This window comes from Triticum urartu, chromosome 3A (genome assembly GCF_056163025.1).
Source record: "Triticum urartu cultivar PI428250 chromosome 3A, HENAU_Tu73, whole genome shotgun sequence".
NCBI classification, from domain to species: Eukaryota; Viridiplantae; Streptophyta; class Magnoliopsida; order Poales; family Poaceae; genus Triticum; species Triticum urartu.
This window is the reverse complement of record NC_141875.1, coordinates 335,223,701-335,295,789: the sequence shown is the minus strand read 5'-3', so window position 1 is coordinate 335,295,789 and position 72,089 is coordinate 335,223,701. Positions and strand designations below refer to the sequence as shown.

Sequence of the window (72,089 nt, the reverse complement as noted above, 5' to 3'; positions counted from 1 at the left end):
GTCAACCATTCTCAATGTTTAATAACTACCATGATAGTAAATAAAATTTATTCCTTTGTTGTAGGGAAAAATTGGCTTTACGCAAAACTGTAACCATAGAGCTTTCCACCAGCCAAATATGCATATAGTATAGAAGTTTCATTCCATTACTCTGTATGTGTTACCTTGCCAGCATATTCCATGTGCTGACCCGTTTCGGGCTGCAACGTTAATGTTGCAGACTTTTCAGACGACGATTAAGGAGTTTTTAGGTCATGGTTCTATACTCAGTGATGCCATTGGAGTTGATGGACTCACTTATCTTCCAAGCCTTCCGCTGTTATCATTATTAGATGGCCTTAAGCCATATTTATTGTAATAAGTTCTCTATGGAGACACTCGATGTAATAAGTGTGTGATTGCTACTCTGTTATAAATCCTCCAAGTACTGTGTGGTGTCAGCATAACTGATCCAGGGATGACACCGGAGCACAGAGATCAGACTATTTGAGGTCTGGTCGCTACAGAGATGGTATCAGAGCACACGCTGACTGTAGGACACGACCACTAAGCTAAAGACCTAGATCACTATTCACTCTCTTCTCTTCTGACCTCTCATATTTTCTACTCTTTAGGATGGCAGATGCAAGGAACAAGTTCACACAACCGGATGAAGATACACCCTTTGGACGTCACTTGAAGGAAGTCACGAGATACCTGAACATAGGAGTACCCAGCTTCACCGGAACCTACAACGCCACTTTACCTGAAGAAGAGCGCTGGATGATTCAAGTTCAAGTTCCAGGAAGGATGTTCATGCCAGTCACTGAGCCCATAGAGTTTTCTTTTGATGCACCAACTTGGAGTCTAGGAAAGAGCATGGCAGCTCACATCGCCATGGGACGCATTGGAGAAGTCTACCGCAATGATCTCAAGGACACTATCTACCAGATTTGTGGGCACCGAGATGAACACTGGGAGATGATCAGCACCAGGAAGGATAGATCAGTTGCAACTTTTATCCAGGAGTTAAACCAGCACATTCGACGACAGGAGAACCAGATGTGCGCCGACATGATAGACCTGAAGAAGGCAAGGACAAGAATCAAGGAACTGGAGGAAGGACTCAAGGCTACACGTGAAGATTATGAAGAAGAAATTGAAGTATTGGTGGAGAAGAATGACGATCTGATCAAGAAGATCGGGATATTTATAGGAGGCCCTACACCAGTAGATGAAGACGAAGAACCCAAGGAGATTCGCCCGGAAGACTACATCATCATCGACGACACCGACTCGGACCTAGATGATAGCGATGATTATTATGTTGATGAAGCCGGAGCAGATATCATGGAGTCTGCAACCGAAGAATATTTCTAGTAGACCACCTCATAATTAGTAGTAGTCCACCATGTAAATATAGTAGTCCGAGCACTTTTGCGATAGTTAGATCGATTGTATGCCCTTATTTGATTGAATGAAGTGAATTGTTTGCTTTTGCCTCATGTGCATATGGGTAGTGTTTTTTCTTTAGACCCCCTCTATTCTTACATCTCATCTTTTCTGAAACCCTCAGATGCCTCCAAGACGTGACCCCGGATTTACCTTTCCACCGGAGCTCACCCAGTTGATCCAGCAGCAGAACACATTGATGCAGTTGCTAGTCCAGAATCAGAATCAGGGGAACAACAACAACAACAACAACAACAACAACAACAACCCACCACCACCTGTTGATCACTTAGCCCGTTTTCTTAGGCTGAATCCGCCGGTGTTTTTCAGTAGCACCGAGCCGATAGTAGCAGATGATTGGCTCCGCAAGACAGCTAGAGAGTTGACCACAGCAGGATGCACAGATGCGGAGAAGGTGAAGTTTGTCGCACATCAGCTTCAAGGACCCGCAGCATCATGGTGGGAGAATTTCACAGCCACTTTCCCTGTCGACATTGTCACATGGGACCAGTTTCAGCAGGCCTTTCGTACTGCCCATGTTTTAGCAGGAGCTATGGCCATGAAGAAGCGTGAGTTTCGCAACTTGCGCCAAGGAGGACGGACAGTTGGCCAGTATGTGGAGGACTTTAGTAAATTAGCACGTTATGCCCCAGATGACGTTGCTACGGATGCAGCCAAGCAGGAGAAGTTTCTGGAAGGACTGAATGATGAGTTGAGCATGCAGTTGATGGTAGCAACCTTCAACAACTACCAGGAGTTGGTAGACCATGCTCTTATGATTGAAGGCAAGCAGCAGAAAATGGAGAACCGCAAGAGGAAGTATGGACAAGGAAAGTACAATTCAGGAGCTTAGCAGAAGCCACGTTTTACCCCTAAACCGGGAGGACATTTTCAGCATACCCATGGAGGAGGTAGCTCGCACAATCACAATGGCACCAAGAATGGTAATGGGAATGGAGGAAGCAATGGCCAGAATCGCACCAACCCATCAACCCCAGCCAAGAAAGACCTGAGCCAAGTCACTTGCTTTAAGTGTCAGAAGACCGGACATTATGCCAATGAATGTCCTGAAGGCCAGAATGGCAATGGAAGTTCTGGGAAGAAGCCGAACCCTTTCAACAGGGGACAGGTGAACCACGTTAACGTGGAGGAGGTTGAAGAGCAGCCGGATGCCGTAATCGGTAAGTTTTTGGTTAAGTCATTTACTGCACTCGTTCTTTTTGATACTGGTGCATCGCATTCATACATATCAAGGGATTTGTGGATAAGTATTACCTGCCCACTAAGGTTCTTAGAACACCTATGCTAGTAAGCTCACCAGGAGCGGAGTATATGGCCAGTCAAGGATGTTTTCAAGTGCCATTGAGTATAGGTAGGCATGTGTTTCCCTCGGATTTAATCATTTTGGAATCACAAGGATTGGATGTAATTCTGGGTATGGATTGGCTGTTGATGTATGGAGGAAACATCGATTGCGCCAGTAAGACAATTTTGCTTACCACCCCAGAAGGGAGAAGGATCAAGTATGTATCCCGACATATGCCAAAAGGGACTCAAGTAAATTGTTTAACAGGAGTTGTGCAGGAAGAAGTACCAGTGGTAAGGGATTTCCCTGAAGTATTTCCAGAGGAGTTACCAGGCATGCCACCGGATAGAGATATTGAGTTTTTGATTGAGCTATTGCCAGGCACAGGGCCAATATCAAAGAGACCATACATGATGCCTGCAAAGGATTTGGTGGAAATTAAGAAGCATATTAAAGAGTTACTGGATAAGGGATATATTCGCCCAAGTTCTTCGCCTTGGGGATCGCCAGTACTTCTAGTGGAGAAGAAGGATGGATCGTTAAGGATGGTTGTTGATTATCGAGGATTGAATGAAGTAACGATTAAGAACAAGTACCCACTACCAATGATCAATGATCTGTTTGATCGATTGCAAGGAGCTAAGGTATTTTCCAAGATCGATCTGCGATCAGGATACCACCAGTTGAAGATTCGAGAACAGGATATTCCTAAGACAGCTTTTACCACCAGGTATGGGTTGTACGAGTATACCGCTATGTCATTTGGTCTGACTAATGCACCTGCATATTTTATGAACATGATGAACAAAGTGTTTATGGAGTTTTTGGATAAGTTCATCATGGTGTTCATTGATGATATCCTGGTTTACTCGAAAAATGAAGAGGAGCATAAGGAGCATTTGCGTTTGGTACTTGGTAAGCTCAGAGAACATCAGTTGTATGCCAAGTTCAGCAAATGTGAGTTTTGGTTGAAGGAAGTAGGATTTCTCGGACACGTTATATCCGGAGAAGGAATAGCAGTAGATCCCACCAAGGTTGATACCATGACCAAGTGGGAAGCACCAACCACTGTTGGAGAGATACGGAGTTTTCTTGGACACGCAGGATACTACCGGAGATTCATTTAGAATTTCTCCAAGATTGCGAAGCCTATGACGGAGTTGTTGAAGAAAGATACCAAGTTCAAATGTACTGAGGAATGTGAGACTAGTTTCCAGGAGTTGAAGAAACGTTTGGTTACTTCACCAGTGTTGAGTTTGCCAGACCATACCAAGGATTATGAGGTGTATTGCGATGCTTCACGTCGAGGACTTGGAGCAGTGCTTATGCAGGAAGGGAGAGTTGTTTCATATGCCTCAAGACAAATGAAACCTCACGAGTTGAATTATGCTACGCATGATTTGGAGTTAGCAGCCGTAGTGCATGCACTGAAGACTTGGAGACATTTCCTCATTGGAAACCATTGTGAGGTGTACACGGATCATAAGAGTTTGAAATACATTTTCACACAGAAGGAGTTAAACCTCAGACAAAGGAGATGGTTGGAGCTCATCAAGGATTATGATATGAGGTTGCATTACCATCCCAGAAAGGCTAATGTAGTAGCTGACGCATTAAGCCGTAAGAGTCATGTCAATACATTAATGACGGGAGAAATACCAAGGGAGTTAGCCAAAAATCTTCGTGAACTATGTTTGGAAATAGTTCTGAGAGGCTATGTAGCGGCATTGGAGATTCAGTCAACTTTGATGGATAGAATCAGAGAAGCTCAGAAGACTGACAAGGAGATTGCCACTATAAAGGAGAAAATAAGCAAAGGAAAGGCTAAAGGATTTCGTGAGGATGAGCACGACACCCTATGGTTTGAAGACCGTGTTTATGTGCCCAATGACCCGGAGATCAGGAAGTTGATTCTGCAAGAGGCACATGATTCACCATATTCGATTCACCCAGGAAATACCAAGATGTATTTGGATTTGAAGGATATTTTCTGGTGGACCGGAATGAAGAAGGATATTGCGGGGTATGTAGTAGTTTGTGATGTGTGTCAGAGAGTAAAGGCAGGGCATCAGAAGCCAGCAGGATTGTTACAACCATTGCCGATACCCGAATGGAAGTGGGATAAGTTAGGCATGGATTTTATTACGGGATTACCCAGGACTCGTTCAAGCTATGACTCGATTTGGGTTATAGTCGATCGATTAACGAAAGTAGCTCATTTCATCCCGGTAAAGACCACTTACACCAGTGCTAAGTTGGCAAAGATATACATGACCAGGATCGTATGTCTGCATGGAGTTCCAAGGAGTATCGTATCAGATAGAGGAACCCAGTTTACCTCAAAGTTCTGAAAGCAGCTGCATGAAACTTTGGGTACCAGGCTAGAGTTCAGCACAGCTTTTCATCCACAGACAGATGGACAGACCGAGAGAGTCAATCAGATTTTGGAGGATATGCTGAGAGCTTGTGCGCTAGATTATGGATCTAGTTGGGACGACAATTTGCCATATGCAGAGTTCTCTTACATCAATAGTTACCAAACCAGTTTAAAGATGGCCCCTTTCGAAGCTTTGTATGGAAGGAGGTGCAGGACACCGTTGTCGTGGGACGAAGTTGGAGACCGCCAGTTGTTTGGACCTGACTTGATTAAGGAGTCTGAACAGAAGGTGAAATTGATTCGCGATAGGCTCAAGGTAGCCCAGTCCAGACAGAAGAGTTATGCAGATTCTAAACGCAAGGAGACTGTTTACGAAGTTGGAGATAGAGCTTATCTTCAAGTATCCCCACTTCGGGGAACAAAGCGTTTTGGTGTTAAAGGAAAGTTAGCGCCACGATTTGTAGGACCATATTGAGTTTTGGAGCGTATGGGAGAAGTGGCCTACAAGTTGGAATTGCCCGAAGGATTGTCAGGAGTTCATGATGTGTTCCACGTTTCTCAGTTGAAGAAGTGCCACGCGGAGATGGCTGACATACCCTTGAGAGACACAGTGCCATTGGAAACAATTCAGTTGGATAACGATTTGACCTATGAGGAGAAACCAATTAAGATTCTCGAGTTTGCCAGCCGAGTCACTCGCAGCAAGGTTATTAAGTTTTGCAAAGTTCAGTGGAGCAACCACATGTAGGATGAAGCCACCTAGGAACGAGAGGAAGATTTGCTCAAAGACCACCCTCACCTATTTTCTAGACAACCCGAATCTCGAGGGCGAGATTCATCTAAAGGGGGGTAGGTTTGTAACATCCCAAATTTTCAATTTGAAATGTTATACATTAGATCATCAATGCATATCATATATTATTTGCTTTTGGTTTTGATCCTAGAAAATTCTATGCAACTCAAGGACCCACGGAGAGAGTTGGGGATTTTGTTATTTTCATATTTGAGTTTTCTCAAATTTTGAGAATAGGATCATTTGATTTTAATTATTTTATCATCAATTATTTCTATTACAAAATATGAGAGAGGGAATAAAATGACTTTCCCAAAATAAAGAAATATTGAGGATTTAATAATAAAATCAAATAAGATTTTGTTTCGGAGTTTTTCGTTATTTTATTTGAATTTAGGAAAAATGTGCGTTTTTCAAAATTGCATTTAGGCCCCAAATAAATGTTCACCTTGTGCGGCTTGATTTTAGAAGCCCGGGAAAATTTATTTCGGGATTTTTGGAGTCCGTTTAGTATTTCTTTTTATTTTTCTTCTGCGCGTAATTATTTTTTAAAAAAAATCGCACCGACCTACGGGCCGTGTCCGACCGGGACTCCGGCCCGACTAGCCTTTATAAGCCAGCCCACCCCCAGGCCGAAACCCTAGCCCCGAGCCGCCCCAGCCCCAGCCCCGCCCGAGCCGCCGCCGCCGCCGCCGCACCTCGCCGCCACGCCGCTGCCGCCGCCTCGCCTACCCGCCGCCCGAGGTCGCCTTGAAATCCGTGCCGCCGTTTTTTTTTTAAAAACCGTTCGGTTTTTCCGTCGGTTTTTTTAGTTTCGGTTTTTTTAAATAGATCGTTTTTTTCAATTTATTTAATTCGCGAGCCTTCGTCCGTTCGTTCGTTCTAGCGAACGTTCGTCGTTTTTCTTTTTCTCGGATTAAATCCGCGATTTTTCTGATCGCGATTTCTGATCCGATTTTCGTTTTAGTATAACTTTTCGCTCGTTTATCGGAATCGGGCGATTCAAGCGCCTGGAGTTTCATATCGAAACCCTCTATCCGTTTAACCAACTTAAACAAGTTTTTGCTACTGTAAAATTTGACTTAGATCCAGATTAGTAGAACAAAGTTGTTTTCTTTCGCAGTTTGACTTTCGTTGCTTCGTTTGATTTGATTCTTTTTGCCAACCGGAGTTCTTAAGTTGAACTTTCTGGTTAGATCTCTTATTTGAGTTTTACCTGTGCATTAGATGAGTGCTTATTGAATGCTTGTTTGTTTGTCTGCGATAGAATACCCGGAGTGCGCCGCCTGTTACTTCGAATCTCTAGGTTTCGCGGATCATCAACAAGGCAAGTAACACTTTGATCATACCTTTCCTACTACCCAGTTTTATTGCATTAGATCAATCCTCACACATTGAATGATTAGGATCTAATTAAATTGTGGGGTGGGAAGTAGTTGAGGTAGTACCTATTACCTGTTTTATTATCAAACCTTTGGGAGTTACTTCTACGTTTGCCATTATGCCATGCTATACTAGTAGACGTGGATTGGGTGAGTGATATCCATGACAGATGTGAGTTTGTTAATTAATGGTTTATCTAAGGTGGCAACTTAAATACACATCTGGGTGGATTGAGGTACCCGGGTATTCCAGGATTGCCTGTTTCTTTTTGGACCGCCACCCAGGCTCAAAGGGATCATGAGATTATTCATACTAGAAACTTCCGTGTGCAGCCACAAGCCATTATGGGCTCTGGCATAGTTGATTAAGTCGTGCGAACTCTTACAGGGTAGACTAGCAGATGTAGGGGAAAGTAGGTGTAACGGTCTATCCATCTTAAGGTGCTAGTGCTTCTGAAAGACTATGTCTCAGTCATCCGTCTTCTCAAACACCATGTAGTGCGAGAAACCAAACGAAGGCGATCGAGTCTTGTGGGGAAAAGTGCAGAAACCTCTATAGAGTGTAATAAACTAATCATGATTAGCCGTGTCCCCGGTTATGGACATCTTGAGTATCTAGTACCTGGATTATCATGTGAATCTCAACATGTTACTCTAAACTAAGTTTGTTGGGTTTTGTTTAATGATGATTACTTTAATTGGGATTGAGGATGCTGTCAACCATTCTCAATGTTTAAAAACTACCATGATAGTAAATAAAATTTATTCCTTTGTTGTAGGGAAAAATTGTCTTTACGCAAAACTATAACCATAGAGCTTTCCACCAGCCAAATATGCATATAGTATAGCAGTTTCATTCCATTACTCTCTATGTGTTACCTTGCCAGCATATTCCATGTGCTGACCCCATTTCGGGCTGCAACGTTAATGTTGCAGACTTTTCAGACAACGATTAAGGAGTTTTTAGGTCGTGGATCTATACTCAGTGATGCCGTTGGAGTTGATGGACTCACTTATCTTCCAAGCCTTCCGCTGTTATCGTTATTAGATGGCCTTAAGCCATATTTATTGTAATAAGTTCTCTATGGAGACACTCGATGTAATAAGTGTGTAATTGCTACTCTGTTATAAATCCTCCGAGTACTATGTGGTGTCAGCATTACTGATCCAGGGATGACACCGGAGCACAGAGATCCGACTGTTTGAGGTCTGGTCGCTACACAGAGATACCTCTGCGATACTCGGAGTGACAAATCCCAATCTTGATCTATGCCAACTCAACAAACACCTTCGGAGATACCTGTAGAGCATCTTTATAATCACCCAAGTACGTTGTGACGTTTGATAGCACACAAGGCATTCCTCCAGTATCCGGGAGTTGCATAATCTTATAGTCGAAGGAATATGTATTTGACATGAAGAAAGCAATAGCAATAAAACTGAACGATCATTATGCTAAGCTAATGGATGGGACTTGTCCAACACATCATTCTCCTAATGATGTGATCCCGTTATCAAATGACAACTCATGTCCATGGTTAGGAAACCTTAACCATCTGTGATCAGCGAACTAGTCTAGTAGAGACTCACTAGGGACACGGTGTTTGTTTATGTATTCACACATGTATTTAGGTTTTCGATTAATACAATTCTAGCATGAATAATAAACCTTTATCATGAATAAGAAAATATAAAATAACAACTTTATTATTGCCACTAGGGCATACTCCCTCCGTCCCAAAATTCTTGTCTTAGATTCGTCTAGATACGGATGTATCTAATACTAAAATGTGACTTGATACATCCGTATTTAGACAAATTTAAGACAAGAATTTTGGGACGGAGGGAGTATTTCCTTCACTAATCGCAGCCGCCGAGAGCCCGAAGCCGCACCCCAGCCACCACCCACGCCGACCGCGGCCCGCGCCGCCTAGGCAGTTCCGCCGCCAAGACGCCATCGGAACCCGCCTATGCACGCCCCACCATGGCAGCCATCGCACCACTGACGGGTCTGCAGCAGAGGCCACGAGGGCAGCCACCACGACCCACAGGTAGCCACTCGGCACCTCACCGCCAGCCGCACAGGGAGGGCCAGGGCCGCGCTTGCAGGGCCAGATCTGGCCCGGACCCACGCCCACGCCGCCGCACGGCGGGAGCCCCCCCCCCCCCTACTCGGCGCCACAGCGGGCCAACACACAGCCGACGCCCCTCCACCGTGGCGCAGCACCTGCCACCACACTGCCGCCGCGACGTCGGGCCCTGCGTCCGCCCGACGCCTCTGCCCTAGCCCGGTTGCCCCGCGCCAACCACCACCGAGGGGAGAGGAGAGAAGGCGCCCTGCCACCAGCCACCGCGAGGGGCTTTGCCCCGGCGGCTTCGGCCGGCGGCGGCGGGGGGGAGGGCAGAGAGGGGCGCGGGAGGTCGGATCTGGCACCGCCGCCCGGGTCGCCCACGGGGGAGCGACGCGGGGCAAGGGGGGATTAGCGAGATTCAAAGCCTAGAACCTTAATCTCAAGGTTAAGCACAAGCATCGCGATTTTCAACTTTGAAATTAGGACTTCCAAACTGAGAAATCCTTTTCAAATTATATAATACCAACACTTAACTCTTGATGACACACCGAAGCCCTTAAGGAAATTTTGATCAAATATGAGAAGGCTTCCGAACAGAAGGTGAATTTGCAAAAGTCTTCAATATTTTTTGGGAAGGGCAGCCAAGATGACGTGAAGGTTCAACTTAAACAAACTATTGGCATTCAGTCGGAGGCTCTTAGTGAGCGCTACCTTGGTCTCCCAACACTGGTTGGAAGGTCTAAAGAGGGGACTTTTAAACATGTCACCGAGTCCTCGAAGGGAAAGGTATGTGGATGGAAAGGACAAGGGTTATCCAAAGCAGCAAGAGAAGTACTTATAAAATCTGTCCTCCAAGTGACACGACCTACACCATGAGTTGTTTTCACCTCCCAAAGAAATGTGCCGGAATCTGACTTCGGTCTCTTCAAAATTCTGGTGGGGTGCAATGAATGGCGAGAGGAAGGTGCACTGGATTTCATGGCAAAAAATGTGTGCTTCCAAGCGTGATGGGGGTATGGGATTTCGTGATCTAGAAGCCTTCAACCAAGCGCTCCTAGCCAAGCAAGCATGGATGATCTTACAAACCCCCACGTCCTTGTGTGCAAGGGTGCTCAAGGCTAGATATTTTAAAGATGGATCAATTATGATAGCAACTTGTCCCTCGTCGGGATCGTACACTTTTCGGAGTATATTGCATGGTAGGGATCTGTTGAGGGAAGGGTTAGTCTGGCGGATAGGAGATGGTTCTACAATTAATATACACCATGACCCCTGGATACCAAGAAGTGGGAGCATGAAACCGTTGGGCCAAGTGTATGTGCATGGGGTTACAAAAGTAGCTGATCTTCTGAACACTGAAGGAACCGGCTGGGACCATGATAAAGTGGACAACATGTTCACGGTTGATGATGCAGCAGACATCAAGCAGATTGCAGTAGGGGGACAACTAATGGAGGACTACATTGCATGGAATTTTACTCGCAACGGTATGTTTACTTTCAAGTCGGCATATCACTTCAAGATGTCGATGAATAGAGCGAAGACTGGCCATCAGGAGTCTTCAAAATTCAGTCAACAAGCACAAAGGGTATATGGCGTTGTGGGAAACTAATGCACCTGCTAAGGCCAAGATTCACATGTGGAGGCTTATTTGGAATGGTTTGGCGGTGGGGGCGGAGCTGTTTCATCGACGGATAAAACCAGGTGTTTTTTGTGTTGCATGTGGCCGAGAGGAAACCATTGTTCATCGTTTTTGGGTCTGTCAACATTCAGTGCAGTTTTGGCAGCTGATGCGGTCGGAATTGGGAGTTTCGGTGGCGATCCCACCGTGTTCGATGGTCTCCCAGAGCGCCTTGGCTTCCTGGTTACTGGGCTGGTTTGCCGGGGCATCGGACGACGAGCTGGAGGTGCTGGTACAGGCGGCATATGGCCTCTGGCTGGCACGTAATGAGGCAAGGGATGGGAAGAAGATTGCTTGCCCACATGAAATCATGGCTTCTGTGAGACTGCATATGGGTGACTGGAAGCTAGCACACGCAGCGAGGGAGCGCCAACCTGTGCCCAAAATCATCCAAAGATGGGAACCCCCTGAAGACGGATGGACCAAGGTCAACAGCGATGGTGCCGTCTCAAAATATGGAGAGAAGGGGGAAGGTGGTGCAGTGCTTCGAGATCACAACGGTGCTTTCATGGCCGGAGAATGCCACTATATACCACATATCGACGATCCTGAAGCGGTTGAAGTGCTGAGCCGGACAGTAGCTCCTTGGTGCAAATGATCAAGCAAGAGTCAAGGAACGTGTCCGCTGTAGGGCCATGGGTAAGCGAAATAAAGGAGATGCTCAACTCAAGGCAGGAGTTCAAGGTGTCTTGGGTTTGTCGAATTGGGAATAGAGCCGCGCATAAGTTAGCAAGAGTAGGTGTAGGAGAAGAGCGATGCCAGTCTTGGGTGGGCTTTGTAACACCCTCGATGCGACTATAGCTCCCACGTGTCGAGGCACGACTTAGAGGCATAATCGCATTGAAGGCATATGTCGCAAGTTAGGTAATCTTCACAACATCCCATGTAATATAAATAATAATAAAGGGGAGATAACATAGTTGGCTTACACTCGCCACGTCAATCAAGTACATAAATAACATTACATCATCCAAACACTCATGGCCCGACTACGGCGCCAAAATAAAAGAGAACCCAACATGCGACACGGTCCCAATCACCCCCAACTGGGCACCACTACTGATCATCGGGAAAGGAAACATAGTAATGTTGAGAGTCTTCGTCGAACTCCCACTTGAGCTCATATGCGTCTGCTGGAGCGGAATCATCAGGCCCTACATCTGGTGTAGTACTAATCTATGAGCCACAGGGACTCAGCAATCTCGCACCCTCATGATCAAGACTATTTAAGCTTATAGGTAAGGCAAGGTACATATATGTGGAGCTGCAGCAAGCGATTAGCAAGTATGGTGGCTAACTTATTCGCAAAAAAGAGCGAGAAGAGGAGGCAAAGCACGAGCGAGAAACTAGAGAACAACCTGCCCAAACATTACTCCAACACCGTGTCCACTTCCCGGACTCCGCCGAAAAGAGGCCATCACGGTAACACACTCAGTTGATTCATTTTAATTTAAATTAAGGTTCAAGTTATCTACAACCGGACATTAACAAATTCCCATCTGCCCATAACCGCGGGCACGGCTTTCGAAAGTTCAAATCCCTGCAGGGGAGTCCCAACTTAGCCCATGACAAGCTCTCACGGTCAACGAAGGAATATACCTCCTCCCAAGACGTTCCGATCAGACTCGGTATCTCGGTTACTCAAGACACTTCGACAGGTTAAAATAAGACCAGCAACACCACCCGAATGTGCCGACAAATCCCGATAGGAGCTGCACATATCTCGTTCTCAGGGCACACTCAGATGAGACATCCTACGAGTAAAACCAACCCTCAAGTTGCCCCGAGGTGGCCCCGCAGTCTACTCGGTTGGACCAACACTCAGAGGAGCACTGGCCCGGGGGGGTTAAAATAAGATGACCCTCGGGCTCCGGAAACCCAAGGGAAAAAGAGGCTAGGTGGCGAATGGTAAAACCAAGGTTGGGCATTGCTGGAAAAGCTTTAATCAAGGCGAACTATCAAGGGGTTCCCATTATAACCCAACCGCGTAAGGAACACAAAATCCGGGAACATAACACCGATATGACGGAAACTAGGGCGGCAAGAGTGGAACAAAACACTAGGCGAGAGGCCGAGCCTTCCACCCTTTACCAAGTATATATATGCATTAAGATAACAAGATAATATAATGATATCCCAACAAGTAAATAAATGTTCCAATAAGGAACGGCCTTCAATCTTCACCTGCAACTAGCAACGCTATAAGAGGGGCTGAGCAAAGCGGTAACATAGCCAATCAACGGTTTGCTAGGACATGGTGGGTTAGAGGTTTGACATGGCAACTTGGGAGGCTTGCAAGCAAGTGGTAGGCATCGTAGCATTGGCATAGCAAAAGAGCGAGCAAACTAGCATAGCAAAGATAGTAGTGATTTCGAGGGTATGATCATCTTGCCTGCACAGTTGTCAGAGTTGACTGGATCCTCGAAAGCAAACTCAACGGGCTCCTTGTTAGTGAACTCGTCTCCCGGCTCTACCCAAACAAGACAAACAAGCAACAAGGATACAATCAACCACGTGCAAGACCAAGCAATATGATGCAAAGATGATATGCTATGCGGAATGCGATGCGGGATGCAAAATGCAAGATATGACAGGAAATGCATGAACCTGGACTCAACTTGGAAATCCAAGTGTGCCACTGGAAAGATGAGACGAAATCGCTTGAAAACGATATAAAGAACGCCGGAATCGGAGTTGCGGTTTGGAAATGGCAAGCGATTCAAATATGACACCGGTCTGCGATTTACAGCAAGTAGCCAACTAAATGCAATGAGATGAACATGCTACAGCAACCAAACAGAACAACAAAATACATGGCAGGGATGCACACAAGATGCTTAACAAAAGTCTAGCACCGAGCTACGGCCAATTCATCCATTAACAGGTTCAAACAAGCATGGTAAAAATGCATATGGAAAACAGATCTCAGACTTAGTGAAATTAACACTTGTCTGGAATTTCAGATCAGGTAGCCCTCTTCGGAGTCACAAAACTACATGCTACAGGACCTGAACATGGCAAAGTAAAGCATGGCATGGAGCTACGCAAAGAGCTTAACAAAAGTCCCTTAGTGACCTTGAGCCAAAAGGGATCAGAAAATACAATTGCAAGCATGTGAACATAGCAAAAACATAATCAGTTTTCAGACTTAGTGAAAACTGGCACATGCTGAAATATAACTCAAGTAGGCGTGTTTACAAGCTCGATGCACTCACTACGGTGCAAGTCATGGCAAGACAAGCATACATCCATAAAGAAAGCACAAAATGCAAGCTTGACATGGCAAGAACAATAACATAGCATGCACGGATCAACTACAACAACACCGGCAAAATTGCAAACAAGTTGACAATCTGCCCAGATTCACAAAGTAGCAAAAGTAGAGCTCGATTGACTCAAGCTAGGGTGCTCCATAATTGCAAACAAAGACATGGATGGATAGAGCACTACAACATTAACAAAACATCCTTACTGACCATCCTCAAAAGATGCACGAATCACTAGGAAACAACAAGAACATATGGCATCGTGAGATAAACAGCTCCAGGACTTAGTGAAATTGCTAAATCCCTGAAAACAGAATTACTAAGTGCACCACTTTGCAAGCTTGCACTAGTCACCACACACATCACAAAAATACATGGGTTGCACCTCTGGAAAGATGACAAAACCCTTAACAAAACACATGTAGAGCATCAGGGCATATCATGCACACATTAATCATGACAAAAATGACAAAAAGCTAAACGGAGTAGCAGATCTGGCAATTATCTCAAGTATCCCTCTTCTAACAGCATTTCGGGCATCAAGATGAACTCAAATGAAAATGATCCAATGGAATGAAATGATGTACTCTCTGAGATGAACATTTTGATATGCTATATGCATGAATCGGAGCTTCGGATGCAAAGTTACGGAGCCGTGAACATGAGCACATGGACTAAGATTTTCGGGACTTAGACGAAATTTACCACCGGATCTAGGGTTTGACCCGGCACGGAATCCGAGGATGGCGGCGCGCGCACTGTTCACGCCGGAGCTGACGGAGTTCGCCGGAGCGGGAAGACGGCGGCGAGGTGCTCTCGGGCCGGATCTCGCCGGATCCGGCCGGCGGGGAGCCGGAGAGGCGGCGGGGCGGCGGCCACGGCGCGGCGGCGGCGGTTGGTGGCGGCGGGCGCGGATGCGGCGGCGGCGGCGACCGGAGGCGGCGGCCGGGCGAGGCGGCGGCAGCTGGGCGAGGTAGCGGCGCGGGGCGGCGGCGGCAGTTGGGCCGCGGGGGCCTCGCCTGGGCCGGGCGGGCCAGCGGCGGTGGGAGGTGGCGGCTGCCACGTGGCGGCTTCGGAGTGGGGCGGCGGCTATGTCCGGCCGGGTCGGACAATGTCCGGCGCGGCGCGGGGGCGATTTAGGGTTTCGGGGAGAGGGGATCCGGGACATTTCGAGGGGAACCTATTTATAGGCATAAGAGGAGCTAGGAGAGTCCAAATGAGGTGCAGTTTTCGGCCACGCGATCGTGATCGAATGCTCTAGATGATGGAGCAGAGTTAGGTGGGTTTTGGGCCAAATTGGAGGGGTGTTGGGCTGCAACACACACGAGGCCTTTTCGGTCCCTCGGTTAACCGTTGGAGTATCAAACGAAGTCCAAATGATACGAAACTTGACAGGCGGTCTACCGGTAGTAAACCAAGGCCGCTTGGCAAGTCTCGGTCCAATCCGGAAATGTTTAATCCCCACATACGAAAGAAAGCTGAAAATGACCACCGGAGGAGAACGAAGCGCCGGAATGCAAAACGGACAACGGGGAAAATGCTCGAATGCATGAGACAAACACGTATGCAAATGCAATGCACATGATGACATGATATGAGATGCATGACAACGATAACAACACACGGGGACAAAGACCCAAACCCGAGGAAATAAATATAACTTAACGCCGGAAACGGCAAGAGTTGGAGTACAAATTGGGAAAGTTACATCCGGGGTGTTACAGCCTTCCCACCAGATTTTATTTTGGATGTAATATCGGACAAGATTCCAAGCTTTGCTTAGTGTAATAAAGCGGCAATTTCCCCTAAAAAACACTTAACTCTTGTACGACAATATCAACTTTGAGCACAAAACTACGAAGCCATGAATACAGAAATAAAACAATTCCTACAGAGGTTGGATTTGGAGAATAACAGTACCATTAAACAAATTAAAAAATCTGACTTTTTTTGCTACAAACATTTGAGCTTTGGATTTTTTTTGACCATAATGGCAGGTGCTCTGCCTTTTCATTAAGAGAGGGAAGACTGTACAACAGGCTGAAGAATCAGCCGGGGAAGCAAAACATTAAGCCAGAGATGCGACATGCATCCTAGCAAGAACAAATGGTACTACTCCCATGCCTCCTTCAGGAGGCCTAATTCATCCCTAATCAAAGAACATACCCCCGCGGTAGAGCGCCGTTGATTCTCGAAGATCCGCCTGTTACGCTCATTCCATAGGTTCCAAGCCACGTATACAGCCCTCGTACACTCGTCCAGCAATACTCCTTTTTGCTTTAGTTTGAACGTCTTATCCCACCATGTGTTGATAGAGGAGGATTGGAGCGCAGCCGTCGCAGCATTATTGAACTGATTGGCCATCGGGTGCCAAACCTCCTTTGCAAATGGACAACCCAGGATGATGTGGTTAGCCGATTCAAGGACCTGATCGCAGGCGCAACAAGTGGCCTGATTAGAAGTGTTGGAAGAGTGCACTTTCGATGTGTTTCTTTATATACACCCTTCTGAAGTGCACTTTCGATGGACGAGCTAGGACGAGCTTGGGATTACTGAAAAAGGCTTTCGCCCCGCTTTATATATAAAGCAAAGATCAACCATAGCCCAAGTACAAACGCACCCACGACAAACACACGCACACACCCAAGACGGGATACATAGGCGCTGAGCGCAGCAACACCACCCCTAACACTACAAGAGCAATCGAGGACCTCTGCCGTGAACACTCCACCGCGAAGAGATGAAGCCGCATATGACGAACTGTGAGCTCCAAGGCGGCGCCTCCAAGAAGGTTACGACGCCAACGCGCCGCCACCGCCCGACCCGAGGGTCAGAGTTTCCCCTGGAGCGGCACGATGACCGGTGAGAGCCGCGACGACGCCTTCAAGAAGGTAACGTGCTACGCCACCACCGGTCCGTCTGAAGATAGAACAGGTTTTCACCCCAGCAAACACTCACCGGCACCGAACGCCACACCCCTGCCACCATGCCGCCCACACAGCCATGGTCACCGGGCAGCACCAAGCCACGGGCTCTGCCCATGAGCACCGCTCTACCACCACCAGGGCCGCCGCCCCGACATCTAAGACCTTGACACCACCTCACCCGAGACCCGTCGCTACCCCAACTAAAGAGACGAGTGGAAAGGCCGCTCCTTTTCACACCCCTGGGCGCCCCCCCCGCGCCGAGACCCAAAGGGCTGGCCAAAAAGGCCTCCATCACCCGTCCTGCTGCACCGGACGCGAGACGAGCTCGGTCCTGCTGCCGGGCGCGAGACGGGATCAGTCCTGCAGCCGGGCGCGAGACGGGCTCGGTCCTGCTGCCGGGCGCGAGACGAGCTCGGTCTCGCAGCCACGGGCGCAAGACGAGCAATGGACCACAACTGGGAGTGGACCAGCCCTATGACGAGGGTAGAGCCCGGACGACGAGGGGAGGAATCGAAGGTCGAGACAGGCCGCTCACTGACGACCGACGTCGGAGGCGACCGGCCGCCACCGTGAAACGAACCATCCCACCACCATGAGCTACCACCACGCCGTGGAGCTCGCATCCATGCCGAGACCCCGAGGAGCAGCCCCGAGCCACCTTGCAGCAGCTGTGGCATGCTGCCGAAGACGTAGCCCACCTCCCGGCCATGGACGCCCGGCGCCCCTCCACCCCGAAAGGCGCAGCCTACCGCCGGCCGCCCCGCCACCACCTTAGCCAGGTCGCCGCCGCCGCCACCACCCGGATCTGGGTAGGAGCACCCAGATCCACCGCCAGCAAGGCCCCCGCCCCCGGAGCCCCAAGATCCGCCACATGGAAGGGGAGGGGGGCAGGACCACCGAGACGCCACACGCCGGGGGGAGGAAGCAGAGCCCGTGGACGGGCCGACGACCGTCGCCGCCGACGCAGAAGGCCGCGCCCCGTGACGCACGCCTCCAGCACGCGGGAAGAAGACGCCCCGCCGCCGCCTATGCCGCGCGGCCTTTGGCCGGCGACGCCACCGGCGGCGGCGAGGGAAGGAAGGCCGGGGAGGGGGGCTGAGAAGCGGCGGCGCTAGGGTTGGCTCCCAGAGTCGCCCGCGGGAGCGACTCGGGAGCGGGGCTGCCTAGGTCTCAGTTCAATTAGGCGTAGAAGTGCACTTTCGATGTGTGTTTTTCATTGGGAAACACTTTCTATCTATAGTCTGATACGAGGCCATTGTCAGATGCGGTCGATTTTATTGGAATCCCACGGTCACAGATTTTGCACCATATGGAAAAAATAATTCCCAACAGTTTAATGCTAACCATCCGCACCATCCGCCCGTAACTCGCTCGCATTCCCCCTTTCATCTCGCCTAGCTGGCAGCCTTCCCCAACCTCGCCGCCAATAGCACCGCCCAATCCTCCCTGACATCGCCGCTGACCTCCTGCCTCTCTCTCACCTCTTCGTCGAGCATCATGCCACCTCACCAACCAGATCCCCTTCTCCCGTCGCTTCGCATGCACCTCCGCCGATCTCGCTGTCAACCGCACCCTCGCCCCATTCTCTCTGATTTCACCGCTCCATCCTCTCCATGGGATATAGCACAGCGGCTTCCGGTCCATCGCGTCGTCTCCATTAGGAATGAAGCCAGCACAGGTTTCTCCCCCCTGACCCCCAGTATCATCCCTTTCTGATCTAGGTCATATGGTACAATGCTAGTTGATTTCTACAGTACTAAATTTGTGTACTGGGTATTCTTTGATATCTATATGTGCACACATTCGTTTGTTTGTCGTGAATTTTCTCTGTTTATTTCATACTGAATCAGGATTCACGAAATCATGAATGAATATATGTGAATTAGGTGTTTGCATGAACCAAATATGCTTCCCACATTGGCGGCAATAGTAGTTCGTATTCCAATTCATGTATCCATGCTTCCAGTTAACACTACTTATGTACCCAGAGTACTATTGTCATGCTTCCTTCTTTTTGCGCTTCTACATTTTATAACATATATGCTTCTTCGTGCTAGAGAATTTACCACATTGGTCCACAACAGGGGCTTTAATTTGCATGTATGTCACACATAACAATGTATATTTCCCATGAATATATTTTGTTCTACAGATTATGATGACTAATGTTGAGCTAGTGTATTCTGTTTTCGCCAGAAGGACAGTATACTTTCTTCTGAATATTTCGTAAAAACATTGTAACCACGTTCTTAATTTTACAAGAAATTAAGTTGTTTCAACCCCTTCTTGTGTGTGCTTCAACCGCTGCATGTGCCGCTTCTTTGAATTGTATGCTGAAATTGGTTTAAAAACGACGCATTCCTGATTGTGAAATCAATTTTGTATGCTTTCATTGTGTCTCATATGTGTTGTGATAGCATTAGATAATTGCTGTGTGTCAACTATGCTTCATAATTTTGTGTCTGGCATATGTTTCTACAACACCAAATTTTTTGCTTCAAACTTTGTAATTGTGTGCTTCTATCATTGCCTATGTTGATTCCTTGAGTGAATTACTTCTACTGTACTGGATACATCTAATTCGGCATGCTTCTTTGTATCAAGTTTGCAGACGATGGTGCAATGTTGTTGAGGGCACTAAGGCCAAGACATAGCTGCCTTGTTGACGATGGGAAGCTCACGATGCACGTGAGATTGTCCATTATTAGTTTGTTCAGCACGAGATACTACCGTGGATTGGTACGGCCACCATCGCACGGAAGCACCACTACCATCACAAAGAAGCACGATTACCATCGCAAGGAAGCAAGGCCAGCATCAGAAGGATGCACAACTACCATCGCAAGAAAGCATGGCCAGCATCGGAAGGAAGCACGACTGTCATGCACAACCAACATTGGAAGGATGCACGTTTCGCCATCAAATAGAAGCATGACAAAAATAAAAAAGAAACATGGTTTCCATTGACCTGGTGGTGTTTGAGTGCGATGAAGCCGAGAGTAGTCTTGTTATTGATGACAGATCAGTGCACGCATCGGAAAAAAATTATATCAAAGAAATTTGTATCCTGCCCCGTCCCCCGTGCCGCTCCCGCGAGCGGCCCGGGCGGAACCCTAGATCGCCGCCGCTGCTCCCTTCCTTCGCCTTCCTTCTTCCTCGCCGCCGCCAGGGGACGCCGTCGGGCAAAGCCCGCGCGTGCGTCGGCGGCGGCGGGGCTCCCTCCCTCCTCGCGAGGCTCCCGGGCGGCGCGGGACGGCCGGCCCTCGCGGCGGCGCTCGGCTCGGCGGCAGGTCGGGTCGCCGGTGGATCTGCGGGGCTCCCCTTTGGTGGCGCTGTGGTGATGGCGGCGGCGTGGTCTGCGTGGGGCGGCGAGGCGCGGGCTCCTCCTCCTCCTGATCTGATGGCGCCGCGGTGGCGCCGGCGCTCGGGCATGCGGCGGGGTCCGCGAGGGTGGTCGACGCGCGACGTCTCCCTTCCCGATCTGATGGCTCCACGGTGGCGCCAGTGCTTGGGCGGCGGTTGGCGTCGACAAGCGGTGGCGGGTGCTGGGATCTCGGCGGCGCTCCGGCGTGTGCAGGCGGCGGCGGTCCCTTTGCGCGGTCGGCAGCTTCGTCTCTAACCCGGACGGCGCGGGGGATGGCGGCGGCCCGGCGTGGCCGGCGATTTGGATGCGGTGGTGCCGGTGGCTCGCTGATCTGCCGGTACTCCAGGGTCTGCCTGGTGGTGCTGGTGGTGACGGCGGCCCGTGCACGAGAGTTGGATTCCTTCGAACTGATCTGGGTGAAAACTTGCCTTCGGCTTCTGCTAAGGTCGGCGGTGGCGGCGCTATCTGCGTCGTTCTCTTCTTGAAGGCATCGTCGTGGAGAAGTTCAAGGCCACTCTCTGCTACCTCCGGGGGAAACCCTAGATCAGATGATCGGATGACGGCGGCGCTCTGTTGTTGTTCCTCCCTTGGGGGCGTCATTTTTGGAGGTACACACGTGATCGAGGGATCAGAGGACGGATTCTTTGGTGGAGCGGTGCTTCATCCTACACACTGATGGCGACGGATCTTGACAGTGTGGCGCAGTGCAGATTCGGAGTTCGCTGTGGGAGGATGGACTCGCACAGGAGGACGACGCTGTTGGGCGTCGTGGTGGCGTCGATGGCAGAGAGACCTGACACGGTACATGCAACAGTACAGCTCTGAAGATGAATTTGTGGCAGGTGGCTGCGGCGGCCTCATACCCGGCAGGCGTCCTGGTTGAGGAGTGCGCCGGGCTGGTAGGTGCCCCATACTCGGCAGGCGTCCTGGTTGGGACCTCAGGTCTTAGATGTTTAGGTTTGGCTGCGATGTCTGTTTGGTATTAGGCCCCGACTATCTGCGCCCCCTCATCAATTGGATAGGTGTAGCGACAGTTGTTGTTTAGACGGTGGCTTTAGTCTTGCTGTTGTATGGCTTTGTAAGGTTCTATGATAATAATTAATAAAGTGGCCGTATGCATCGCCCAGATGCAAAGGCCGGGGGTCATCCTCCTTTTCTAAAAAGAAAGAAATTTGTATCCGTGTATATTTATGTCGTTGATCCATACAATTTCCATTACGACGCAAATGTTTCCATCAAACATGAATATAGTTTTGGTACACAAAAAATTGTTTCCAAAGTGTGTAAAAAATGCTACCACAAGGATGAAATATTGCTTTATTGAAATAAATATTTCTATCATATACTATCACATAATATGTTTCCGTTGAATGATAATTCCATTGACAAAATATAAAATTTCCACACCACCTCGCGCTACAGAAAAAAAAATGTACAGAAACCTTTATTTTTTTGTTGGAAGCAAATTTCCTATTTCTGGAAATTTTCTGGGAAGCATTAATTTCTGTATTTGGTTTTTTGGAAGCAATCACGACTTACCAGAAAATAGATATGGAGTTTTTAACTTTATTTCTGGGAAGCATTAATTTATATATTTATAAGCAAATCACGGCTTACTGGGAAGCATTATTTCTGGGAGTTTTTAACTTTATTGCCGTAATTTCCGGGAAGCTGTTTCTTATTTAGGAATACGTTGCATGCATGTTTCCTTGAATTAATCTGACGCTTCAAAGGATTTCAATCGTACGGCAAGGGATTAGTCTGATGAAACGCTAGCCATCAGTAGTCTGATCGCTAGTGGTTCCTTTCTTTATTTGCCACACTCCCGATTGAAATAGTACTACTAGATTACAGTTACCAGACTGGCCCCGCACCTTTCTCCCCAATCTCGTGTAATCCTTGCCGTGCAGGCCTAAATATGTTTATGAAATAACGTTAAATCTCAGATTGTGCACAATACTCTCATATATACACCCTCCTGAAGATCTACAGATTTTTTTTGCATTTCCTGCATACTATACTATTTATTTCAGCTAAGGATCTAAATACTTATGAGTGAAGACTAAACTTTTAAAAGCTTTACCAACCGAAGGTTGCCCATTCTCGGCCTGTTGCGGAGCGTGTGATATTTGTGTTCCCCGACTCTGTTCGGTCGTAATTGAGCCGTTCTACAGAACTTCTCCAACGTTTGCTTCTGCAGGGTGTCGATTTGCTACACAAAGCGCGGTCGTCGGCGTCTTCTGCTTTACATCAATGACTTCTCAGACACTACTTTCACAAGCTCTTAGGTTTAAAAAAGTTTATTCCGTTGAGACGGAGATTTAGAGGTTGCCACGAGTTTTGCTCACGGTGCACTGTGGGTGGATGCAGATGGAAGAGGACTTCGGCACCCAAAATTTGGATGTTTGTTTCAATTTTTGTAAGAGTGTTTTTGAAAGAGTTTGTACTATTTAATATAAGTCCTTCGTCCTTTTTTGCAAATGAAGGAAAACTGAGGAGCACAAAAGAATAAAACTAAGGAAAGAGAAGACGAGAGATTGCCCGATGAAGCTGGAGACCAGAGGAGGCGGGAACTCCCCGCTCACACAGCACAGTGATCTCTAGCTTGCAGAGCACGGAGAGGCCCATCAATCGTGGGGATTCCTCAGTTGCTGCAAGAAATGAAAAAAAAGGGGATGCATGCATGATGCATGAGCCAGATAGACAGCTACTGAGCTACACACTCACTCAGCCTGCCCTGCATCTGCATGGAGGCGGAGCAAGAAGAAACAATAATGCATCCGTTCCGTCGGGCTTTACTTGGACCCTAACTAACTGGCCTAAGGGGGTGTTTGTTTACAGGGACCTTTTTATGTAGGGATTAGGAAAAGTCCTTCTTAGGGTCCTTTTTTATTAAACGGGAGAGACTTTTTAGGGACTAAACTAGGCATTTGGGACTAAATGAAGAAGACTCTCAAAGAGAGTCTTTTGGGGACTTTTTGGGACTTTCCCAACAATGCCCCTCCATGCACCCATTGGCCCGCCACCCCATGATGTTGTTTGATTGTTATTTTTCTATATACTATGGGCAACATGGTCATTTAATAGCCTCTAGGAAGGGACTAGGGACTTTTTAGTCTCTGAAATCAAATAAGGAGAGATTTTTTAGAAACTAAGGACTTTTTAATTGGGACTAAAAAAAAGTCCTAAAACTAGAGAACCAAACACCACCTAAGCTAGCCAGCTCTACTCCACTCCTCCCGTCTCCTCTCCTCCTGGTGCAGCACCAAACCGTATATAAAAGACCGCTCCACCTCCCATCTCCAAACCAACCCTGCCATCCAACACAACACAAGCTAAGCTGCCTCTCATCACCTTCTCCTTGGGTTAGATTGATAGCTAGACTAGACACACGCTAGATTGACTGGACTGATAGACAGACAGATAGATAGACAGATACAAGGATCCATTTTAATTTCTGATTGATATATATAGCGATGGAGAAGGTGATGATGAGCAGGAAGCCGGGTGACTGGAGTTGCAGGTCATGCCAGTACCTCAACTTCTGCAAACGGGACGCTTGCCAGCGGTGCGGCGAGGCTAAGCTGGGCGCCGAGCGGGCAGACTACGCGGCCATGGGCGGCAGCTGGGAAATCAAGCCCGGCGATTGGTACTGCGGCTGCTGCGGCGTCAACAACTACGCCAATCGCGCCAGCTGCTTCAAGTGCAGCGCCGCAAAGACAGACTCCGCCACCGTCGCGCAGAACTGGGGGTTCAACGCCGCCGCCCAGGCCGGCTGGAAGGCCGGCGACTGGATCTGCCCCAGGTTCGTCTGCCTCCGGCCCCTATCTACCTCCTGCACTAGCTAGTCGGTTATGCTCCACTGCCTAGCTATAAATTAAAGCTTTCCAAGGAATGCAGCTAGCTAGCTAGCTGCATATGTGCATGCATGCATGCAAACAGGCCTGAAAAGAAAGAAAATTAACCACGTGTTTTGGCTATGCAGACTGGATTGTAACGTGCAAAATTACGCCAACAGAACCGAGTGCTTCCGCTGCAATGCGCCCAAATCATACTATGGTAAGATCATCTCCTGTGAATTCAACCCATCCCACGGCACATTTACACTACTTCTTGTTTGCGAGCGACGAGAGCACATATATTGACACCTTTTCTTTTTGCGGTGATGGCACATATTTACACCACCTGACAGTGACAAACTGGTCTGGTGCTGTATGTGATCTCATCTAATCGAATTCTTTTATTTGTTTACTTCCTTTGCAGGTTAAAAAGGCGGGCCTGAAAAGAAAATTAAAAAATGGAAGAGTGTCATTGGAGCAAAGAACAATCACGAGTCCTCAAGGATTTTTCCTTTTTTTTCTCCTAAAGAAAAACCTTGGCCAACCCGATGGTTTAGTCATGTCGAAGAGCGGTAAACCGCCGCTCAGACTCAGAAAAGGGAGATAAGTGGGCACAATCGTACGTGTACATGTGCGCATGTGTTTGGCTGAGGACCAATATCCAGTTTTCCTTTTTCAGTAAAAGAAAGAGAAAATTCCAGTTTGGCTTCATTTGTGCACCAACTTTTGAGTGTAACTCCTGTGTGTGAGATTAATTGTTCCTAATCATTAGACTGTTGCTGCGCATGCAGTTCCATTCGCCGATATCTATCCATATATAGATGCCTTGCTTGTGCCTGCTCATTGCTTACGGCATATGCAAAGCGGCCGGGAATGCAGCCAGGGAGCACAGAGGCGACAGCGAATTCACCCAGCCACAAGCGAATGTTTCTTCGAAAACCTTTAGTCGCCGCGCGCGCGAGATAGAGATATTCCGGGAGCAATCATGGCCCTGCTTTACTCCAAAAAGCGAGACGATCGAGATGCACAGGATTATTACCACTTCAGTCTCAAATGCCACGCGAGCACCACATACATACTCACAGACTACATATATACTCCTACATGTGGACACGCTGCTGCATGGCATAATAGTAGAATAGAAGAGAAAGAAAATCAATATATGTTCCCTTGTATCAAAATAAAAAACGTTTTGTGACAAAACCGTCTTATATTTTGATACGGAGGGAGTAGCTTGGTACGTAAGTTTACAAATGGAAAATTATTAGTCGCAATCTTTCCTCCATGAGTTAACATACTATGAATAGTTAATTAGTTTTTCGCTAACATGTTTATATATGTAACTTAATGGTCAAAGCTGCACGGTGTAAAACATGTCTATATCTAAAACATCATGGACGGTGTGCCGTGTGCGTGTATGTGAGCACATCTTCTCAAGTGTGTGGGGGCGAGAGAGCGAGAGGAAGGAGGGTCACCAAGCATCAGAATATATATCATGGTATTCTCTACTGCTTGGTGCTTGCCTGCACATGTTTTGGTTAGCTGGTCTTTGGCCGCTTGGCCATACTAGTGGTGACTTGCTTACCCTGAGCAAAGCCGACCTGTGTGTGTGTGTGTGTGTGTGTGTGTGTGTGTGTGTGTTCTTTTTGTCTCTTGATTGGTGCAGGGCCAGCAAACAGGCTGAACCATTTGCTCACTCATCATGCACACCTTTTTACAATCCAACATGTGTACAGAAACATATATTCATTCCCTCCAAGCACCTCCACAACAATAATAAGATTCTATGGAAGACCAGTAGCAGGCCCACATAACTAGTATACCAGGTCAAATGGTAGCATCATCACTGACGATACCGGTGTTACATGCTCTGGGATCCAAATAGCAATGAAATATGAATTGAAGCTTCTCTGGAATGGATGAATACTTCGCAAGTTTGAATTGAAATGGTGCAGCGGTAGGATGGTGTTTCACCAGATATTGGAGGAACTGCACCATTTCTAATGAGGATGCAAAACCTGAACGTTGTGATATACTACTGATATTCACTTCTTAACTCGTTATCTAGAAAACGAAAAGCTAGGGTGCTGCTTCTATGCAGTTTAGATTCCACGATGTCATCATTTCCTCTATCTACAACCTGATCCACCAAAACATCACATCAGCTATTTTGATTTCTAGATTCTTCCTCGAATTTTCTCAAGAGCAGCCATGCCACAGACAAGGAAAATAAAAGGACAAAATCCAAATTTGCGAACGGAGCGGGCCTCTTCGTTGACTCGCAAACACAGCATAAGTATTATACTCCAGATTTCAGTGTGTACTGTTGTTCTCAACTAGTGCTGATATTGACATGGTGAATTCTTCTCCCAGCCTCCAAATTTACATGCGTGCTCAGTGACACTCAACTGCAAACAACTACCACTGGCAAACTAGAAGAGGAACAAACACTAGCCTGAAAGCATATCATGATCTGATTGTGCTTGCGCACTTAAGGGTCGTCCTGACCAAAGCATCCAGCAGGTCGATGCATTTCTTGAGCCACGGGTCGACACGTTTCTTGAGCTGCGGGTGGTCATCAAGCAAGATACCAACAAAATCATCCTAATATTTTCATTAGCTCTAGCCTAAATGTCTCTAGATTCTGGAAGGGGGTCTTAACTGTCATTAAATCCATTAAATTTGGATATAGATGGCAGATTGAGATTGGGCTAAAGTTAGATTTTGAGAAGATACTTGGTTTGGTACTTCCCCTTTAGTTGTTCAGTGTTGGGATCTTTACACTATATGTAATGAGCCCTCTAAACTGTAAAGCATGCTCGGGATGGTAATCAGTTGAAGTTTTACATTTGGAAGGATCTTTAATGATTGTATGATGGAGCAATTGTTTCAACTTGTTGATATAGCTAGTAGTATATCTTTCCAGGATGACACTGATTCTTTAGTTTCGCAATTAGAAAAGAGAAAAGTATACTTTTCGTCCCTCAACTCTTTGCAAAGTTTAGTTTTCGTCCCTCAACTCTAAAACCGGACAAAGTGCACCCCGAACTCTCAAAACCGGTCACTTTTCGTCCCTACTGCTGAGTCAACCCAGTTTTGACCGCGCGTAAACAGTACAACCGATGAACAGTAAATTCGAAAAAAATAGCAAAAAAATTCAAAAAAATCTGAAATTTTATGGCATCGAAAATACTTAGGTGCGCCACGTGCGTGCAAATTTTCATCATGTTTGGAAGTTCGAGAAGCACGCAGCAAAAAAACAAAAGTAAATGTACACTAAAGTGAACAGTAAAATAAAAAAAATAGCAAAAAAATTCAAAAAATTCTGAAATTTTTTGGCATCGAGGATGCTCAGGTGGGCAAGGTGCGTGCAAAATTTTGTGGTAAAATGACATCTGAGAAGGTCGTGCAAGAAAAAACAAAATAGCGTACGTGTGCGTGCCGCTTTGGGTGGTTTCCAAACCCTCGGATCTTATTTTACCACAAAATTTTGCACGCACCTTGCCCACCTGAGCATCCTCGATGCCAAAAAATTTCAGAATTTTTTTTATTTTACTGTTCACTTCAGTGTACATTTACTTTTGTTTTTTTTTGCTGTGTGCTCCTCGAACTTCCAAACATGATGAAAATTTGCACGCATGTGGCGCACCTAAGTATCTTCGATGCCATAAAATCTCAGATTTTTTTGCTATTTTTTTCAAATTTACTGTTCATCTGGTGCACTGTTCACGTGTGGTCAAAACCGGGTTGACTCAGCAGCAGGGACGAAAAGTGACCGGTTTCGAGAGTTCAGGATGCACTCTGTCCGGTTTTAGAGTTGAGGGACGAAAACTAAACTTTGCGAAGAGTTGAGGGACGAAAAGTATACTTTTCTCATTAGAAAACAAAGGTCAATATAGTACTAGCTCTCTTTATCATGTAATCAACTTTAGAGGTGTGCAGCATGTTTATCTCCCTGCTATCTGGAAATTAGTTGTGCCTCCTAAAATTCATATCTTCCTATGGTTGCTCTCCCATAATAAACGTATGGCTAGAGATAATCTTAGGAAGAGGCATATCATTCTGGACTGTTTTCTGCACAGAGGATGAATCTGTTCATCATTTGTTTCATGCCTGCATAGTTGCCAAAGCAGTTTGGTCTATGATTAGTGACCTTTTTAAGAGACCTTTAGGTAAATTATGAATTTGTAGCTAGATTTTGGGTTTGTAATAATAAGAATTCTGCCATCAATACTGTTTGTATTGCCACTATGTGGTGTTTATGGAAATTTAGAAATAGTATGATTTTCAGTAACATCATTTGGTCTACAATCAAGTAGGTGGGCGGAATATCTTGAAAACTATCAGGCATTGGATGATTCTGTTGAAGGATCATACAAAGCTGGAATTGGAGGCTGTTTGCAACTCCCTCTCAAACTACATGAGGGAACCTCTCCTGATTCTAAGTGGGGCTAAAGATCGCTGAGCTACCCCCACTGATGCTGGAACATTCTTTGGACAAGCTCCATATTGAAGATCCCCGGCAACAGTTCTACAGATCCCCCAAGGGAGTCGGCTGGCCGCCTGCAAAACAAGTTACTCTGAGCCTTGCATCGCCCCTAGACATCTCCTGGTCTCCATCATCAGCCAAGCGACCAAAGCTATCCAGGCTCTGTGAAGCTCTTTCTCTCATGTGATGGGCCTGAATTGTAATAAATTGGGACTGGTTTTCCTTCTCTTAGTGTTGCCGACTTTTTGTCAGTTAAAACTTAGATTTTGCTCTGGTCTTTCCTAGCTCGTAGCTTGTTGTTTCGGACCCTTTTTCTGCTTTGGCTTCTGCCTGGATATTGCATGTGGTTTCATTTTATATGTAGCCGGAAAGTGTCTCCCTGTTTTTCAAAAAAGATGCAAGGATTATTGCATTGGCAGCCCACAAGTAGAAGCTGGAGTTATATTCACAATAGATTTCTCGTGCCCTCCATGTCCCCTTTCCTAAAAGCACTAATAAGTAGCTGGTAACACCTCGTGCTCCATGGAAGCTCTATCTGGACAGACTACCTCAACACCCTGATGAGGACATTTAAACAAGAAACTATTTCTCTACTCTTATAAAAAACCAAGTTGTTGATGATGGTGTGCCTGCCATCTTGCAAGATAGACCGTTTGATCTATATCGGATAGAAAGCAAACTATGACAATTTTGCAAGAAGATACCCGCACCTCTCTTCACATTTGCAGATAAGGCCTTCCCTTGTTCATCCTTATTTCCCACAACCTCATTGTTGAGCAATTAAAAAAAGAAACCTCTGGAACAATCTGGCATGGTGGCCGCATGGGTTTTTACACTCCTCCTCACCCTATCCCTTCTCTTTCTCGAGATATCATTAGTTTTTACACATGGGATTACTTCTGCATGGGTCAATCACAACATGTGTTTTATAAAAAAAATGCATCTTGACGCTCCGTGCAATGCACGGGCATCTTGCTAGTAACTGATAAAGTTTCAATTGGATGAGAAGAATAGTACCAGGGAAAATGTGAACTAGAATCTCTCAAGGCATCTCACTAGAATAATAAATTGGAAATATCATATCATGGGACTGGCAAACTGGAAATGGACAAGCTACAATAGGCCAAGCTGTCAATCTTTGTCCAGCCAGAATTTTTAAACTAAGAGCATCTCCATTCTGCAACAATAACCAGTTAACTTTTCCGATTATTCCACACGCGCTATGTGCTGTCCGATCCGTGCGCGTCTAGCCCCGTTGCCTGTTTGGTGCCCTCCCCGCTGTCTGATCGGGCCCAGATGCTCCTCACCGAACCAGCAGTCTCAGGGGTCCATGACGCATGGCCTTGGGGTGCGCACAGGGCCGCCTCATCTACCGGGTGTTGCCCTTTGCCCTGCCTGTGCCGTTCGTGCACTTGTGGGGGCGCCTCATGTTTGGGCCACTGGGTAAAGGCGGTCGTCGTGCGTGGAGCTTGTCCGGCTGTACAGGCGTGTGCCGGCTCATGCGCTGGGGTGTGTGTCTGATGTTTGGGCCACCGAGCAGAGATGTACCTCTTCACCCGGCTATCCCGCCCAACACCCGGATGGTTGTTCGGGCAGGCGTGTTGGGAGACTTTGCGGAGCCGGCATCTTACCGGGCGGATATGGTAGGTTTGCTCCTTTGGTTTATGCCCGTCTGTTCCATTTTGGTGTGCTTGCTCTCTTCCTGCCTATCCGGCCGTGGCCACATGGAGTTGTGTTCGTTCCGTCCGACTGGTCCTATCCGGCCAGTGTCCACGTGGAGTTGTTCGGCCCCGTGCTAGTGGCAGCAATGAGGGTTGGTGAGTCCATTGCCCGGTAAGCCTACGATGCTTACTCCGTTGGGTAAAAGCAAGTGTTCCCCTTTGGTTTGTACTGTGCTGTGTCGCTCTTTTTACATGGCTTTCATCACCTGGTCTTTGGCTGTTTTTGGGCTCGTGTCAACGTGTGTGACTTCGTGTGGTGGGTTTTGTCAGTTCATTCGCCTTTGTGCTGCGATTGTCTTTATCTTGTCTCCTTCTGTGTTTGGTTTTCCTCTCCTTTCTATATCCCTTCGCCACCGCCGCCTTACGCTTCACCATGCCCGTCCCTCGCTTTGGTCCGCTAGAGGTGCTGTTCGAGCTCATACCTGCTATCCGCCTGCGTCTTCCTGCTTTGTTTATGGCCTTCGTCCTTGCTGCGAGCTGAGGTTCTTCCTCATTCCTCTCCCCGGTCTCTTTTCTTGCCTAACTGTGCTCTCTCTTTCCGTTCTTTCTTTCAGGTCTTACGAGCTACTTGTCGTTGTTGGGTGCCTATATTGTTGCTTGAGGTGAGCTGCTTCTTTTCTAGTCTGTTCTCTGGCCTTGCTTCCCAATCTTTCTTGTCTATTTTGTTTTCTGCCCGAGTCCCTTTGGTTTAGATCACGTTACAAAAAATCCGTGATTCGTTGCTTGAGATTGTGGTTCGCTGGTTAACGGTGCGTGGTTTCATGTTACAGGCTCTGGTTTTATGTAAACCTTGTGAAGGAACACATGAAAAGGAAATGTAACTAAGGCAAGTCCACTTTTTGTCGGACGAGATCAGGATGACATTCTTTATCCTCTATTTTGGTTTGTGCTTTTCGTATCGGCTAATTGATTTCTTTCCTATCGGTGCGGCAGATCTAGTGGATGACAGTTGCCAGGAAAGGAGCGGTTTCACAGCATAGGGCTAGCACTACATGTTCTATGTTGGCTTCGAGGCTTCTTATTTGATGAAGGAGGAGCATTTTGTCCATCAGTGCCCCTCGGTGAGGTTTCATTGCTCACGTGTTTCTGTGCGATTTCACATTCTTGGTTTTGTTTGCCATTCATGTGTGCCTTTATACTAAAGCAAGCCGTAGACGCTCTTGGCCTTACAGCCGACCAAACCACCACTTATGAGGAAGGGAAAGACAACCTGCTTGGCTGGATTAAAATCCATGTTCCAACCCACATAAACATGCCACGTCTAGAAATGAGGGTTTTTTGTGGGGACTTATGCTTCCCGGCAACGCTCGTCCAGGCCCCCTTCAAAGGTGGCATGCAGATCTTCGTCCAGATGCAATCACAGGAAACCTACATCAAAGGAATGGGTGATCACCTCACTGCCGGCACATAGCTCGAGGATGGTCGCACTCTTGCTGCTACAACATCCAGAAGGAGTCCATCCTTCCATACTGCCTCCCGGCAACATGGTGGTATGCTGATCTTTGTCAAGACACTCACCGACAAGACCATCAATCTTGAGGAAGAGTCCTCTAACAACATCGGCAATGTCATGGCAAAGATTGCCGTGGAAGAGCATTGCCTCTCGGCAACGGCTCCCTCAGCGCCAACACCCCGCCAACAGCTTCCGCCCGGCGACGACCAATCAGCGTCTAACTGGCGCAGGGCTACAGCGAAGAGGCTAAGCATAGGTCTGTTGCGGTCCACGGCGGTGCATGGCGAGCTGTCAAGTGGAGCGCGCGCCTCCAAAGTGTTAGGTGCACCCAAGGTGATTCACTGCCCCCTTTTACCGTGCGGGCGACACCTCATCAGCAACGTGTCACGGTAAAAGGGATGCGCTAGCAAAAGCCTGCTACAACAAGACAGGTGTTCAACTCCGGCAACGGGATACGAAGACACATACCCCCGTATTTAATGTGATAGGTATTCCTCTGTATATCTACTGTACCCACAACCTTCTAGCCACTGTGGTGACCCCTTGTGACCATAAAAGCCTGCTACGACAAGACAGGTGTTCAACTCCGGCAACAGGATACGAAGACACATACCCCCGCATTTAATGCGATAGGTATTCCTCTGTATATCTACTGTACCCACAACCTTGTAGCCACTGTGATGACCCCTTGTGACCATAAAAGGAGGCCCAGGTTACATAGATAGGGGTTTGACTCTATTTTGATATGCGCGAGTGAACTTTCCCAGCAAGGAAGGTTCACCGTTGTAACATCCAGTTCATCACTTCCAGTGAATAAAAGTTAGCAGGACATAGGGTATTACGCTTCCTAGCGGCCTAAACCTGGGTAAAAATCCACCATGTGGTAGATAGAGGATTGGAGCGGTTAGTGCCCCAACACTGAACCAAAAAGGGGGTGTTCCACATCCTCAGTGTCGTGTGCGGTTAGTGCCCCAACACTGAACCAAAAAGGGGGTGTTCCACATCCTCAGTGTCGTGTTTCGTACACGCGACAGTTGCCTAACCTTTCCCAACCCCCCCCCCCCCCCCTCGTATCCCAAAGCAAATAAGGATCAGAGAGATACATAGCCAAATTACTCGTCGCAGAAATGGATGTATCTAAAACTAAAATACATCTAGATACATCCATACCTGCGACAAGTAATTCGGAACGGAGGGAGTAGCATATTTTGGGCCTACCAATTTATATGTGTACCATCATGAAAATTAGAGTTTACCTGGATTTACCAGAAGTCATCAGGAAAAACTTGGTCAATGTATATGAAGATTAGAGTTCACCTGGATTCAGGCAGCAAATCCGCATGAGGAAGATTACATCAACATTTGTGCACAGTGCTCACACCATCTCAATGCTAACCATACTGCATTCTACCCTTTCACAAATGCTATTGTTCACCATGCATGTGAACTCTTGGACAAAAAACTGACGCATGAGATTTACCAAACAGTGCACTGTGTAATGTACAATTGTAGCAATTGGATGCAACACTTAATATTTTAGCATATGTCTGCCGCTTAATCTAGGGCTAAGATTCAAGCAATATTAGCTCTCTAATTCCATACAGCAGGGGTTTTACAGTAATTTGTTAGCCATGCTCCATGGTGCCATGTGCCCAGGACAAGAGCAGTTTGCCAAACATGCACTACCGTGGCAGAAGGATGGCATTCCAGCCAAGTAAACTCATAGGCCTCATTCCACCAGAAACTCCCCCCTGTATCCAACATACTGTAATCTTTTTGGTATAAGTCAGCATTAGTCCTCATGAACTAGCGCTTTGCATCTGTTCTCCAAAAATCCAAGGAACCCAGAATCGCGAGGCATGTACATGGCCATCATTCAGCAAGTCATGGGGCCTCGGTTTGTTATAGCCCACTAAGCCATCAGCAGAAACTTGATCCAAGAATATTTCTGGCCAGTGGTCACAGCTGACAAGTTGCATCACACAGACTGGTGCAAATACCTTCCGTAATTTAACCCAACTCAAGCTGAAGAAACTTATTCAATGGTCACTGCTAACCGCTTTTGGTCCCAAATCTTTAGAATTTGCCTGGGCTGAAAAACCAAGTCTTTATGAGGAGCATTATATTAACAGCATGCTCACATCACTTAAATACAGTATTATATTAAACAGCTTTCTGCTGCATAATCCAATTTCTTCAGCTCTTCCACAAATGTTCTCGTTCATCATGCATGGTGATAGCATCATGCCATCGTCACTGCTGTAATCACCTAAGTAATTATGTAGACCACCCATTGAGAATTTAAGAATATTTGAATTCATGGGATGATTAAACCAGTTTAGCAACTTAAGCAATGCTTCTTGAGAGCCCATAAACAAGAGATCGACATGTCTCACTGCTTGGGACAAAACCCAGTTCCAACATCCTGTTCTGCAATTCTAATGACTCTGTGGTGCTCCTGGTCATACAGTAAGCTCTCATCAGAGTATTATAGCTCTTATTGCAGCAGACCTGCAAATCAAGAACAAAAGCCTTCAGGATCAATTCTGCTTTATTAAGAGAACCTTCCTTGCAGAACCCACAAACCAAAGCAGCACAAATAGTCTCATTCGGCTGGAGACCTGACTCAATCATCTCTGCCATAACCGATTTGCGATCTGAGCTCCTCCCCACACTGCAAAGGCAGGTTACTAGCGTACGGTAAGTATCAAAATCTGGCTTCACTCCTCTAGAGCTCATCTCAACCTTTATATCTAAAGCCTCGTCCACACTGCCGCACTGGCAGAAGCAATCTACTACCATATTATACATCTCCAAGCTAGGACTGTGCCCATCCTCTATCATCCACTGGAACAAACCCCTGGCAGCATGAGGGCGCATTTCCTCGCACAATGCACCAATCAAGCAATTGTAACTCTCCAACGGAATGGCAACACCATATTTCCTTAAAGGCGACACCATATTCAAGCAAGTGAGAAGCTTCCCAATTTTGAGATGACTCTCAATCACACTCTTGAGAGCGAATCCTTCAGGCGAGAGCCCATTCCCCACCATCTCCATTAGCAGCAACCTTGCCTCCTTCACTCTGCACTCATTGCAGTACCCTGCGATAAGAACACTATAAGCGACAGCATCGGGGCTCACCCCACTGTGCACCATCCTGTCAAACATGCGTCTAGCGTCGCTCAATCTCCCGGCTTTGCACAGCCCGTCCATCAGGACAGTATGTGACACTAAGTCTGGTTCAACACCCCTGGGCGGCATAACATCGAACAGGTGCAGAGCGTCCTGCAGCCTCCCCCTGCGGCAATACCCAACAAGAAGGGTGTTGTAAGTCACCACGTCTGGCTCGAAACCTTGCTCCTCCAGCTCCTCTAAGAAGCCCTGCACGCGCTCGGCGTCTTCACCTCGGCAGAGCGCGGCGACGAGGATGTTGAACGTGTGCGCATTGGGGCGCACCCCAGCACGCGACATGGCTGCCCGTGCGGCCCAGAGCTCATTGAAACGCTCGGCGCGAGATAGCGCGGCGAGGAGTGCGTTGAAGGCGACGGTGTCGGGTGGGAAGCCGGAAGCGGCCGCGCGCAGGGCGGCGTGGAATGCGTGGCGAAGGCGGGCGCGGCGGAGGAGCGCCTTGACGAGGAGGCTGGGGAGGGAGGGGTGGGGCGCGGTCTGGTAGGAGAGGAGGAGAGTGGGGAGGGCGTCGTGGGTTGGGTGGAGGCGGAGGAGGTGGGAGAGCGCGTCGAGCGCGTGGGAGAAGAAGCGGGTGGTGGCGAGGGAGTGCGCGAGGAAGGCGAGGTGGGGAGGCGACGGCTGGAGCGGCGGCGGCAGCGCGATGAGGAAGCGGAGGGTGGAAAGCGGGTGAGAGTGGCCGGCGTGGAGCACGACGGCGGTGAGCTCGTCCTGGCCGAGGTAGGGGAGCAGGCCGGAGAGGTCGAGGATCTTGGTGGGTTCCGCGTCGGCCGTGAGGTGGGTGGTGATGAGGTCGACGACGGCGACGTGGGGATTCAGGGCGCGCGGGAGGAGGGAGGTCAGGGTGCTCGACGGAATGCGCGACACGGCCTTGGACATGATCCCCTTGCCCCTGCCCCTGGGCCTGGCCTTGGCTTGGACACTTGAAACCGAAACCCTCCGACTCCGAATTCTTTGTATGACATGTTGGCCCGGGACGAAGCGTCCGTCCACAAGCCCACATTTCCGTCTTCTACGGTTGCCTCTTCCCTTCCCCTCAAGCCGCCGCCGCCGCCACCAGAGAAAAAGAGAAAGAGAGAGAGGGAGAGATGAGCCTGCAGATTCCGGCTAGGTCACGCAGCCTCCGCCGCCTCCTCCTGCTGGGTGGAGAATCTGGCATCCGGCGGTCGTACTCCACCGGTGACCGTCGCCGCCGGGTGATCCACGAGGCACGGGATGAGGAGGAGGACGAGGCCTTCCTCCGCACCCTCAACTTCGGGTCTGACCCAGAGAACAACCCCCTGCCCCCACCGCCGAGACGCGCAGGGGGAGCCCCTGACCCCTCCGCCGCCGGCGCCTTCCCTGCTGACATCCTCCGACGCGCCGCCGGGAAGCAGCAGCGTCCGGAAAGGAGCGCTCAGAAAGCCATCGGGGAGTCGCTGATGGAGAAGCTTAAGCTGGGCGACGCCGCCTCCTCCACGGGAAGCAACATCGAGGCTCAGCAGCCTGACCACGAACCGGGGCCGCCACTGCAGACGGAGGACGTGGACGACATCTTCCGGAAGATGAAAGAGACGGGGCTGATACCCAACGCCGTCGCCATGCTCGACGGCCTCTGCAAGAACGGATTGGTACCGGAGGCCATGAAGCTGTTTGGTCTGATGCGCGAGAAGGGCGCCATCCCAGAGGTGGTCATCTACACCGCTGTTGTCGAGGCCTTCTGCAAAGCAGCCAAGCTGGACGATGCCGTCAGGATCTTCAGGAAGATGCAGGGCAACGGGGTCATTCCAAATGCCTTCAGCTACTGGTTGATTATACAGGGTCTGTGCAAGGGCGACAGACTGGATGAGGCTGTTGCTTTCTGTGTGGAGATGTTCGAGGCTGGGCATTCCCCGAATGCTGCAACGTTTGTGGGTTTGGTTGATGCAGTATGCAAGATGAAGGGGGTAGAGGAGGGTGACAAGCTTGTGAGGAGCTTCCAGGATAGGAACTTTGCCATTGATGAGAAGTCCATCAGGGAACATTTGGACAAGAAAGGGCCATTCTCACCGATTGTTTGGGAGGTGATCTTTGGGAAGAAAAAAACAAGCCGCCCCTTTTGATCTAACTAGTATGTGCTCATCCTCTCAATAGTTGAAGCTCCTTCCGTGGTTAAATCAAAATTGCTAGCATGTTGTTTTTACATGATGTCCACCCACCAGTGATTTTGTATTTCTCTGTGTTTACATGCAATTCACCAACATTTAGTTGCTGCTTGGAACCAATAGCTCGGTGATATTTTTTTAACCATAAGCCAGTTGGTTGTTGTTTGGAGGTTTCTTGCATGGAGAACAACATTGCACCCATGAACACACACTTGCTGCTCAGAGATTGTTGTTAATTCAAGCTGTTGAGTTGTAGTATTTCATTGCTATCAATTTCCTACATGATGAACAATCTTGAGAGAACTAATAGGTAATAGGGTGTTTCTGAATTCTAGGTATATAGTTAAATGCAAGTTGGCATCCTCTGACCTCTGGCATGTAGAAAGAGCTGCAAACTTATCATCACCTCTTATTCACCCTCCAGCCAGATTATCCTTGCTCACCGGCAAGCTAATATGACTTACTCTCCACTGTTAAGTTCCACGTCTAGTAATATTTTAAAACTTAGATTGATTTTTCTATCCATATGGGCTAGGAATATCTTTAACCAAGGAATTACTTTGTCCCACTGTTTTACTACAAATGTAAGAAATTGTAAACAATATTGCACCCATGAATACACACTTGCTGCTCAAAGACGATAGCTTTGTCATATTGTTGTTAATTCAAGCTGTTGAGTTGTATTTCATCACTATCAGTTTCCTACATGATGAACAATCTTGACAGAACTAATAGGAAACAGGGTGTTTCTGAATTCCCGCTGGCATGCAGAAAGAGCTGCGAACTTATCATCACCTCTTGTTCACCCTCCAGCCAGATTATCCTTGCTCACCGGCAAGGTAATATGTCTTACTCTCCACTGTTAAGTTCCACATCTAGTATATGTTAACGGAATTGATAAAAATCTGACATCAGATTGATAAAAATCTGACATCAGACTTTTACCACTTCCGTGCGAACGTGTCAGTGGCCGTCTGATTCTGTGCATGAATCTTGACACATGGGCGTTGACACGGCAGCCTCAGCAAAACGTTCGTTCGCTTCCTTCCCTCGCACAAACGACCTCCCTCACTCTGCCTTATCCTCACACTCCCTTTCCCCGTCTCTCTCCCTCGTGCCCATTCTGGGGAGGGCGGCGCTTGGTCGGCGGCGAAGTAGGAGTAGAAGGATGGGGAAGAGACCATGGAGTTGGCGAGGCTGCACGCGCGCGTGGCTTAGGTGGATTGGGTCTGAAGAGCGAAGTTGCGGTGGCGCTGCTGGTCGGAGATGGCAGGGTGCTTCTAGGGGGGCGGCGGGGGTTGAGCTGCAGTGGCTCCATGGCTCCACGACACCATCTATACCAGGCTCCCGGGGTTCGTCGCCCGCGTAGAGGAGATCCGTGCGCTCCTTGACGGCAATTCCGCCTCCAGGCAGGTGCTATAGGAGACTGTCGTTCTTCCCGTCAAGGTTCCACAGTTCTTCACCGGTTCGTTGCCCGCACAGAGGAGATTCCTGCGCTCCTCGACAGCAATTCCGCCGCCTCCGCCGCCAAGCAGGCGCTATAGGAGTCCGTCGTGCTCCCCGTCAAGGTTCCACAGTTCTTCACCGGTATGTGAGGTGCCGCTAGCAGCTTCTTCGATTTCACCTCAATTTGTGATGTTCCCTGTTTGTATGTCATCAATCAAAATCTGTTGGAGAATCCAATTGCAGTCAAGTGGAGGCCATGGAGGGCGTTTCTCCTGTACAGGTCGCCGGGGGCAATTCATTTTTTGAGGGTAGACGGGGAAATTCTACTTGGCCAAAGCCTTGGCAACAAAGACAGACTCCAATTCTTCAGGTGATTGGTACCTTCTTCGATTGGTGTTCACCACCCGCCATTCATTTCTCTTCAGTTTCAGTTTTGTGTTACAATCGAGAACAGAGGCACATTGATTGGTAGTTACATCCCAGAGTAATATAAATCAAATGGGCAATGCTTACTCAACTGTATATAGAAGATTAATTGTGCATTTCATATTCCTTCAAAATGGTGTGGTTCCATTAGAGTTAAAGACACTTGTTGTAATCTTGCAAATTTCTGTTGCAGTGCTGATGTTTTGGACCCAAAGTAGATGTACTCATCTTTTGATAGTTGACTATGTGCCACCGGTTCAAATCATTTTGGAACACCGCAGAAAAAGAGCATTTGGTTGTTCTGATACTTCTACAGTTTCTCTAGTTTTAGAGCACATGTTTATAAAGGACTGAAAAAGCAATTAGCAAGGTTTAATCAGGGGTGGTCACACATCGCTCCAGCGCTCTATATTATGCGTTTTTGTACAGAATACGTTTTTTCAGTTTTGCCATGTATCAACTATAACTTTCATTGCCATGGCAATTTTTTCTTTTTAATGTCATGGCAAAATTTCATTTTCTATTTTGCCATGGCAAATTTACCTTCATTGCCATTGTAAAATTACTTTAACACACATGGCAAATTTACTTTATAGCATGGCATATTCGGGTGTTACAAAGACATTCAAAATTTACTTTTGTACCATGGCAAATTTAATTTGTATCATGGTAAATTTACCTTTATTTCCATGATGATTTTTTATTTTAGTGCCATGAACATTTTTATTTTTTATTTGGCTGTGACAATTTTTTGTTTTTTATTTTACCATGCAAAATTTATCTTTTTTTACCATGGCAAACTTACTTGCACATACATGGCAAATTTACTTCAATCGCTTATGGCAAATTTTACTTTTCATTTTTACCAATGGCAAAATTACTTTACAACCATGGAAAATTTACAGCCATGTCATCATTACAGCTTTATTGACATGGCAATTTTACCTTTTATTTCCATGGTGACATAGCTTGTGCCATATTGTCGTTAAAACTTTTGCAATGATTTCTTTTCTCATGGTCACATGGCAAATTCATAGCATTTTCTTTTTCTAAAGATGGCAAATTTTGGTCTTTCAAAACACTTTTTCCAAAACATGGCAAATTGTTTAGGAAAAAAAGTTAATGCTCTGATGGCAACTATAAGATATTTGTGCCACACACATGGCAACTTTTTTTTCTTCAGACGGTCACATGCCAATTTCAAAGCACTATACCAAAACATGGCAAATTTTAGAAAAAAAATTGTCAGTATGCACTCTATGATTTTTTTAATTTACATATATGGCAATTTTGTAAACCACTGGAAAAATCTACAGATGAAGAGGCATTCAATCAATTTCTTGAATGACTTAGGGTGTGTTCAGTTCAGGAACGAAGTGAAACAGAATGTCATGCTTCCATTTCACCAGAGCGGATCGGTTTTGTCTTTATGTTTGGTAGGAGTAATTGCGAGCAATGGAATGATTACATTTTGGTGTTTGGTTTGAGAGATGGAATGGAATAGAATTGTTCATCTCATTTGATTACACTAATTCATACAGAATTAGATTTTCATAGAAAACTAAACTGAGCGTATACTAAACACTTGATTAAACTAATTCAGAGAACGGTGCATTAGACACTGCAATGCAACAAATCAAAAGTTCAAGTAGCTACAACTCATCGTTCTGCCAACGTCAAAGGATTGGAAAAATCAATGGACGGCGAATGTGACGAGTGATCATGGTTGTCAAAGGATTGGAAAAATCAATGGACGGCGAATGTGATGAGTGATCATGGTTGTATCGTAATAACACTATGTTGGTCGTTGCCGCCACCAAAGATGGGCACCTCAGGTGCGCCCGGCCTTCATGATGGCTGAAGAAGACGACCAAGAGGGCTCCTCGGCCTTCCTGCTCGGCTAAAGAAAATGAGTGAGATTGGGGAGGGAGTTCATGATTGGTTGTTTGCGCACGCCGACATTTATTTCGTTGTTTCTCTTCTCTTTATCGAGTCACAAGACCACCGTACTATTAAGAGGGGTGTAGCGTTCGAAACTTTGATTTTCTAATACCAGACTCAAATCCTATGAAAGTTGCGAGAGAAATCTCTTTGTGTTCTGAGAAAATACTTGCCAGTAAGAGACTGTGATCTTCTTTGCTGTGAGATTGTCTTAGACCAAGGAGTTAGCATTACTTGTTCCGTAAGTAATGTTATCGTTGCTCTTAAAATCCGACCGTTGTAAACGTGTCGGTTGGCCATTGGCTGGACCGCGTGTCCAAAATGGTCATTTCCCACCAGGGAAGCCTGCGGCTATAAATAGCCATCCCACGTCATGTAGGATCGAAAGTATGTCTAGAGGGGGGTGATTAGACTACTTGACCAAATAAAAGTCTAGCCTTTTCCCAATTTTAAGTCTTGACATATTTTAGCAACTTAGCACAAGTCAAGCAAGCAACCTACACATGCAAGTCTAAGAGTATAGCAGTGGAATATAAAACACTTGCATATGAAGGTAAAGGGGGGAATTTGGAGGGAGCAAACGCAATGTAGGCACGGATATTTTTGGCGTGGTTCCGATAGGTGGTGCTATCGTACATCCACGTTGATGGAGACTTCAACACACGAAGGGTAACGGTTGTGCGAGTCCACGGAGGGCTCCACCCACGAAGGGTCCACGAAGAAGCAACCTTGTCTATCCCATCATGGCCATCGCCCACGAAGGACTTGCCTCACTAGGGTAGATCTTCACGAAGTAGGCGATCTCCTTGCTCTTACAAACTCCTTGGTTCAACTCCACAATCTTGTCGGAGGCTCCCAAGTGACACCTAACCAATCTAGGAGACACAACTCTCCAAAAGGTAATAGATGGTGTGGTGATGATGAACTCCTTACTCTTGTGCTTCAAATGATAGTCTCCCAAACACTCAACTCTCTCTCGAGGATTTGGATTTGGTGGAAAGATGATTTGAGTGGAAAGCAACTTGGGGAAGGCTAGAGATCAAGATTCTTATGGTTGGATTGGAATATCTTGGTCTCAACACATGAGTAGGTGGTTCTCTTCTCAGAAAATGTATGGTAGAAGTGTTGGAACGTTCTGATGGCTCTCTCCACGAATGAAGAGTGGGTGGAGGGGTATAAATAGCCTCCACACAAAATCCAACCATTACACATAATTTACCAAACTCGGTGGGACCGAATCATAAAACTCAGTCAGACCGATTTAGTTCAAAATGTGAACATTAGGCATTTCGGTGGGACCGATATGTCGACTCGGTGAGACCGATTTCATTAGGGTTAGAGCATAACATAATCTCGGTGAGACCGATCACATAAACTCAGTAGGACCGATTTCTATAATAGGCAAACAGAGAGTTGGTCAGGCAAACTCGGTGGGACCGAATCGCTCATTTCGGTGAGACCGAAACGTTACGAAAGGGAAACAGAGAGTTTGCATTGCGAACTCGATGAGACCGATCGCTCGTCTCGGTTGGACCGAAACGTTACGAAGGGAAACAGAGAGTTTGCAATCCCATCTCGGTAAGACCGAGATCCCTATTGGTGAGACAGAAGTGACTAGGGTTTCTGGCAGTGGCTATGTCACGAGAACTCGGTGGCGCCAGATAGATAATTTCGGTGGGGCCGAGTTTGACTTTTGGTTTGGGACATATGTGGATATGAGAAAGTGGTTGGGGGCTTTTGGAGCATATCATTAAGCATTTTGAGCAAGCAAGCCATTAAACAACACCTCATCCCCTTTTAATAGTATTGGCTTTTCCTATGGACTCAATGTGATCTTGGATCACTAAAATGAAAATGTAGAGTCTTGAGCTTGAGCCAATTTGTGTCCTTAGCATGTTGAGGGGTCCACATTTCTAATCCATGCCAATGCCAATCATTGAACTTTCTGAAATGATCATCTTGAAATAATATTAGTTCAATGAGCTATATGTTGTTAGAAATTACCAAAACCACTCAAGGATAGTTGCACTTTCACGTCGGCGTTGTCCGGCGGCTGCTCCGTTTGATTGTGAGAAGATTGTTGGCAACCCCCTCTCTAGAGTGATTTGAGTTTAAAACCCATCGAGAGAAAACCCTAGAGCTGAAAAGTTAGATAGTGGTTCAGTATCACTCGAATCTAAGTCCAGTACGCTCCGCCTATTACTCTTGAGAGCTGTAAACTCTCTAGACGGCTAGGTGTCAATTTCTTTAGAGACCAAGAGTAATTGTAGTTCTTGAAGTAGAAGTCTGTAAAGGTTTGGAGATCGTCTCAAGTATGTACCACGAGTGATCGACATTGGTTGACAAACCAATTGTCGAGGAGAATAGGGCGAAGAGAGTTTATCTTCCGTGTTAAGTCGAACCAAACATAGTCCTTGTGCAGAAGGACGAACTGGTCTACCAAATTCCTTGTCGCCATCGAGCATCGCCGGTTACCTCTGCTTCTCCTCTTTACATTCGAAATGTATCTATCATGTGATTTGCCTCGATGCATGCTTCTAGTTTCCATTTGTTGGTTTACATTTGAAGGAAATATGCCCTAGATGCAATAATAAAGTTGTTATTTATATTTCCTTATATCATGATAAATGTTTATTATTCATGCTAGAATTTTATTAACCAAAAACTTGATACATGTGTGAATACATAGACAAAACAAAGTGTCCATAGTATGCCTCTACTAGACTAGCTCGTTATTAAAAGATGGTTAAGTTTCCTGATCATAGACATGTGTTGTCATTTGATGAACGGGATCACATCATTAGGAGAATGATGTGATGGACAAGACCCATCTGTTAGCTTAGCATAATGATCATTTAGTTTATTGCTATTGCTTTCTTCATGACTTATACATGTTCCTATGACTATGAGATTATGCAACTCTCGAATACCGGAGGAACACTTAGTGTGCTATGAAACGTCACAACGTAACTGGGTGATTATAAAGATGCTCTACAGGTGTCTCCGATGGTGTTTGTTGAGTTGGCATAGATCGGGATTAGGATTTGTCACTCCGTGTATCGGAGAGATATCTCTGCGCCCTCTCGGTAATGATCATTGTAAGTGCATCTAGTGCCCCTTAGTGATTTTGGTGTATTGAAGACTTATAGGTTAAGGGACTAATGCATTTGTGAGTGTACATAGGTCTATAAGTCTATGAGGAGTTTGATATTTACAGGGAAAGTCGACCCCTAAAAATGAAGTTCTTCGACTAAAGACTTTGGATTTCTGAAGACTTTCTGAAGACTTTGAAAGTGAAGAAATTGGTGTAATCCTGAAGACTTGGTATTCATTCGAGGAACATGAAGGATTGAGGAAATACTAAGGAAAAATTTCCAAGTGATGCTCAACTCAAATCCTACACCTACCAATCCCTTTGGGTGAAGCCATTGGAAATCTCATATAGCACAGTCAATTTCTTCAGTGACAGAGACGAAGTTCTTCTGATCTCTGAGGAATTTGTTCTAACTGAGGAGCTAGGAATTCGCCAGTGCGGATTGCCTACACAGCGAGGAACATGATAGCCCTGAGGAATTTGATACTCAAAATTCCGACCGTTGCTGTGCTATGTGCCAGTAGTCCCAAAATATCTACCCACCTAACGGTCATATCATTGAAGGGCATTTATGTCTGTAGAGACCAGACCTCAAACGGTCCAATCTCTGTGCTCAGGTGTCATCCCTGGATCAGTAATGCTGACACCACACAGTACTTGAAGGATTTATAACAAAGTAGCAATCACACACTTACTACATCGAGTGTCTCAAAAGAGAACTTATTACAATAAATATGGCTTAAGGCCATCTAATAACGATAACAGCGGAAGGCTTGGAAGATAAGTGAGTCCATCAACTCCAACGGCATCACTGAGTATAGAACCACGACCTAAAAGCACCTTAGTCATCGTCTGAAAAGTCTGCAACATTAACGTTGCAGCCCGAAACGGGTCAGCACATGGAATATGCTGGCAATGTAACACATAGAGAGTAATGAAAGAATAAGGCTATACTACATGCATATTTGGCTGGTGAAAAGCTCTATGGTTACAGTTTTGCGTAAAGCCAATTTTTCCCTACTACAAAGGAATACATTTTATTTAACTATCATGGTAGTTGCTAAACATCGAGAATGGTTGACAACATTCTCAATCCCAATTAAGCATCATCATTAACCAAAACCCAACAAAATTAATTTTAGAGTAACATGATGAGATTCACATGATAATCCAGGTACTAGATACTCAAGATGTCCATAACCGGGGACACGGCTAATCATGATTAGTTTATACACTCTGCAGAGGTTTGCGCACTTTTCCCCACAAGACTCAATCTCCTCCGTTGGGATTCTCGCACTACATGGTGTTTGAGAAACGGATGACCGAGACATAGTCTTTCAGAAGCGCTAGCACCTTACGATCGGGTAGACCGTTACACCTACTTTCCCCTACATCTGCTAGTCTACCAGTTTAAGAGTTCGCACAACTTAGTCAACTATGCTAGAGCCCATAGTAGCTTGTGGCTGCACACGGAAGTTTCTAGCATGAATAATCTCATGATCCCTTTGAGCCTGGGTGGCGGTCCAAAAGAAAACAGGCAATCGCTGGAATACCCAGGTGCCTCAATCCACCCAGATGTGTATTTAAGTTGCCATCTTAGATAAACCATTAATTTAACAATCTCACATCTGTCATGGATACACTCACCCAATCCATGTCTACTAGCATAGCATGGCATAATAAGCAAACGTAGAAGTAACTCCCAAAGGTTTGATAATAGACAGGTAATAGGTACTACCTCAACTACTTCCCAAACCCACAATTTAATTAGATCCTAATCATGCAATGTGTGAGGATTGATCTAATGCAATAAAAACTGGGTAGTAGGAGGTATGATCAAAGTGTTACTTGCCTTGCTGATGCTCCGCAAAACCTAGCGATTCGAAGTAGCAAGCGACGCACTCCGGGTACTCTATCGCAAACAAACAAGCATACAATAAGTACTCAACTAATGCACAGGTAAAATTCGAATAAGAGATCTAACCAGAAAGTTCAACTTAAGAACTCCGGTTGGCAAAAAGAATCAAACCGAACGAAGCAACGAAAGACAAACGGCAAAAGAAACAAGCTTCGTTTACTAATATGAATCTAGGGAAAATTTTACTGAGGCAAAAACTTGTTTGAGTTGGTTAAACGGAAATAAGGTTTCGAGACGAAACACCAGGCGCTTGAATCGCCTGATTCCGACAAACGAGTGAAAAGTTAAACTAAAACGAATATCGGATCAGAAATCGCGATCAGAAAAACCGCGGTTTCAATCCGAGAAAAAGAAATACGACAAACAGGTTAACAAACGAACGTTCGTTAACAGGAACTAAATGATGCACGCGTTCGTTAAAACGAACGGACGAGCGAACGCTCGCTAAAAAAAATAAACCGGAGAAAAACAGATCTATTTAAAAAAACGAAAACTAGGGTTTTCAAAAAAAAATGAAACGTCTTTTTCTAAAAAAACCGGGCGGTGGCTATCTCGACTCAGGGCTCCGGCGAGGCTCCGGCGACGGCGGGTGGTGCGAGGCGGCGGGCGGCGGCTCCGACGCGGCGGCAGGGCAGCAGGCGGCGCGGGGCGGCGGCTCCGACGCGGCGGCGGGGCGGTAGGCGGCGCGGGGCGGCGGCTATGGCGCGGCGACGACGTCAGGCGGCGTGTGGCGGCGGCGCTGGTGGCGTGGGGCGGCGGCGGCGGTGTGGGCTGCAGGGGGGGCGGCGGTTATAAAGGGGGCAGGGAGAGGCGACTTGGGGAAGGGGTCGGCCTCGGGAGGCGGAGTCCTCCCCGGACTCGGGCGGCGGCGGCGCTGGTCGGGACTCCTGTCCCGACCCGGCGAGAGGAGGCGGCGGGCGGCTGGGTCGGCCTGCTCGGCTGGGCCCTTGGCCCAGTCGGGCGCGGGGTCGCGTTTTTTAAAACAATTTCGCTACGACTAAAAAAAATCTAGAAAAATAAATAAAAATCTAAAAATGCCAAAACAAATTTTCTCCGTCTAAATAAAATATTTAGAACAGGATGAACATTTTTTGGCTCTAAATGCAATTTTTGAAAACGTGCAATTTTTCCTAAATTCAAATAAAATAGCAAATAAAACCAAAATAAAATCTTATTTGAATTTTTTTTATTAAATCCTCAATATTTCTTTATTTTGGGAAAGTCATTTTATTCCCTCTCTCATAGTATTTGTAATTGAAATAATTGAAGATAAAATAAATAAAATCAAATGATCCTATTTTCAAAATTTTGAGAAAACTCAAATATGAAAATAATGAAATCCCCAACTCTCTCCGAGGGTTCTTAAGTTGCGTAGAATTTCTAGGATCAACCAAAATGTGAGGAAATATGATATGCAATGATGATCTAGTGTATAACATTCCAAATTGAAAATTTGGGATGTTACAAACCTACCCCCCTTAAGATGAATCTCGCCCTCGAGATTCGGGTTGGCTATAAAATAGGTGAGGGTGGTCCTTCAGCAAATCTTCCTCTCGTTCCCAGGTGGCTTCATCTTCCGTGTGGTGGCTCCACTGAACTTTGCAAAACTTGATAACTTTGCTGCGGGTGACTCGACTGGCATACTCTAGAATCTTAACTGGTTTCTCCTCATAGGTCAAATCACTGTCCAACTGAATCGCTTCCAGCGGCACTGTATCTCTCAGTGGTATATCAGCCATCTCTGCGTGGCACCTTTTCAACTGGGAAACATGGAACACGTCGTGAACTCCTGACAATCCTTCAGGCAATTCCAACTTATAGGCTACTTCTCCTATACGCTCCAAAACTTTGTATGGGCCTACAAAACGTGGCGCTAACTTTCCCTTAACTCCAAAGCGCTTAACTCCTCGAAGTGGAGATACTCGAAGATAAACTCGGTCTCCGACTTCGTAAACTGTCTCCTTATGTTTAGAATCTGCGTAGCTCTTCTGCCTGGATTGAGCTACCTTGAGCCTATCGCGAATCAATTTCACTTTCTGTTCAGACTCCTTAATCAGATCCGGTCCAAACAACTGACGGTCTCCAACTTCATCCCACGACAATGGGGTCCTGCACCTCCTTCCGTACAAGGCTTCAAAAGGGGTCATCTCAAACTGGATTGATAACTGTTGTTATAAGAGAACTCTGCATATGGCAAATTCTTGTCCCAACTAGATCCATAATCTAGCGCACAAGCTCTCAGCATATCCTCTAAAATCTGGTTGACTCTCTCGGTCTGTTCATCTGTCTGCGGATGGAAAGCTGTACTAAACTCCAGTCTGGTACCCAAAGTTTCATGCAACTGATTCTAGAACTTTGAGGTAAATTGGGTTGCTCTATCTGATACAATGCTCCTTGGAACTCCATGCAGACATACAATTCTGGTCATGTATATCTTTGCCAACTTTGCACTGGTATATAGTCTTCACTGGAATGAAATGAGCTACCTTTGTCAAACGATCGACTACAACCCATATTGAGTCATAGCCTAAACGCGTTCTGGGTAAACCTGTAATAAAATCCATGCCTAACTTATCCCACTTCCATTCGGGTATTGGCAATGGCTGTAGCAATCCTGCTGGCTTCTGATGCTCTGCCTTTACTCTTTGACATACATCACAACCTGTAATAAAATCCATGCCTAACTTATCCCACTTCCATTCGGGTATTGGCAATGGCTGTAGCAATCATGCTGGCTTCTGATGCTCTGCCTTTACTCTTTGACATACATCACAAACTGCTACATACTCTGCAATATTCTTCTTCATTCCGGTCCACCAGAAAATATCCTTCAAATCCAAATACATCTTGGTATTCGCTGGGTGAATCGAATATGGTGAATCATGGGCCTCTTGCAGAATTAACTTCCTGATCTCCGAATCATTAGGCACATAAACACGGTCTTCAAACCATAAGGTATCGTGCTCATCTTCACGAAATCCCTTAGCTTTTCCTTTGCTCATTTTCTCCTTTATAGAGGCAATCTCCTTGTCAGTCTTCTGGACGTCTCTGATCTTATCCATCAAAGTAGACTGAATCTCCAATGCTGCTACATAGCCTCTTGGTAGTATTTCCAAGCATAGCTTTCGGAGATTTTCGGCTAACTCGCTTGGTAAATCTCCCGTCATTAAGGTGTTTACATGACTTTCACGGCTCAGCGCATCGGCTACTACGTTAGCCTTTCCGGGGTGATAATGCAATCTCATATCATAATCCTTGATGAGCTCCAACCATCTCCTTTGTCTGAGATTCAACTCCTTCTGCGTAAAAATATGCTTCAAGCTCTTGTGATCCGTGTACACTTCACAATGGTTTCCAATGAGAAAGTGTCTCCAAGTTTTCAATGCATGCACTACGGCTGCTAACTCCAAATCATGCGTAGCATAATTTAACTCATGAGGCTTAAGCTGTCGTGAGGCGTATGAAACAACTCTTCCTTCCTGCATAAGCATTGCTCCAAGTCCTCGACGTGAAGTGTCGCAATACACCTCATAATCTTTGGTCTGATCTGGCAAAATCAACACTGGTGATCTAACCAAACGTTTCTTTAACTCCTGGAAACTAGCCTCACATTCCTCAGTCCATATGAACTTGGTATCCTTCTTCAACAACTCCGTTATAGGCTTCGCAATTTTCGAGAAATTCTCAATAAACCTCTGGTAGTATCCTGCAAGTCCAAGAAAACTCCGGATCTCTCAAACTGTTGTTGGCGCTTCCCAATTTGTCACAGTATCAACCTTAGTGGGATCTACTACTATACCTTCTCCAGATATAACGTGTTTGAGAAATCCAACTTCCTTCAACCAAAACTCACATTTGCTAAACTTGGCATATAATTGATGTTCTCTGAGCTTTCCAAGAACCAAACACAAATGTTCCTTATGCTCCTCTTCATTCTTCGAGTAAACCAGGATATCATCAATGAACACTACGACGAACTTATCCAAAAACTCCATAAACACTTTGTTCATCATGTTCATAAAATATGCAGGTGCGTTAGTCAGACCAAATGACATAACGGTATACTCGTATAGCCCATACCTGGTGGTAAAAGTCGTCTTAGGTATATCCTGTTCTCGAATCTTCAACTGGTGGTATCCTGATCGCTGGTCGATCTTGGAAAATACCTTAGCTCCTTGCAATCGATCAAACAGATCATTGATCATCGGTAGTGGGTACTTGTTCTTGATGGTTACTTAATTCAATCCTCGATAATCAACAACCATCCTTAACGATCCATCCTTCTTCTCCACTAGAAGTACTGCCGATCCCCAAGGCAAAGAACTTGGGCGGATATATCCCTTATCTAGTAACTCCTTAATCTGCTTCTTAATATCCACCAAATCCTTTGCGGGCATCCTATATGGTCTCTTTGATATTGGCCCTGTGCCTGGCAAAAGCTCAATCAAAAACTCAATATCTCTATCCGATGGCATGCCTGGCAATTCTTCTGGAAATACATCAGGGAAATCTTTCACCACTGGTACTTCCTCCTGCACAACTCCTGTTAAGCAATTTACTTAAGTCCTCTTCGGCACATGCCGGGATACATACTTGATCCTTCTCCCTTATGGGGTGGTAAGAAAGATCGACTTACTGGCGCAATCGATGTTTCCTCCATACATCGACAGCCAATCCATACCCAGAATTACATTCAATCCTTGTGATTCCAAAATGATTGATCAAATCCGAGGAAAACACATGCCTACCTATACTCAATGGCACTTGAAAACATCCTTGGCTAGCCATATACTTCGCTCCTGGTGAGCTTACTAACATAGGGTTCTAAGAACTTTGGTGGGCAGATTATACTTATCCACAAATTCCCTTGATATGTATGAATGCGATGCACCAGTATCAAAAAGAACGAGTGAAGTAAATGACTTAACCAAAAACTTACCAATTACTGCATCCGGCTGCTCTTCAACCTCCTCCACGTTAACGTGGTTCACCTGTCCCCTGTTAAAAGGGTTCGGCTTCTTCCCAGAGCTTCCATTGCCATTTCCATTCTGGGATTCAGGACATTCATTGGGATAATGTCCGGTCTTCTAGCACTTAAAACAAGTGACTTGGCTCAGGTCTCTCTTGGCTAGGGTTGATGGGTTGGTGCGGTTCTGGCCGTTGCTTCCTCCATTCCCATTATCGTTCTCGGTGCCATTGTGATTGTGCGAGCTACCTCCTCCATGGGTATGCTGAAAATGTCCTCCCGGTCTAGGGGTAAAACGTGGCTTTTGCTGAGCTCCTGAATTGTACTTCCCTTGTCCATACTTCCTCTTGCGATTCTTAATCTGCTGCTGCTTCCCTTCAATCATGAGAGCACGATCTACCAACTCCTGGTAGTTGTTGAAGGTTGCTACCATCAACTGCATGCTCAACTCATCATTCAGTCCTTCCAGAAACTTCTCCTGCTTAGCTGCATCCGTAGCAACGTCATGTGGGGCATAACGTGCTAGCTTACTAAAGTCCTCCACATACTGGCCAACTGTCCGTCCTCCTTGGCGCAAGTTGCGAAATTCTCGCTTATTCATGGCCATAGCTCCTGCTGAAACATGGACAGTACGAAAAGCCTACTGAAATTGATCCCACGTGACAGTGTCGACAGGGAAAGTGGCTGTGAAATTCTCCCACCATGATGCTGCGGGTCCTTCAAGCTGATGTGCGGCAAACTTCACCTTTTCTGCATCTGTGCATCCTGCGGTGGTCAACTCCCTTGCTGTCTTGCGGAGCTAATCATCTGCTACTATCGGCTCGGTGCTACTGGAAAACACCGGCAGATTCAGCCTAAAAAAATGGGCCAAGTGATCAACAGGTGGTGGTGGTGGGTTGTTGTTGTTGTTCCCTTGATTCTGATTCTAGACTAGCAACTGCATCAATGTGTTCTGCTGCTGGATCAACTGAGTGAGCTCCGGTGGGAAGGTAAATCCGGGGTCACGTCTCGGAGGCATCTGAGGGTTTAGAAAAGATGAGATTTAAGAATAGAGAGGGGTCTAGAGAGAAAACACTACCCATATGCACATGAGGCAAAAGCAAACAATTCACTTCATTCAATCAATCAAACAAGGGCATACAAGCAATCTAACTATCGCAAAAGTGCTCGGACTGCTATATTTACATGGTGAACTACTACTACTGATGGGGTGGTCTACTAGAAATATTCTTCGGTTGCAGACTCCATGACATCTACTCCAGCTTCATCAACATAGTCATCATCGCTATCATCTGGATCCGAGTCGGTGTCGTCGATGATGATGTAGTCTTCCAGGCAAATTTCCTTGGGTTTTTCGTCTTCTTCTACTGGTGTAGGGCCTCCCATAAATATTCCAATCTTCTTGATCAGATCGTCATTCTTCTCCACTAGTACTTCGATTTCCTCTTCATAATCTTCACGTGTAGCCTTGAGTTCTTCCTCCAGTTCCTTGATTCTTGTCCTCACCTTCTTTAGATCTATCATGTCGGCGCACATCTGGTTCTCCTGACATCAAATGTGCTGGTTTAACTCCTGGATAAAAGCTGCAACTGATCTATCCTTCCTGGTGCTGATCATCTCCCAGTGCTCATCTCGACGCCCACAAATCTGGTAGATAGTATCCTTGAGATCATTGCGGTAAACTTCTCCAATGCGTCCCATGGCGATGTGAGCTGCCATACTCTTTCCTGGATTCCAAGTTGGTGCATCAAAAGAAAATTCTATGGGCTCAGTGACTGGCATGAGCGTCCTTCCTGGAACTTGAACTTGAATCATCCAGCGCTCTTCTTCGGGTAGAGTGGCATTGTAGGTTCCGGTGAAGCTTGGTACTCCTATGTTTAAGTATCTAGTGACTTCCTTCAAGTGACGTCCAAAGGGTGTATCTTCATCCGGTTGCGTGAACTTGTTCTTTGCATCCGCCATCCTAAAAGAGTCAGAATGAGAAGAGTGAGTAGTGATCTAGGTCTTTTAGCTTAGTGGCCGTGTCCTACAGTCAGCGTGTGCTCTGATACCATCTTGTAGCGACCGGACCTCAAACGGTCCAATCTCTGTGCTCAGGTGTCATCCCTGGATTAGTAATGCTGACACCACACAGTACTTGAAGGATTTATAACAGAGTAGCAATCACACACTTACTACATCGAGTGTCTCAAAAGAGAACTTATTACAATAAATATGGCTTAAGGCCATCTAATAACGATAACAGCGGAAGGCTTGGAAGATAAGTGAGTCCATCAACTCCAACGGCATCACTGAGTATAGAACCACAACCTAAAAGCACCTTAGTCGTCATATGAAAAGTCTGCAACATTAACATTGCAGCCCAAAACGGGTCAACACATGGAATATGCTGGCAATGTAACACATAGAGAGTAATGAAAGAATAAGGCTATACTACATGCATATTTGGCTGGTGGAAAGCTCTATGGTTACAGTTTTGCATAAAGCCAATTTTTCCCTACTGTAAAGGAATAAATTTTATTTAACTATCATGGTAGTTGCTAAACATTGAGAATGGTTGACAACATTCTCAATCCCAATTAAGCATCATCATTAACCATAACCCAACAAAATTAATTTTAGAGTAACATGATGAGATTCACATGATAATCCAGGTACTAGATACTCAAGATGTCCATAACCGGGGACACGGCTAATCATGATTAGTTTATACACTCTGCAGAGGTTTGCGCACTTTTCCCCACAAGACTCGATCTCCTCCATTGGGATTCTTGCACTACATGGTGTTTGAGAAACGGATGACCGAGACATAGTATTTCAGAAGCGCTAGCACCTTACGATCGGGTAGACCGTTACACCTACTTTCCCCTACATCTGCTAGTCTACCACTTTAAGAGTTCGCACAACTTAGTCAGCTATGCTAGAGCCTATAGTAGCTTGTGGCTGCACACGGAAGTTTCTAGCATGAATAATCTCATGATCCCTTTGAGCCTGGGTGGCGGTCCAAAAGAAAACAGGCAATCGCTGGAATACCCATGTGCCTCAATCCACCCAGATGTGTATTTAAGTTGCCACCTTAGATAAACCATTAATTTAACAATCTCACATCTGTCATGGATACACTCACCCAATCCACGTCTACTAGCATAGCATGGCATAATAAGCAAACGTAGAAGTAACTCCCAAAGGTTTGATAATAGACAGGTAATAGGTACTACCTCAACTACTTCCCAAACCCACAATTTAATTAGATCCTAATCATTCAATGTGTGAGGATTGATCTAATGCAATAAAAACTGGGTAGTAGGAGGTATGATCAAAGTGTTACTTGCCTTGCTGATGATCCGCAAAACCTAGCGATTCGAAGTAGCAAGCGGCGCACTCCGGGTACTCTATCGCAAACAAACAAGCATACAATAAGTACTCAACTAATGCACAGGTAAAACTCGAATAAGAGATCTAACCAGAAAGTTCAACTTAAGAACTCCGATTGGCAAAAAGAATCAAACCGAACGAAGCAACGAAAGACAAACGACAAAAGAAACAAGCTTGGTTTACTAATCTGAATCTAGGGCAAATTTTACTGAGGCAAAAACTAGTTTGAGTTGGTTAAACGGAAAGAAGGTTTCGAGACGAAACTCCAGGCGCTTGAATCGCCTGATTCCGACAAACGAGCGAAAAGTTAAACTAAAACAAACATCGGATCAGAAATCACGATCAGAAAAACCGCGGTTTCAATCCGAGAAAAAGAAATACGACGAACAGGTTAACGAACGAACGTTCGTTAATAGGAACTAAACGATGCGCGCGTTCGTTAAAACGAACGGACGAGCGAACGCTCGCTAAAAAAATAAACCGGAGAAAAACCGATATATTTTAAAAAAATGAAAACTAGGGTTTTAAAAAAAACTGAAACGACTTTTTCTAAAAAAAATGGGCGGTGGCTACCTCGGCTTGGGGCTCCGGCGGCGGCGGGTGGTGCAGGCGGCGTTCGGCGGCGACGCTGGTGGCGTGGGGCGGCGGCGGTGTGGGCTGCAGGGGGGGCGGTTATAAAGGGGGCAGGGAGAGGCAACTTGGGGGAGGGGTCAGCCTCGGGAGGCGGAGTCCTCCCTGGACTCGGGCGGCGGCGGCGCTGGTCGGGACTCCTGTCCTGACCCGGCGAGAGGTGGCGGCGGGCGGCTGGGCCGGCCTGCTCGGCTGGGCCCTTGGCCCAGTCGGGCGCGGGGTCGCGTTTTTTTGAACAATTTCGGCGCGACTAAAAAAATTCTAGAAAAATAAATAAAAATCTAAAAATGCCAAAACAAATTTTCTCCGTCTAAATAAAATATTTAGAACAGGATGAACATTTTTTTGGCTCTAAATGCAATTTTTGAAAACGTGCAATTTTTCCTAAATTCAAAAAAAAGCAAATAAAACCAAAATAAAATCTTATTTGATTTTTTTATTAAATCCTCAATATTTCTATTTTGGGAAAGTCATTTTATTCCCTCTCTCATAGTATTTGTAATTGAAATAATTGAAGATAAAATAAATAAAATCAAATGATCCTATTTTCAAAATTTGAGAAAACTCAAATATGAAAATAATGAAATCCCCAACTCTCTCCGAGGGTCCTTGAGTTGTGTAGAATTTCTAGGATCAACCAAAATGTGAGGAAATATGATATGCAATGATGATCTAGTGTATAACATTCCAAATTGAAAATTTGGGATGTTACAATGTCTTATCATGTCGGGCTGCTCCCTAGGCTATAAATAGCCGCCCCCTTCAACCGCTAGCTGGTTGGCTTCTCCAAGAGAAACTGACACTTGTCATTTGAGAGCATCCCATCCTCCGAGGACTTTGAGTGAAAATCATCAAGTGAGGAAAACCCAAACCCAAACACCTAGAAACCCAAAGTGATTGAGCATCACTGAAGAGATTGATCCTGCGTGGATTCGACGCTTGTTATTTGTGAAGACTGTGCATCTTCCAGACGGTTAGGCGTCATGGTCTAAAGCATCCAAGAGGAAATTGTGGATCGCCGAGTGACTGAGTCTGTGAAGGTTCTGAAGTCACCTGAAGACTTACCACGAGTGATTGGGCGAGGTCTGTGTGACCTTAGCTCAAGGGGAATACGGTGAGGACTGAGTGTTCTGAGCTGCGTGTTCAGGACTTGGTGTCCGGGACTGTGTGTCCTCAGGTTTAAATACCTAGCCGCCCTAACCAGACGTACAACTGTCACAGCAGTTGGAACTGGTCTACCAAATCATTATCTTCACCAAGCTAACTGGTTCCATTTCCTCAACTCTTCCATTTCCTCATTTCTGTGTTGTGTGCTTGTTCATATCTGTTTGAAGACTTTGACTGAAGACTTTCTCTATTTCCTCAGCTCAATTTCTTTAGTCTATTTGTCTTCATCCTGTGTTATCTTGTGCTTACGCTTTCTATACTCTGTGCTTGTTTTCTTTTCATCATGAAGACTATGCTCATGCTCTGTTATGTTTATTTCTGAGTACTTATTCCGCTACAAGTAGTTCTTCACTTAGGAATTTCCTCACCCTGAAATTCGTCAGTGAACAATTCATAAAAATCGCCTATTCACCCCCCTCTAGTCGATATAACGCACTTTCAATTGGTATCAGAGCAAGGTACTCCCTTGTTCTGTGTGATTTTGGTTTAACCGCCTGGAGTTTTAGTTATGTCGACCACAGGAATGAAGACTGTGACTTGCCCCATCTTTGACGGTCATGATTATCCCAAGTGGAAGGCCATGATGAAGAAGCGTCTCATGGCGATGAACAGAGAACTCTGGACCGTCACCGATATTGGTCTCACTGACCTATGCAAGATGGCGGAGGCTGATGATATTCGCAAATACTGAAAGTGCGTTATATCACCTAGAGGGGGGGTGAATAGGCGATTTTTATGAATTCTTCAGTGAGGAAATTCCTTGGCGAAGAACTACTAGCAGCAGAATAAGTACTCAAATGTAAACATAATAGAACACAAGCATAGTCATCATGATGAAATGAAGACAGGCACAGAGTACAGAAAGCGTAAGCACGGGATAACACAAGATGAAGACAAACAGACTGAAGAAATTGAACTGAGGAATTTGAGAAAGTCTTCAGTCAAAGTCTTCAAACACAGATACGAACAAGCACTCAACACAGTTATGAGGAAATGAAAGAGTTGGGGAAATAGAACCACTGAGCTTGGTGAAGACAATGATTTGGTAGACCAGTTCCAACTGCTATCTCAGTTGTACATCTGGTTGGAGCGGCTAGGTATTTAAACCTGAGGACACACAGTGCCGGACACACTAAGGTCACACAGACCTCGCCCAATCATTCGTGGTAAGTCTTCAGGTGACTTCCGAACCTTCACAAACTTGGTCACTTGGCGATCCACAATTCCTCTTGGATGCTCTAGACCTTGACGCCTAACCGTCTGGAAGAAGCACAGTCTTCAAAGGTAACAAGTGTCGGATCCACGCGAGATCAATCTCTTCAGTGATGCTCAATCACTTGGGGTTTGTAGGTGTTTGGGTTTGGGCTTTCCTCACTTGATGATTTTCGCTCAAAGTCCTCGGAGGATGGGATGCTCTCAAATGACAAGTGTCAGTTTCTCTCGGAGCAGCCAACCAGCTAGTGGTTGTAGGGGGCGCCTATTTATAGCCTAGGGAGCAGCCCGACATGATAAGACATAAATGCCCTTCAATGATATGACCGTTAGGTGGGTAGATATTTTGGGACAACTGGCGCATAGCACAGCAACTGTCAGAAATTTGAGTATCAAATTCCTCAGGGCTATTAGGGATGGCAATGGGTCGGGTTTGGGGCGGGTGGAGCTGGTCCACATCCAACCCATGACCCATCTTCCTACCCTCTGCCCATCCACCAAATTATCCATGGGCACAACTTGTGCCCATGCCCAAACCCGCTGGATACCCACATACCCATGGAGCTCCATGGGCATAGAAAAGTCAGCATGAAGCCTTCCCAAAGGTCAAATTAACTCATCATCATTCGCTCACAAATGACAACATAAACTACATGCAAAAGTAGGCAACAAGTAATACAATGAGTCCTTAAGTGTGACATACCAGAGGCTGATTCTGTAGCATATAACTTATGGCACCAGTTGCATATTGCCTGCCATTTCCCATTGATTCGCTCTTTCTATTGTCACTGTCACATGGCCCCACATGTCATACAGGTATCCATTGGATATCCATGGAGCACAAAATATAACCATGCCCAACCCGACTGTTCGTGGGTATCCATATCCATGAACCCATGGGCAGAAATGCGCCCCATACCCTTGCCCAACTGGGTCGAGTATCCATGGGTAACCAGATCCGTGGATAAAATTGCCATCCCTAGCTATCATGTTCCTCACCGTGTAGGTAATCCGCGCTGGCGAATTCCTAACTCCTCAGTCAGAACAAATTCCTCAAAGAGCAGAAGAACTTTGTCTCTGTCACTGAAGAATATGACTGAACTGTATGAGATTTCCAATGGATTCACTCGAAGGGATTGGTAGGTGTAGGATTTTGAGTTGAGCATCACATGGAAATTTTTCCTTAGTATTTCCGACCCCCTTTAACAGTACGGTGTTTCCTATGACTCAAGAAAGAGAAAAAGAAACTACGAAAACAAAAGTCTTCACGCTTCATGTTCCTCGGATGTATACCAAGTCTTCAGGATTGCACCAATTTCTTCACTTTCAAAGTCTTCAGAAATCCAAAGTCTTCAGTCGAAGAACTTCATTTTTAGGGGGCGACTTTCTCTGTAAATATCAAACTCCTCATAGACTTATAGACCTGTGTACACTCAAAAACACATTAGTCCCTTAACCTATAAGTCTTCAATACACCAAAATCACTAAGGGGCACTAGATACACTTACAATATCCCCCTTTTTGGTGATTGATGACAATATAGGTTAAGTTTTCAATGGGGATAAACATATGAAGTGTAAATACTGATATTGAGGAATTTGATTACAAGATATAGAAGAACTCCCCTGAAGATGTGCATGATGAGGAATTTGCTTTTGAAGCATTGCACACTTGAAGAGTAGAATCATGGAGATCTCCCCCTATATCTTGTAATTCATACATGCATTTGACATATCATAATGACGAATTTGAAATGCATGATGAAATATGGTGACTGATGTAATTCAGCATGCGTGCAGTAACATATATGAGGAATAAGCATGCAGAAAAAGAACATCAGAAGTATCGGAGCACCATCGGGTTTAAGTTTAAAACTCAATCCAATAAAGTTTCAGAAGAACGAGAGTTGTAACTTAGCAAAAAAATGCCCATATAGACAGACCCGCTTGAAGACTAACTCAAAATTCTCCCCCTTTATCATCGAATGACCAAAAGGATCGAAAATGAGGACTAACGCCCCTGAAGAATATCAAGTTGATGAAGGAGCACCAGCGTTGTTGGGGTCGTTTGTCGTGGAAGGGCCTGCTGCAGTGTCGTCCATGTCTTCATGCTCGTCGGTGTCGCGCGATGAAGAATAGGAGCTGGTCACCAAAGTAGGAACCTTGACCTTCTTGTATTTCTTCGGTGGAGGTGCAGACCAGTCAAAATCTTCCTTGAGACCCATTTTCTTGAGATCTTCTTCACCATACAGATGGGATAGAATGGCCCAGGTGCGACCGAAGACTTCATGGAGGTAGTAATGGTTTTTCTTCACTGCATTGTGTGTAGCAGTCATGTTGTGAAGAAATGAACCAAACTGACGCTTAACCCATTTATGGTTTCGATCCACCTTCTGGTGAATACTAAGCAGAAGCTCACGGTCAGTCATCACACGTGGAGCAGTGGCTTGAGGAGTAGACTTGGGTGCATTGGCAGCAGAGTCATGTGTGGCAGAGTCGTCATTGGTGGAATAAGATGCAGCTTTGCGAAACTGACCATCCAATGGACGAATGCCTTCATCAATGACTATAGGGGCCTTGCCCTTTTCATCAGTTGAAGTAAAAGCCTGCTTGAGGACTTCAATCGGGGGCAGATAGCTAAGGTGATTCTGAAAATCAGCCTTGTAATTGAGTGAAGACCTTGTCCTGAGGAATCTCATAATCCAAGGTGCATAAGGTTTCAGCTCAAACAGAGAAAGTGCAGCATTTGCCAGAGTCCTCATGAAGAAATCGTGATAGTTGATAGGAATGCTATGTATGATGTTGAATAGCAGATTCTTCATGATGCCAACTATTTCCTCATCAGATGAGTCGTGGCCTTTGATGGGACTCATTATCCTCGTCAGAATGCGATAGATAGTCTGAGGCACATATAGTAATTCCTTCACGAGGAATTTGGTTCGTGGGGCCTGACCTGGCTTCAAAGGCTTCATCAGAACTTGCATGTAGTGATTTGTAAGCTCAGGTTCACTGTAGATGCAACGAGCAGCTTCAAGGGGAGGACTGAGTGGTAAAGCACGAAGCAATTTAGTAGCTGGTGCCGTGTAGTGAGTGTTTTCAGACATCTAGTCTAGCACCCATGAATTCACATCTTCAAAATCTCCTGTGATGTGCAGCGTCGCATAAAATTGAAGAATGAGTTCTTCATTCCAATCACAGATGTCAGTGCAAAAATTTAACAGTCCAGCGTCGTGAAGAACACTGAGGACTGGCACGAAGCACGACAAAGATTCCATATCCAAGTGAGGAATGTGCTCATGGTAGAAGATTTTGTCTTTGTTGAACAGCACTGAGGAATAGAAATTAGCCTGGCTGGCAGTCCAGAAACGCCTTTTCCTAATGCGAGCAGAGTCATAGGGGTTGTAGTCTGTGAAGAATACGTGCTCGCCGAAGAAATCATCAGCCTTGAATTTTTGCTTCCTAGAGAATGGATCCTTTGGCTTGGGTAAAGGAGTGTTAGTGAGTTGCATCACAACCTCAGGAATCGCAATCTCAGGTTCTTCAGGCTGAGGAATTTCTGATTCCTCTTCAGTGGCAGTCGGCGTCTTCAGATGTTCAGCAGCAACAGTTTCTTCAGCACTAGTGGCTGGAATTTCTTCATGTACAGACAAAGTGGGGTGAGTTTCTTCAGAGCCCATTTGAACAGTTTGTGCAGGGGACTGAGGTATTTGCTGTAAAGGTGTGAACAGTGGAGAGTTGGGATGCTGACTTTCTCAAGATTTATCACTTAGCACAGGTGTGGGAGAGCCAATGTCCACATCTTCATCTTCCATTTCTTCAACGCCAGCCTCTTCAGCAGTAAACTGAGACATAGGCGAGGAGATAACTGGTGTTGAAGGGATTGTATCCACTTCAATTTCTTCATCCATCTACTCTGACGAAGTAGCAGAGGGATTCTCTTCATAAGATTCACTTGGAATCACATATTCTTCATTAAAAGGAACAAGGTCCTTTGATGGCATGGTTGAGATAGGAACAACATCAATGGGGTTTGCAAATGAGCTAGTCAATGGCTTCATCTTATTCTGAGCTGAAGAATCTGATGTAGTTGATGCCTTCCTTTTCTTCACAGCTGCAGGCTCTGCATCCTTGGTCTTCTTCACATCTGATGCAGATGGAAGGATCGGAGTTGGTGTAGGCGCAGGAGGAGCAGAGGAATCTGGTTGATTTTCTTCAGGCACAACTGATGCAGTTGCCTTGACTTCTTCATTTTCTTCAGGCGCACCACTAGTGGATGCCCTAGCAATTTCTTCAGTGGCTGGAATGCAGTCATCATCCCTGGAACTCACATTTTCTTCAGCAGCCTGAAAGTCATCAGTGGTGCTGGCATGTTCTTCAGTTGGCTGAGCAGATGCTTCGGCCTGAGGAATTTCCTGTTGCGATGGAGCTGCAACATTTGAGGTGAACTTCTCAGTCAGCTTAACAAACCTGACCTTGGCTCCTTGCCAATCAGCATAGTAGGCTTTGAAGTCATCGCCGAGGGTTTTGATTTCAGACTGGATTTTTACAAGTTCATCAGTTGTCATAGTGACAACGTTGTTCTTCAAAAATTTCTCCTTCTTATATTGCGCTTTCTTGATCTGCCTGGCCTTCTCATATTTCCATTTTTCTTCTTGGATGAAATGGGTCAGCATGTGACTTTGGCCATGAGACAACTTGAAATCAGGCATAGGAGTGTTTGGGTCCTTATGCCAGAGATCAATATAGTCGAGGATCAACCTTGGATCCAAAAGCAGTGGCACATTTGTGCCTTTGGCTCTAGCGGTCCTGACTTGCCTATCTCTGATGATCTCAGCAAGTTCTTCATCATCAGCTTCGTCTTCTTCAGACGGCACTTGGAAGGCGACCTGCTTCTTCTAAGGACTAGGGCGAGGACCTTGTCCACCAGTTGCCTTTGTCTTCAGCAGAGAGGGTCCCGTTGAAGAATTGGGTGCAGCTGAGGAACTAGCTGAAGCTCCTGAGGCAATAGAGATGCATGTATTCCTTTGGCACGTGGCAAGATGCACAGGTGCAGAGGACTTTGTCGGAGCAGCTGAGGACTTTGGAGGAGCTGAGGATTTTGGAGGAGCAGGAGCAGCATGAGGAATTGGCCTTGAGGGCTTTGAAGGTGAAGCACTTGGCTTACGTGCAGGCTTCTTTGCCATAGATTTCTTCGGCTTGACAGAGGCCTCAGTGGCAGGAGCAGCAGAGTCTTCATTGAATTTCCTCACTGCTTCTTTTGCTTGTTTGGCCAACTTGGCCTGGCGCTTGGCCCATTCTTCAGGAAAGTCCTCACCGCGCTTGACACTGGTGGGATCCGCTTCTTGGCCAGGTGCCAATGGAGGTCTTGAGCATGGAGGGGTAACATCGAATTTCTTCATGTATTTGGGAGTAACATATCTGTACTCCCTCCACCCTCTAGCCCATCTCCTCTCTATCTTCTGAATGCGCACCTTGCGCTGATTTTTATCTTCCTTAGGAGGCGTGCAGTACCCAGCATAGATGTCATCAAGGATTTCAAATGCTGTGTTGACCTCTGGCTTCTTTCCTCCTTTCTGTGGCTTCTTACCATCGGCCATTTTCTTTAGTTGAGGAATTTGAACAATCGAGCTCTCTGAAGAAGTATGCAATTTTTCTTTGAGGAGCGCTTGAACGAAGAACACGACAAACTGTGGGGTGGAGAAGTGAAGCTAGTCTGTGCAGATCTTCCACGCCCTAACTCGGCGAAGGAAGACGGCTACGGCGGCGGCGGAGTGAAGATTTTCCGCGGCCGACGTGAGTACGACGGTGACGAGGTTGAGGCAGTGAAGCTCTTCCTCACCGGTGACGATGAAGTAGCGGCGGCGCTACGGTTTGAGAAGCTCGAGCTGGAGAAGGAGGTCGAGCGGAGTAAAGGAAGTGAGGAAGGGGAGAGGGGGTATTTATAGCCACGGTGAAAAACTGTTCACCCGAAGAATTTGGACGAATGTGCCCCTGACCCTTCTCATTCGCATGACATGTGTCACCCACGTACTGAGAAGTGGAGATCGTGTTAGATCGTGGGTGAATAGATAAGTATATCGTGGGATGCGGAACGGTTTGAGTGGTAAAGCCGAAAATTTGGATAAGATAAGTTTTAACGTTCCGTTCACAAATTCTTCACCTGACAAGGACACAGTGAAGATTTTGAACGAGTTTCAAATAGAACGCACATGAAGAATTTGTGAATAGATTGGGTTGAGTTTAGCATAGAGTGGGAAGGGTCCGATCACATTCACTTAGCAGAAAAACCAACTTGAATAATTAGCAATAAGTGAATATTGTAGAGGACATAAACTCATATATAGACAATGAAGAAAAAACGACAGAAACAGTGAAGACAATGCAAAGTTGAAGAATTTGAACAACTGAGGAATTTCAACTTTTGGTGGTGGCGTGACCCACCGTATAAGAATGATGATTTCAGACACCGCGTACAATTGTCGTAGGGTTCTGAGAATCAAATTCTTCATTAATTTCTTCACACTTAGAGTGTTATTCTTCATTGATTGAAGAAAAATGTTTCTTCATGTGTTCCACATCTAAGTCATCAATTTTGCATAAGTGTTAGGATGAGTGTCCTTTTCAAAGAACATTCGAAGATTCTAAGATATTTAGCTCACACCGCAACTTGCTAAATCTCTTCTTATCCAAGGGCTTTGTGAAGATATCGTCTTGCTCTTCTTCAGTCTTCACATGCTCAATAGAAATGTGGTCCTTCAACACATGATCACGAAGAAAATGATGACGAATATGAATGTGATTTGTCTTCGAGTGCTGAACTGGGTTGTGAGCAATCTTGATGGCACTCTCATTGTCACAGAAGAGAGGCACATTCTTCATGTTGACACCGTAGTCCTTGAGAGTTTGCTTCATCCATAGCAATTGAGCACAGCAAGAACCAGCGGCAATGTACTCAGCTTCAGCAGTAGATAGTGATACGCAGTTCTGTTTCTTCGAGGACCAACAGACCAAAGATCGTCCGAGGAAATGACATGTACCAGTTGTTGACTTGCGGTCCACACGATCACCAGCATAGTTAGAGTCAGAATATCCAATGAGATCAAAAGCCGAGCCCTTTGGGGTACCATAATTCCAAGTGTTGGTGTGTGAGCTAGATATCAAAGAATATGCTTCACGGCCTTATGATGTGATTCCTTCGTGTAGCTTGAAATCGAGCACACATGCAAACACTAAGCATAATATCTGGCCTAGATGCACATAAGTACAATAAATAACCAATCATGGAGCGGTATACCTTATGATCGAAGTCGATACCATTTTCATCAGTGCACAAATGGCCATTAGTGGGCATAGGAATTTTGACGCCTTTGCAATCTTGCATGTCGAATTTCCTCAGTACATCCTTGAGGTATTTCCCTTGAGATATGAATATGCCATTGCGTTGTTGACGAATTTGAAAACCTAAGAAGAATTTCAATTCTCCCATCATAGACATTTGATATTCTTCACTCATCATATAGGCAAATTCATCACTATAACGTTGGTCAGTACAGCCAAAGATAATATCATCAACATATATTTGGCACACAAACAATTCACCATCATAAGATTTAGTGAAAAGAGTAGGGTCAAGTGAACCGGGTTTGAAGCCTTTCTTCATAAGGTATTCCTTCAAAGTATCATACCACGCCCGTGGGGCCTGCTTGAGGCCATAGAGGGCCTTATTGAGTCTGGAGACTTTGTCAGGATGCTTTGGATCTTCAAAACATGGGGGTTGGGCAACATATACTTCTTCCTCAAGCTTACCATTGAGGAATGCACTTTTCACATCCATTTTATATAAAGTGATATCATGATGGTTAACATAAGCAAGTAATATGCGAATAGCCTCAAGTCTAGCAACAGGTGCAAAAGTTTCATCGAGATCAATTCCTTCAACCTGTGTCTAGCCTTGAGCTACAAGCCGTGCCTTATTCCTTACCACAAGGCCATTTTCGTCTTGCTTGTTGCGATAGATCCACTTTGTGCCAATGATATTGTGCTTGCGAGGATCTGGACGTTTGACCAGTTCCCAGATGTTGTTGAGCTCGAACTGATGTAATTCTTCTTGCATGGCCTGAATCCACTCAGGATCCAGAAATGCTTCATCTACCTTAGTGGGCTCTGTGATAGAGACAAAAGCATAGTGCCCACAAAAGTTAGGTAAGTGTGAAGCTTTTGAGCATGTGAGAGGACCTGGTGCTTTAATGTCATTGATGATATTTTTAACTTGCACTTCTTTTGCAATGCGAGGATGAGTTGGTTGTCGCTGAGGAATTTGATCAGCATTTTCTTCAGCACCATTTTCTTCAGTATTTTCTTCAGGTGCATTAGCTCGATGTTCTTCATGTTCTGGAATGAATTCTTCAGCAGATTCTTCAGTAGGAATGACATCCTCAGTAGCCTTGAACTTGATAGTTTCCTCTGGTGCTGGTTCATCTATCACAGAAGGTAGGTGCTCTCTTTGCGAGCAATTAGTTTCATCGAACTGCACATCTACAGTTTCAACAACCTTGTGAAGAACGTTGTTGAAGACTCTGTAGGTGTGCGTGTCCTTTCCGTAACCAAGCATGAAACCTTCATGTGCTTTTGGTGCAAATTTTAAGTTGTGATGAGGATCTCTAATCCAACATTTAGCACCGAAGACTTTGAAATAACTTACATTGGGTTTCTTGTCAGTGACGAGTTCATAGGCAGTCTTCTTGAAGAATTTGTGAAGATATACTCTGTTGATGATGTGGCACGCAGTATCAATTGCATCAATCCAGAAACGATGAGGTGTCTTGTATTCATCAAGCATAGTGCAAGCCATCTCAACAAGAGTTCTGTTCTTGCGCTCCACGACGCCATTCTGCTGAGGAGTATAAGGATCAGATAACTCATGAGTAATACCAAGTACATCAAGATAGTCATCAAGACCAGAATTCTTGAACTCGGTTCCATTGTCACTTCTGATGTGCTTGATCTTCACACCAAAGTTGGTTGAAGCCCTCAAGGAAAATCATTTGAAGACTTCCCACACTTCATGTTTGTAAGTAACAATGTGTACCCATGTGTATCGAGAGTAATCATCAACAATAACAAAGCCATATTGAGATGCCTCATTTGAGACTGCAGAATAATGGTTAGGACCGAAGAGATCCATGTGAAGCAATTCAAATGGACGAGTGGTGGTCATGATAGTCTTCGCTGGATGCTTAGCCTTTGTCATCTCCCCAGCTTCACAGGCTCCGCATAAGTGATCCTTGAGGAATTTGACATTCTTGATGCCAACGACATGCTTCTTCTTCGCAAGCGTGTGCAAATTCCTCATGCCTGCATGACCAAGTCGTCGATGCCAGAGCCAGCCCTCTGAAGCTTTTGCAAGTAGGCACACGGCTGGTTGTGGTCCTGTAGAGAAATCAACAATATACATGTAACGCCCACGATGCGGCTATATCTCCCACGTGTTGGAGCACGACTTAGAGGCATAACCGCATTGTAAGCAATGTCGCAAGTGAGGTAATTGAGGTCTACTACACAACCTTCTTCTTGTAGACGTTGTTGGGCCTCCAAGTGCAGAGGTTTGTAGGACAGTAGCAAATTTCCCTCAAGTGGATGACCTAAGGTTTATCAATCCGTAGGAGGCGTAGGATGAAGATGGTCTCTCTCAAGCAACCCTGCAACCAAATAACAAAGAGTCTCTTGTGTCCCCAACACACCCAATACAATGGTAAATTGTATAGGTGCACTAGTTCGGCGAAGAGATGGTGATACAAGTGGTATATGGATAGTAGATAATGGTATTTGTAATCTGAAAATATAAAAACAGCAAGGTAACGAATGATAAAAGTGAGCGTAAACGGTATTGCAATGATAGGAAATAAGGCCTAGGGTTCATACTTTCGCTAGTGTAAGTTCCCTCAACAATACTAACATAATTGGATCACATAACTATCCATCAACATGCAACAAAGAGTCACTCCAAAGTCACTAATAGCGGAGAACGAACGAAGAGATTATGGTAGGGTACGAAACCACCTCAAAGTTATTCTTTCCAATCAATCCGTTGGGCTATTCCTATAAGTGTCACAAACAGCCCTAGAGTTCGTACTAGAATAACACCTTAAGACACAAATCAACCAAAACCCTAATGTCACCTAGATACTCCAATGTCACCTCAAGTATCCGTGGGTATGATTATACGATATGCATCACACAATCTCAGATTCATCTATTCAACCAACACAAAGGACCTCAAAGAGTGCCCCAAAGTTTCTACCGGAGAATCACGACGAAAACGTGTCCCAACCCCTATGCATAGGTTCATGGGCGGAACCCGCAAGTTGATCACCAAAACATACATCAAGTGAATCACGTGGCATCCCATTGTCACCATAGATACGCATGGCAAGACTCAATTCATTACAAGAGAGAAGAGGGGGAGGAGAAACATAGGATCCAACTATAATAGCAAAGCTCGCGATACATCAAGATCGTGCCAAATCAAGAACACGAGAGAGAGAGAGATCAAACACATAGCTACTGGTACATACCCTCAGCCCCGAGGGAGAACTACTCCCTCCTCATCATGGAGAGCACTGGGATGATGAAGATGGACACCGGAGAGGGAATGCCCCCTCTGGCAGGGTGCCGGAACGGGTCTAGATTGGCTTTCGGTGGCTACGGAGGCTTCTAGCGGCGGAACTCCCGATCTAATCTCCGTTCTGGAAGTTTTAGGGTATAGGGAGTTATATAGGCAGAAGAAGCACATCAGGGGAGCCACGGGGGCCCCACGAGGCAGGGGGGCGCGCCCCCCACCCTCGTGGGCAGCTCCTGTATCATCTGACATGGGGTCCAAGTCCATCAGGTGTGTTTCCTTCCAAAAATAACTTCTCCAGTTGATTTCGTTCCGTTTCGACTCCGTCTGATATTCCTTTTCTTCAAAACACTGAAATAGGCATAAAACAGCAAATCTGGGCTGGGCCTCCGGTTAATAGGTTAGTCCAAAAAATAATATAAAAGTGGATAATAAAGCCCAATATTGCCCAAAACAGTAGATAATATAGCATGGAGCAATCAAAAATTATAGATACGTTGGAGACGTATCAAGCATCCCCAAGCTTAATTCCTGCTCGTCCTCGAGTAGGTAAATGATAAAAAGATAATTTTTGATGTGGAATGCTAGTTGGCATAATTTCAATGTAATTCTTCTTACTTGTGGTATGAATATTCAGATCCGAAAGATTCAAGACAAAAGTTCATATTGACATAAAAATAATAATACTTCAAGCATACTAACAAAGCAATCATGTCTTCTCAAAATAACATGGCCAAAGAAAGTTATCCCTACAAAATCATATAGTCTGGTTATGCTCTATCTTCACCACACAAAATATTTAAATCATGCACAACCCCGATGACAAGCCAAGCAATTTGTTTCATACTTTTGATGTTCTCAAACTTTTTCAATATTCACGCAATACATGAGCGTGAGCCATGGACATAGCACTATAGGTGGAATAGAATGGTGGTGTTGGAGAAGACAAAAAGGGAGAAGATAGTCTCACATCAACTAGGCGTATCAACGGGCTATGGAGATGCCCATCAATAGATATCAATGTGAGTGAGTAGGGATTGCCATGCAACAGATGCACTAGAGCTATAAGTATATGAAAGCTCAAAAAGAAACTAAGTGGGTGTGCATCCAACTTGCTTGCTCATGAAGACCTAGGGCAATTTGAGGAAGCCCATCATTGGAATATACAAGCCAAGTTCTATAATGAAAGATTCCCACTAGTATATGAAAGTGACAACATATGAGACTCTCTATCATGAAGATCATGGTGCTACTTTGAAGCACAAGTGTGGTAAAAGGATAGTAACATTGTCCCTTCTCTCTTTTTCTCTCATTTTTTGGGCCTTCTCTTTTTATGGCCTTTCTCTTTTTTTGGGCCTTCTCTTTTTTTATGGCATTTCTCTTTTTTTTTCGTCCGGAGTCTCATCCCGACTTGTGGGGGAATCATAGTCTCCATCATTCTTTCCTCACTGGGACAATGCTCTAATAATGATGATCATCACACTTTTATTTACTTACAACTCAAGAATTACAACTCGATACTTAGAACAAGATATGACTCTATATGAATGCCTCCGGCGGTGTACCGGGATGTGCAATGATGCATGAGTGACATGTATGGAAGAATTATGAATGGTGGCTTTGCCACAAATACGATGTCAACTACATGATCATGCAAGCAATATGACAATGATGGAGTGTGTCATAATAACGGAACGGTGGAAAGTTGCATGGCAATATATCTCGGAATGGCTATGGAAATGCCATAATAGGTAGGTATGGTGGCTGTTTTGAGGAAGGTATATGGTGGGTTTATGGTACCGGCGAAATTTGCGCGGTACTAGAGAGGCTAGAAATGGTGGAAGGGTGAGAGTGCGTATAATCCATGGACTCAACATTAGTCATAAAGAACTCACATACTTATTGCAAAAATCTATTAGTTATCAAAACAAAGTACTAGCGCATGCTCCTAGGGGGATAGATTGGTAGGAAAAGACCATCGCTCGTCCCCGACCGCCACTCATAAGGAAGACAATCAATAAATAAATCATGCTCCAACTTCATCACATAACGGTTCACCATACGTGCATGCTACGGGAATCACAAACTTCAACACAAGTATTTCTCAAATTCACAACTACTCAACTAGCATGACTCTAATATCACCATCTCCATATCTCAAAACAATCATGAAGCATCAAACTTCTCATAGTATCCAACACACTCATAAGAGAATTTTATTATTCTTGAATACCTAGCATATTAGGATTTTAAGAAAATTACCATGCTATTAAGACTCTCAAAATAATATAAGTGAATCATGAGAGTTCATCTATTTCTTCAAAATAAAACTACCACCATGCTCTAAAAGGTATAAGTGAAGCACTAGAGCAAATGACAAACTACTCCGAAAGATATAAGTGAAGATCAATGAGTAGTTGAATAATTATGCAACTATGTGAAGACTCTCTAACATTTAATAATTTCAGATCTTGGTATTTTATTCAAACAGCAAGCAAAGCGAAATAAAATGACATTCTAAGAATAGCAAACATCATGTGAAGAAGCAAAAACTTAGGATCGACCGATACTGACCGATAGTTGTTGAAGAAGAAAGGTGGGATGCCAACCGGGGCATCCCAAAGCTTAGACGCTTGAAACTTCTTGAAATATTATCTTGGGGTGCCTTGGGCATCCCCAAGCTTGAGCTTTTGTGTCTCCTTAATTCCTCTCATATCACGGTCTCCCTAAATCTCAAAAGCTTCATCCACACAAAACTCAACAAGGACTCGTGAGATAAGTTAGTATAAACCATTGCCAAAACCTTATCATACTCTACTGTAGAAAATCACTAAAATTATTATTAAACATTTCATACTAAATGCCTCTGCATATTTAATAGCCCTATCCTCAAATAGAATCATTAAAGAAGCAAACATATGCAAACAATGCAAACATAACAGCAATCTGCCTAAACAGGATAGTCTGTAAAGAATGCAGCAACATCCATACTTCCCTAGCTACAAAAATTATGAAATAAAATTCCCACTGTAGTAAATTTATCAGAGCTTAATATGTAAAAGGTTTCAATATTTTATCACATTCTGACTTTTCTAGGGAATTATTGCAACAGCGGTAAACTTTCTGTTTTCAAACAGCAACATGTATACTTGTAACATAGGCATAGCAGAGGCTATCAATGCCACTTTTATTGAAATAAAAGATGCAAAACATTGTACTAAATAACAGCAAGCAAATCCTAACAAAATAAATTGACGCTCCAAGCAAAACACATATCATGTGGTGAATAAAAATATAGCTCCAAGTAAAGTTACCGATGAACGAAGACGAAAGAGGGGATGCCTTCCGGGGCATCGCCAAGCTTAGGATTTTGGTTGTCCTTGAATATTACCTTGGGGTGCCTTGGGCATCCCCAAGATTAGGCTCTTTCCACTCCTTATTCCATAGTCCATCGAATCCTTACCCAAAACTTGAAAACTTCACAACACAAAACTTAATAGAAAACTCGTAAGCTCCGTTAGTATAAGAAAATAAATCACCACTTCAAGGTACTGTAATGAACTCATTATTCATTTATATTGGTGTTAAACCTACTTTATTCCAACTTCTCTATGGTTTATAAACTATTTTACTAGCCATAGATTCATTAAAATAAGCAAACAACACACGAAAAACAGAATCTGTCAAAAACAGAACAGTCTGTAGTAATCTGGATCAAACGTATACTTCTGGAACTCATAAAATTCTCAAATAAGTTTATGGACCTTAGGAATTTATCTATTAATCATCTTAAAAAATAATTAACTAAATATAACTCTCCAAATAAAAATGGCAGAAGTTCTCGTGAGGGCTAAAGTTTCTATTTTTTACAGCATGATCAACAA

The 72,089-nt window shown here is 45.5% G+C and overlaps 4 protein-coding genes across 14 annotated transcripts; 2 read left to right on the top strand and 2 right to left on the bottom strand.

The window, feature by feature from the left end:
- The first annotated feature begins 23,920 nt into the window (after positions 1-23,920).
- Positions 23,921-25,149, top strand: LOC125548365 (uncharacterized). Its single transcript, XM_048711986.2, has 3 exons — positions 23,921-24,404; positions 24,585-24,658; positions 24,863-25,149. The coding sequence occupies exons 1-3, from the start codon at positions 24,076-24,078 to the stop codon at positions 24,865-24,867; spliced, it is 408 nt and encodes a 135-aa protein (XP_048567943.1). The 5' UTR covers positions 23,921-24,075; the 3' UTR covers positions 24,868-25,149.
- A 1,033-nt stretch (positions 25,150-26,182) lies between these two features.
- LOC147979632 (aspartate-glutamate racemase family) lies at positions 26,183-32,245 on the bottom strand. The gene is given in 4 exon segments (XM_087515287.1): positions 26,183-27,042; positions 29,352-29,426; positions 29,428-29,484; positions 32,042-32,245. Coding segments are annotated over 4 exon segments (474 nt in total). The 3' UTR covers positions 26,183-26,904.
- Positions 32,246-33,376: 1,131 nt separating this feature from the next.
- LOC125530728 (Pentatricopeptide repeat (PPR) superfamily protein) lies at positions 33,377-36,169 on the bottom strand. The gene has a single exon (XM_048695128.2). The coding sequence runs from the start codon at positions 36,167-36,169 to the stop codon at positions 34,448-34,450; it is 1,722 nt and encodes a 573-aa protein (XP_048551085.2). The 3' UTR covers positions 33,377-34,447.
- Positions 36,111-39,806, top strand: LOC125530729 (uncharacterized). 11 transcript variants are annotated; one of them, XR_015618869.1, is made up of 3 exons: positions 36,111-37,379; positions 38,140-39,229; positions 39,479-39,806. XR_015618869.1 is itself a non-coding variant. In XM_087547026.1 (2 exons), exon 1 carries the CDS (start codon positions 36,379-36,381, stop codon positions 37,369-37,371), a length of 993 nt encoding a protein of 330 aa, XP_087403152.1. In that variant the 5' UTR covers positions 36,111-36,378; the 3' UTR covers positions 37,372-37,379; positions 38,156-39,443. The 11 variants fall into 11 exon arrangements, 3 of the variants coding, with proteins under 3 accessions (XP_087403152.1, XP_087403151.1, XP_048551086.2); XR_015618874.1 differs by lacking the exon at positions 39,479-39,806 and having other exon boundaries at positions 38,156-38,252; positions 38,433-39,443; XR_015618872.1 differs by lacking the exon at positions 39,479-39,806 and having other exon boundaries at positions 38,156-38,252; positions 38,351-39,443.
- The last annotated feature ends 32,283 nt before the right edge of the window (positions 39,807-72,089 follow it).

Coding starts and splice junctions, on each gene's coding strand:
- LOC125548365 (XM_048711986.2), top strand. CDS start 24,076: ATGGAGAAGGTGATGATGAGCAGGAAGCCGGGTGACTGGAGTTGCAGG. Junction 24,405..24,584: donor GGCGACTGGATCTGCCCCAG/GTTCGTCTGCCT, acceptor TTGGCTATGCAG/ACTGGATTGTAACGTGCAAA.
- LOC125530728 (XM_048695128.2), bottom strand. CDS start 36,169: ATGTCCAAGGCCGTGTCGCGCATTCCGTCGAGCACCCTGACCTCCCTC.
- LOC125530729 (XM_087547026.1), top strand. CDS start 36,379: ATGAGCCTGCAGATTCCGGCTAGGTCACGCAGCCTCCGCCGCCTCCTC.